Source organism: Pinus tabuliformis, chromosome Q (assembly GCF_031772625.1).
Source record: "Pinus tabuliformis cultivar Carrire ecotype Pingquan chromosome Q, CPIR1, whole genome shotgun sequence".
Classification (NCBI taxonomy): Eukaryota; Viridiplantae; Streptophyta; class Pinopsida; order Pinales; family Pinaceae; genus Pinus; species Pinus tabuliformis.
The window spans coordinates 983,448,642-983,520,730 of record NC_142296.1 but is presented as its reverse complement, the minus strand read 5'-3'; the positions used below and the strand labels follow the sequence as shown (position 1 = coordinate 983,520,730).

The 72,089-nt window shown below is 38.1% G+C and overlaps 1 protein-coding gene across 1 annotated transcript; it reads right to left on the bottom strand.

The window, feature by feature from the left end:
• Positions 1–20,288: 20,288 nt before the first annotated feature.
• LOC149222762 (uncharacterized) lies at positions 20,289–53,052 on the bottom strand. Its single transcript, XM_089385611.1, has 8 exons — positions 51,703–53,052; positions 23,185–23,317; positions 22,778–22,993; positions 22,478–22,633; positions 22,125–22,377; positions 21,562–21,983; positions 21,206–21,322; positions 20,289–21,014 (listed from the first exon to the last, which is right to left on the bottom strand). The coding sequence occupies exons 1-8, from the start codon at positions 52,878–52,880 to the stop codon at positions 20,646–20,648; spliced, it is 2,844 nt and encodes a 947-aa protein (XP_089241737.1). The 5' UTR covers positions 52,881–53,052; the 3' UTR covers positions 20,289–20,645.
• Positions 53,053–72,089: the final 19,037 nt, after the last annotated feature.

Genomic DNA, 72,089 nt, shown 5'->3' with positions numbered 1-72,089 from the left:
AATAATCAACTCATATGCCCCCAAAAGGCAGGGACAAATCAAAATGTTCAATCCATTTGATCCCTTGACCAAATTTGATCTGATTTGCTCTTTCTGCTACAATAATGGACACTATGAACAAGACTGCTCACTCAAAGGAAGAAAGACAAGTAGCAAGAACCCCAGCATGGACAAATGCAACCTGGCTCTATATGCTCAAAATAATGAAAACCAGTGGTTTGTAGATAGTGGGTGCTCCAGACACATGATAGGAGACAGAAGGAAGTTTGTCTCACTAAGAAAAAGGAAGGGAATGTGTCCTTTGGAAGCGGATCAGGCAGAATTGTAGGAAAAGGAACAGTTACTCTAATCAATGGAAAAGGAAAAGCTCAAGATGCTCTACTAGTTGACGGACTCAAACACAACCTCCTGAGTGTCAGCCAAATTTGTGATCAAGGACACAAGGTTGTTTTCAGCACCAAAGACTGTGAAATAAGGAACTCTGCCTCAGGGAAACTTGTGGAAAAAGGGGTGAGAACACCAGACAACATTTACATACTGAACAAGATTCAAGAAAATAAATGCTACGTGAGTCAGACAGATGAGAGTTGGCTATGGCACAAGCGACTTGGACATACAAGCTTCGAAAATATGATCAATATCAACAAGATCAAAGCTGTACGAGACATCCCAAAACTATTCAAACCAAATCAGGGAGTATGTGGTCCTTGTCAACATGGAAAGCAGACCAGAACCAGCCATAAGACAAAGGAACACTATACATCGAAGCCCTTGGAAATCATCCATGCTGATGTGTGTGGGCCAACTAGAAATCAAGCACTCCAAGGAGAAAGGTACTTTGTGTTATTTGTTGATGATTATACTAGAATGATGTGGATATATTTCATAAAGTATAAATCTGAAACTTTTGAGTGTTTTAAGAATCTAAAAGCCCTTGTAGAAAATGAAAAAGATTCAAAAATTAAGTGCCTCAGAACAGACAGAGGAGGAGAGTTCACATCAAACGAGTTTAGTGAGTTTTGTAACATTCATGGAATTAAAAGAGAATTCTCGGCTGCCAGAACACCTCAGCAAAATGGGGTAGTTGAAAGAAGAAACCGAACAGTCCAAGAAATGGCAAGAACTATGCTATTAGCAGCAGACTTACAGCCTAGATTCTGGAGAGAAGTAGTAGGAATAGGTGTCTATACACTGAATTGAACTCAATTAAGACCAAATTGTGAAAAAACTCCTTATGAGCTATGGAACGGAAGACCTGCTTCGGTGAAGTATTTCAAGATTTTTGGAAGCAAGTGCTTCATAAAAATAAATGATGGTTCACTAGGAAAGTTTGATTCTCGGGTTGATGAAGGGATATTTCTTGGATACTCTACACGGAGCAAGGCTTACAAGTGCTACAATTATCGACTGAAGAAAATAGTGGAAAGCATTGATGTAAAGGTTGATGAAGAACTTCCAATAAAGGAAATTGAAGAACATGAAGATGAATTTCTCCTTGAAGAAGAAGAACCTAAAGAAGAAGAGATAGATGATGAAGAAGAAGAAGAGAAAAGAGAACCACCTCATACCCCTTCAAAGATGAAGTATGTCGAAATATATCATCCAAAAGAACAGATCATTAGCGATAGAGATGAAGGTGTGCAGAACCGAAGAAGGATAACAACCTCAACCAAGAGAAAAGTCATTGCCCTCCTATCTATGATAGAACCAGAAACATTTGCAGAAGCAAGTAAGGATCCTCATTGGGTAAAAGCCATGGAAGAAGAAATGTCCCAAATTGGAAGAACAAGACATGGGAGCTGGTACCTCATCTAAAGGACAAAAACATAATAGGAACCAAATGGGTGTTCAAAAATAAAATGAATGAGGAAGGAGAGGTTATCAAAAACAAGGCAAGACTTGTCTGCAAAGGCTATTCACAAATTGAAGGAATTGACTTTGAAGAGACATTTGCACCAGTGGCCCCTATGGAAGCTATCAGGATGTTCTTAGCATTTTCTTGCTCAAAAGGATTCAAAATCTATCAAATGGACGTGAAATCAACATTTCTAAATGGGGAACTCAAAGAGGAAGTCTACATGGAGCAGCCAGAAGGTTTTCATTTGACAACAGGAAAGGACCTAGTCTGTAAGTTGAAAAAGGCTTTATATGGATTGACACAAGCTCCTAGAGCTTGGTATGCAAGATTGGATCACTACCTACAGCAACAAGGCTTCAAAAAGGGAGTGGCTAGAAGTAATCTATACATAAAGACAGATGAAGGTAAGTTACTAGATGCTCTTGTTTATGTCGATGAGCTGATTTTTGCTAGTAAGAATGATGAAATGAGCCATGAATTTTCTCAAAACATGTCAAAAGATTTTGAGATGTCAATGATAGGAGAGTTGTCCCACTTCCTTGAACTTCAAATATCTCAAACCAAAGCAAGATTGTGTATATCTCAAACCAAATATCTAAAAGACATTCTCAAAAAATATGGAATGGAGGACTGTGCACCCATGAGCACACCTATGACCACAAACTACAAACTGAGCAAAGATGATGACTCCCCTCTAGTGGATGCAACTCATTACAGGTCAATGATCGGAGCCCTTCTATACTTAACAGCTACACGACCAGACATAATGCAAGCAGTAGGAATGGTGGGAAGATTTCAATCTGCTCCCAAACAATCCCATTTATTAGCTGTAAAAAGAATTCTCAGATATCTGAAGGGAACTTCTGATTTCGGTCTTTGGTACCCAAAGAACTCAACACTGACTGTAACTGCATACATCGATGCTGATTGGGCTGGAAGTATAGATGATCGGAAAAGTACTAGTGGAAATGCATTCTTCCTAGGAGACTGTTTGGTATCCTGGCTCAGCAAAAAACAGTCATCCATATCATTATCCACAGCCGAAGCCGAGTATATTGCTGCAGCAGACTGTTGTACTCAGATACTATGGATGAAGGAAGCTCTAAAAGATCTCGACATATGTACAGATCAACCAATTACCGTCTATTGTGACAACACAAGTGCTATCAGTCTCAGAAAAAATCCAGTGATGCACTCAAGAACCAAACACATACCAATCAAGTATCATTTCCTCCATGAGCAAGTAGCTGAACAAAACATTGTCCTGGAATATATCAGTACTAAGGAGCAGATAGCTGATATTTTCACAAAACCTCTTCCTCGAGAAGCATTCGAACATCTACGTCAAAAGATGGGGGTTATTTCTTTATCATCACTCAAGTTCATTCATAAAGATGTAGCAGGACAAGGGGAGAAGGTTGACAGGGGGAGTCTGTATGCATTCCTTTGCCATTGATGTCAAAGGGGGAGAGAGAGAGCAGAAGAATATTACCATCAATAACAAAGGGGGAGGTTCTTGGACACAGATTTTCATTTATGTCAATATGGAAATATTCAAGGAAGGAGACAGAGCCAAAGAAGAGGAGCACACAGAGCCAAGAGGAGCCAAGAGGAGCAGAGGTAGTTAAGTGTTGTATGAAATTGCTGGTGAACGCTGGTGAAGGCTGCTGCAGCTATTGAACACTGTTGAAACACTTGGAGAAAAGTTGCTGAAACACCAATTTCTCCGTTGCTGAAACACCGACACTTGTGAAAAAATTGCCGATACACCAGTTTCGGCGTTGCTGAAACACCAGTTTCGGCATTGCTGAAACACCAATTTCGGCGTTGCTGAAACACCTCTGCGACGACATTATATTTTAGCGTTGTTGAAACACCTCCGCGCTGACATTATATTTTCGTGACACCATCAATCGTAGGTAATCATGAGGAAGATAAAGCGAATGGAGGAGGGAAGCCGGAAGGTCGAGCGAGTGTTGAGGAAGCCGAAGCTCAAGCGAGCAAGGAGGAAGCCAAAGAGCCATTGAGTAAGTGGAAACGAATGGAAAAAGGCATGAGAATGTATAAAATAGTAAAAACAGAGAATTGTTGTTGCTGTTGGTGTGGTGAAGAACCAGAGTGTGAGGTAGTAGAAGCAGCAGAGGCTGTAGAGGCAGTAGGAGCAGCAGAGGCAGAAGAGTAGGAGTGAGACAATCTCAGCTAAATAGTGTGCAGCAGCATACCTGTTTATACCAAGGTTGGGTTGGAGCCTCTGAACTGAACTGGACTGAAGTCATTGGGGGTAGGTGCTCCTAAGTGTAGAACCACTGCAAAACAGAGTTGGTGCTCTGGAGGTTGGAGCCTCACTGAAGTCCAAGTTGGAGCTTGGAAACTATTCACAATAAGATTTATACTTGTATTTATTTCATTGCACTATTTTGAGTTTTAATAAAAGCATTAATTTCAACTGTTGATTTCTGCGTTCTGTGTATACATACACATATCTATATATGTTGTTGGCAATCACTATAACAATTAAAAAATAAATAAATAATAAGAAATATTGATTCACCCCCCTCTCAGTATTTCCAACATAGAGTTCCATCCCTATGTATCCCATTTTATTTGTGTGTTGCATCACTTTTTCTCTACATCTTGCACTACCTTTGCACATGCATTACTTTTCTTTCATATATACCATGATCCCTATGCACACTGTTATCACCACATTAGCCTCCATTAGACCACATTGCCACATAACCTCATTTCTCCCATTGTCTTTATATGTCACATCATTCACACCTCTCCATCCCATGCGAGGTGCAAAGTGTGGAACCTTCATTCCATAATTTCTTCCCTTTGTTTGGTTCACCTCGTTGTTGCATTGTCTCCACATGTCACATAATCCACCCCTCTATATCCCATGTAAGGTGAAAAGTGTGGAACCTTCATTCCATAATTCCTTCCCTTTGTCCCACAACAATCGTAAAGACCCAAGACTTGACTAGCAAACTAACAAGTGGATAGTGAGATCCCAATTGACTTGATACATGGATAGATGGTGACCAGGTGGATAGATATGATACATGGTGAACTAACCAATGATTGAAGTGCCACATATGCTATCTATTTTAGGCAACATCTATGACTTGTAAGACATGTAGATCATGGTGACTAAGCACAATCATGATAGTTGGGCTTAAAGTTATCACATATAACTATTATGATAGACTAGAATGACATAGCTTGGGCTTATTGCCCAAATATAAAGAGAAGAAACTTTTCTATGTAAATTACAAACACGACATTCCTTTGGTGCATGTGGTATAGATAACCTAAGGGGAAATCCAATAATCAAGATTTGGTTTGAGTGTAAATTAGTGGTTATTGTAGTGTGAAATTCACCCAGACATATTTAGTTATAATTGACCATGTTGAGAAAATGAGGGCTTGTTGTAGTGTTGTGAAGATAAGGAATTTTATGATGAGGACCTCCATGTAATTTATATACAACTACAATGTGCCACACATAAATAAATGAAAGATTCTAATGAAAACCTAGTTTGATTTATATTGTTAATTGTTAGTTAATGCATTGTTAGGAGATTGTGTGGAAACGGTAGTTGCATTTATTACATGTTATGGAGCTACCTAGAATATTATGATGGACTCAAAATATGACCTATCATGCAAGGAAAAGGGAATGGTGCATTGATGGATGGAGTCAGGTGGGAACATCAAATTTGACTTCATCAAATAATGGTGTTTGTTACAATTAAAAAGGGAACTTGAAGGTATGGACGGAAATCAAGGAACTTGTTTTGAGAAAAAGAAGGATTGTTTATTCAACTAGTGAGCCTAAGAAAAGGATCAACATTGGCTATATTAAACAAGCTCTTAGTTCAATACATTTGTTGTGATCACGGAATAATAATAAAAAAGATTTTAACATAATCAATCTTCCTTGGTGTAGTCAAAGAGGTTCAATTCATTACTATATATTTAAACTGAGAAAGATGGTAAACAAGGGGTTGGATCGCTAGAGTTTGATCCAGCATGTACACTAAATTCTACAGGTTTGGATCATAATGAAATTAATTACTATGTCTTCACCACTTTTCAATATATCTACATGTTAGTTTTATATGTTGGTGTGGCAATTCTCTAATTTTTGTGAGTAAGTATAGTTTATTTATTTGTTGTGGATGCATCTTCCCAACATTAGATGAATATATGTGACTTGAAATTGTGATATAATCCCTAGAAGATCATTGTATCAAGAACATAACACACCTTTTTCCTTAAAATAATTGTGTCATATTGGCAACCCTAAGTTAGGAAAATTTACAAATATCTTTGTATTTAACTTGGAAAACATGGAAAAATTAAATACAAAGATATTTCATAGCTTTAGGATTCATCTACTTAGTGGTGACATGTAGGTTATCCTGCCCAATATTTTGGGACTTATCCAAATAAGATTCCTAAGTAGAATTTTCCATTATTGATAAAACCCATGTTTAGTTTCTTTCGACTTCATAGCACAAGTAATGGGCACCACTCATGTCAAGGTTCAGCGACCAAATATCTTATTATGTTCTTGTATTTTCAATGAACTTGTTGAATATTTGAGGGTTCAAGCCTCATTGATTCTAAGCTAGAATCAAAATCAGGCTAAAGTGAAAGGATAGTTGTTGTGGTGATAGTGGGCATCCTCTTCAGTTGCTTCAATCTTGTATTTGTGACGTTTGTGGACTTATATTTTTGGGTGTGGGTTTTAGGAACAACAATTAACTTTAGCTGTTTTATTTTTCTTATCTAGTTTGCATTTTTATGTGATTCTTTCATAATTATTGTTATTAGATCATGTGTAGCATTAGTTTAGGTTGTTTTTTACTTAGAGTATTCATTTAGTTTGTCTTAGGGTGTAGAAAGGATGTGCTTAGGTTTATTTTTTATTGTTTTTCTTTTTTATGCCAACATTAGTTTTTATCTTTTATGTTAACTATATTATCTACATTAATAGGTGTAACATGTGGTTTTCTTTCTCACAATTCTTTTCTCTTCAAAATGAACCCCGATGAGGTTTGAAAAATCTATATGGAATTTCAAATGCATCTAATCCCAAAACATCATTATCAAACTTTTGTTTCAACAACACACTCTAAATTCCAAAACCCAAATAAGATAGTTCTCCCCATGTAATTTCACAACTATAAGAGGAACGCTTGAAGATGAAGTCATCTCCCTCTCACTTAACAATCATGTGTGTCATTATAGTACTTTGGTAGCTTCCAATTTATGCATGTCCTAGTAACTCACATACAAATACAAACTTTACCTATTAACTTGACATAATCATCAATCACCACTTAACGTAGACAATCAGCAACTTTAGCTTTAAGATCAAAGAAACATCACTCTAAATTTCCCTCCACCAAAATCAAATGTGGCTACAATAAATATTAATTAGTATCTAAGATCAAAGCAACCTTGCCATGGTATCACATAAGAGTTGTAGCACTCTAGGAATAGGCCCAATGCATATTTAGGGACAAAGGACTACTAATATACTTAGTGTTCTAACAATCACACCAAAATTTTAATGGTGTTGATACCACTAGAACTTTATCAATGTGAAGGATCACTTTTGTGCATCAATGTACGTCTTTTTCTAAATAACATTGATAGAAAGACATTATGCTAATCTTCCTCAAATGGTGTCAATCTATAAACATTATATAATACTATTTTTTAGGCACAATAACAATTCTCATCATCAATAGTTGTATATTTTTAATGCTTTGGAAATTTCTCTAATAAGGATTCAAGCATAAACTTGTGAACAATAAGAAACAAGAGATCAAATACACAAGATAACAAGTATGGAAATGATTGCAAGAAAGCTAAATTGGTTGATAAAAAAATTATAAGATACACAAATCAAATTTTCCTTTAATTGTCTCATAATCGTTACCGTATGATTCTTTTATACCATAAAAAACTCATAACACTAATTTCTCACTTATGTTTACAAGCTCAAGATCACTTCCTTATTTGTAATAATACATAACACTTTATCTACTTGAACCATCATCCTCAAATCAACGAGGCAAACCCATTTATAAATGTGAAAGGGTGATAAAAATTGACCACATTAAGGACTAATGTAGGCAAAGTTTTCCATGAATTCCCATAATGATCAATGTTTATTGGGCCAATGATCAAATTACTCCATGGTGCATACCATCTCAACTCCCATCAATTGAACTCATCTCATGTGGAGTTAGGTCTAGGTCACAAAAGTTGATTTTAAGTGTCAATTTTTTCCAAGAAAAACCTCATTGAATCCCCCTTTTTGCCCTAGAATATTTGCCTTGTAGTATTTTTTATGTGCATCAATAAACTCCTCTTCAAATTAAAGAATTGCATTAGTCATCTTTGAATGATACCAATTTGCCAAGACTACACTACCATTTATTAGATAGAATGTCAATGCTAACACTAAAGTACTTGAAGGTTCTTAATACTTTGGAAAATTATTTAATAACTTTTAAGCATAAACTAATGAGCAATAAGAGATGAGATAAAAAACACAAGATAACAAGTGTGACAAAGTTTCCAAAAAGCTAGCTTGTTCAACTTAAGAACTACAACGTTGACAAAGGTTATATAAAGTACAATATGCTATCAATGTCTTCTCAATTTTTACTATACAGTTTAATGGCTTACACACACTTATATCCTCCATGGCACACTTGATGTCTAGCTTCTCAATAACACATAACACTCAATTTGTTTGAACAACCATTCTCACATTAATGAAGCAAATATATGTTTGTATACATGTAAGGCTAATCAAATCTAACCACATCAAGAATCAAATTTGAATCAACCATCTATGAATTCTCATAATACAAGTTAATTAGTCTATAATCAAATTAGAACATATCAAAAAAAATTGTCACATACTCTCAACTCCCACACTGAAATGCTCCCTAAAACTACAAGTCATGCACCAAATCTTATCCACATTCATTATTATACTCCATGCTTTACACCCACACTTTCCTCAATTTTATTTGTGCCAAATGGTATTTAGTGTGGACATAATTCCACTAACAATTCCTACATCATCATTCAACTTGATTTTAAAACATAATATTATTTTAAACGTCTAAATCACAATCCTATACATATTACTCACAATAATATATTCACATCACACACTTAAAATCTATTTAAACCATAAATTCAAATTTATATGACACCAAATTTAAAATAATGTCATGTGTTTTATAATTTCTTATCCAACTAGAAAAAACCATCTCATTAAAACAATCAACCCATGCATAAGCCATGTATTAATATAAGAATTACATTTAGTATGTTTAATATTAATCTTTTTTTGTCTATGAGATTTTGAATAGACATTGTTGGGTGCAATGTTAAGGCACTCTTAGATGCTAAGTTACCAATTTAATTCTTTTCCCTATTCAGGTGTTATTTTTAGACATGGCCATGATGTAACCTCATCATTGTCGAACTTACAAAAAAAAATATTAATCATCTCTTCTACAATTATTATATGAAGATATCTTAATGTTTGCATCTTTTAAATTTAAATAGTAGCAGTCTAAAGAGACTTCAAATTTTCAATGATTTAGTTATAATCTAATCCAGCGTCAATCCCAAAAAATCATGGAAATTTTTGTAAATCCAGGTTGTCAAACTTCAAGAATTTGGGTGCCCCAAGGGTTTTTGATGGTGCTAAATCTATTTCCACCATCAAAAACACTATTCAAATACTCCTACAGACAATTTTTTTGAAGAAAAAAAAAATTGTAAATCCAGCGGTCAAACTTCAAGAATTTGGGGCCCAGAAAATCATGGAATTCTGGGATATAATCCAGTAAATTTTTTTGTAAATCCAGGTTAGAGCTATAAAACTTCAAAAATTTGGGTGCCCCAGGGGCTTTTGATGGTGCTAAATCTATTTCCACCATCAAAAACACTATTCAAATACACCTAGAGATAAATTTTTTGAAAAAAAATTGTCAGATTTCGACTATTTTTAGTTGTCTAAACAAAATTGTCGCCTCTGTAAATGAGGACAATTAAATATATCATAAATTAATACATCAAATATATTTTTGTTCCCATTTTATAAATTTGAATATAACATAAATTGATTTGTAATATATATATATATATATATATATATATATATATATATATATATATATATATATATATATATATATATATATATATATATATCTTAGTGGAACTTGATGATACACTTTCAAGCTAGAATGTGATTTATTGGTGTTTAAAATACATTTTTGAATGTATAAATGAATTTAGTACCCTAAAAAACTTTTTGGGTAAACCCTTTTTTTGTGTAAATCAGCGTATTATATTAGCGTAAGATTACATATTTTACAAAAGGTTTGCACGAGCAGACAGCAGACTGCCATTTACATTGCATTCACCAAGAGATGACCAAAAAAGACCAGCCAAACGACCCCGGGCTCACCACGCAGGGCGGCAGAGAAAAAGGGGTTGACAAAAGCATAATAGACCAGACCTCTAAACAACTAGAGCCGCAGACCATGAACTGTGAGTTCCTGAGCAAAATTATAACAAAACCAAGAAAACCCACCAGGGTAGGTAGATACAACAACTGACCCAACCTCATGAAATCAGCCAGAACGAAAGCCAAGACCCATTACATTTCAAGAACAATATAGTTTTTGGAGGTATCCGGCGCAGACGCTGTCTTAGCTTTGCCTGCCTGAGCAGGCACTGGACGAGTGTTCTGAGTATCGCCAGTGCGCTCCTCCATCCTATCCTCAGCATACCTGGCATCAGGACCTATAGTGTGCCTCAAGAGACTAATTAGAACCGAGAGTTTCTTTGACATGCTGTCAAACTGTTGTTCCAGTGCGCTTATCTTGAACTCCAAGCTTTCCAGAATTGCAATGTGCTCCTCTGACGCAGCTGCAGTCACTTGTTGGGCTTGACGCACTTGGTCAGAATAGTTCCCCTGCATACTCAGAGCTTTGGCCAACATTATCTTCATTCTCCATACCTCTGCTTGCGTTCTCACAAACTGAGTTGCACGCGTTGTAACCGAACCAGGGTCCTGAATCCAGTCAATATCCTTCTCCAGCTCTTGAGCCTTCAAATTTTCCTCCTCCTCTGTGGCAATGGCCTCCAGCTCCTCGATTTTCCATTTTTCTTTTTGCGAGATGCGGGTCTCATATGCTTCGCGAGCTCTTTTTAAATCTCTGTTGGCCGAAGCGTTACGGCTTCCCTCTCCCGCCATGATTTCAACCACACTCGCCAGGCAGCACAACGTTCTTCGGCCGAAGGAAGAGAGTTTCAGCCTCCAAATCAAAGAAACAATGCCTTTGCCTCTGCAATGAGCTACTAATAAATAGATACGATTGGGGGAATTACTAGTTGTGTGTTGATCCCATCCCTGTTGCCCGCAGGTCTTGTCATCATTATTCCTGCGAGGTGGTGTATTATTTCGGTTATGGCTCGAATTCTTTTCCTTACGGTCACCTTCCTTGCCATCCTCCAAAGCATGCCAAGTGTACCGTCTACTATAAGGGCGTCGGCGGCGCACATTCTTTTTGATCATGTATCGGATGCGAATGTTATCCTCCTGCTCGAGCAATGAATGCTCCTGAACTACCTGTCCTTCGCTCCTCTGCCAACCTTTAAATCTACCTGTTGTACGCATGATCCTACTCATGTCGTAAACCTTGCCTAAAGCGCCGACCTTCGGCCTTACTTTTCATTCATCAAATCCTGCCTCGAGAGCAGGGTACACCTATCTCTTAATTCCGGGCATATGACGTCCTGCCAACAGCTGTCCAAAATGCTAGTGGGGTTCTCTATACCATAATTCGCTAGATGGTCCGCGACTACGTTGGCTTTACGTCTAACAGCCTGAAAGATCAAACCTTTCAGCCACCCTAAATGTTCAGCTATGTTTTCTGTAACTTTAGCCAGTCGCCAGTGCTGAGTGACCTTACTAGCTTTGGCACTCGCATACATCTTTCTAGATGATGTTATCACGAGCTGAGAGTCCCCCTTAACCACTGCTGCGCCTGCCTGTAAGTTTCTGAGAATTCTGAGACCCTGTTTCATAGCCGCGAACTCCATTTCATTGTTTGTTCCTTCTCCCAAGGCTCTGTTGTAGATATGCTAAATTTCTCCTACGCTATTCCTTATAATTCCCTCGATGTCGGTCATTCCTGGATTACCTCTCGAAGCTCCATCGAAATTTAACTTGAGGAAGCTTGTAGGTGGTCGTTTCCAGATACTCAACATGGTGCTCATCTCCTGTTGGCGATTCGATGTAGCCACATTCATTCCATTATCCAGGTTAAAGGCTTTTAAAATTTGTAAGTCCCGATTTGATACTTTGTTATCTTGGTCTGCTTTGCTTTTGACAAGAACCAATTGTCTTACATTTTGGGTAATAATTTCTAGAGCATGAAATATATCTCTGGTTTCATTTAAGAATACCCTCTTGTTCCGTTCTTTCCAAATCGTCCATGTGATGAACCCCGGCATTATTTTCCAAATGGTATTGATCCTCTGATTACTAGAAAAGTTGCCCCGCCACTTCTCAATGGTTTCTTGGATGGAATTTTTGGTTCTGTCCGTTTGCTGCAAAGTGTTTTCCGCCCAATTCCACAGGTGGTTAGCCCACTCGCAAGTGTTGAAGAGATGATTCATAGTTTCTTCTTCTTTATTGCACATGGGGCACCTGGAAGGGCCGCAAAACCTTTTCTTGCGGAGATTCTCCCATGTGAGAGTTTTCCTGCGCATTAGGAGCCAGAGGAAGATTTTAATTTTCAGCCAGAATAGAGAATCCCAAACCTAGTTGCTCCATTGAACTTCTTCGACTAGTTCTGAGTTTTCGATACACTCCCTAGCTTCTTTGAGCATGAAGTAGCCCCCTCCTTGCTTTCCCCATCTTAGTTGATCTCTGTCATCAGCCTTCCTTATTCTTCTTTTGTTTAATAGATTCTGCAGGTTCTGGACGTCGATGTTAGCCTCAGTTGAGTTTCCTGTATCATTGATCGTCCATTCTCTCCATTCCAGGTCCCTGCTATTAGGATTCCAATAGTGATTCACCGTGGTTCTCCCCAGTCCTTGATAATTTCTCTGCAGGTCTGCAAACTCTGGCCTCTCTAATTTCGGGAGTTGTTGCCAGGCATCCTCCCAAAACAAGGTCGTTTCCCCATTACGAATTTCCCAAAAGCTATTCTCCTGTATAATACCTCGATTATTCCTTGCAAGGTTCCAGATCGGAGATCCTTCCGGATTCTCTTGCATTCTGATTAAGTCCTGAGTGCTATGCAATGGAGCGTATTTTTCCTTCCAATGTCTAGCCCAAGGAAGATTGGGCTCCTTCAGCCATTTCCACCAGATCTTAGCCCCACAGGCTCTATTGATGGTACAGGGATCTAGCAGGTTTAGCCCTCCTAATTTTTTGGGTTTGCACAATTTATTCCATGCCACTAGTGCCCACTTTTTCTTCTCTGCATTTCCTGTCCATAAAAAGGATCTTTGAATCACCCTCATCTTCTGCAAGACTCCCTTGGGAGCAGGGATTATGGAGAGCAAGTATTGAGGAATGGCTTGCAGAACTGCTTTAGTTAACACTAGCCGCCCTGCAAAATTGAGAGCTCTATGGGTCCAGTGATGACATCTCTTCTCCAAATTGGCTAGGATCTTCTCCCAATGCACTTTTTGCCAAGGTTTGTCTGTTAGGGGAGCGCCTAGGTACCTCGAGGGCAGACTTCCTCTGCGAAAGCCTAGAATGCTAGACAGATTTTTTTGCACAGCTAAATGCGTATTGAAGAAAAAGATGGTAGATTTAGATAGATTAATTTCCATACCTGAGGCTTCACTGAAAAGATTGAGGATCCTCTTGTAGCCCAGGGCTTCTTTGACTGTAGGAGAACCGTGCAGCATTGTATCATCAACAAATTGTTGGTGAGTGGTTGCTGGAATATGGGGCAGGGGCTGTAACCCTCGGATCTTTCCTTCCTCTTTGGTGCTATGAATGAGTCTGCTCAAACCTTCCATCAGGATAACAAAAAGGAACGGAGATAAAGGGTCTCCTTATCTGATTCCTCGTGAAGGGGAGAATTGGTTGGTAGGGGAGCCATTAACCAGAATAGAAAATGTGGTAGATTTAATCAAAGCTAAAATCCATTTAACCCATTGATTGGCAAACCCGAAAGCTTCTAAGATTGCTTCAAGGTAGTTCCAGTTGACCTTATCATAAGCCTTAGATAAGCCCAGTTGCATCATCATGCCTGCGATTTTCCTAGATTGGAGAGTGTGAATCATTTCCTGAGCCAGTAAAATATTGTCCATAATTTGTCTTCCTTCAACATACCCTGATTGTTCTTCTGAGATTAGACTCGGAAGAATAGGTTTCAATCTATTGGCAATAACGTTGGAGATGATCTTATAAATGACATTGCATAAAGCAATGGGCCTAAACTTAGTTGGGGTGTTGGCTTCTTCTTCTTTGGGAATCAGGGCTAGGAAAGTTGAATTTAGAGATTTGAGAATTGAGGCCGAGCGCCGAGAGTCCTCCACCACTTCCCAGACCTCAGATTTGACAATTTCCCAGCAGGCTTTATAAAATTTGATGGTGAAGCCATCAGGCCCAGGCGCTTTGTCATTCGGCATACTCTTCACAGCTTCTTCCACCTCTTCCATAGAGATTTCCCTAGTTAAAGCAAGATTTTGCTCATTGGTGATTGATTTGGGAATGGATTTAATGAGTTCAGCGATTGCGTCTGTTCTATCCACCTCAGGCTCCTGAGCTATGCTGTTAAAATGCGAAGTAAGTAGGGATGAGATTCCTTGATGATTCTGAAGAACGTCTCCTTGATCGTTTCTAGCACTGAGGATTTTATTGGCGCCTCTGTAGTCTAGAGCTGATCTGTGAAAGAATTTGGTGTTTTGTTCCCCTTCCTTTAGCCACTGAATACGAGACTTTTGCTTCCATAGGGTTTCTTCTTGTTGGCAGCGAAGCTGCCATTGTTGCATCAAAATTTTTTCTTGGTCTGCAGAGTCTGAGTTGCTATCTCCCGTTATCCAACCTTTGTGAATCTGCTCTAGCTGCTCCTCTATTTTGGCTTTCTCTTTAAATATATTCCCAAAAATTGTTATATTCCAAGCTTTGATTTTATTTCTAATGTATCTCAATTTACCTTGTAATTTGTACATTTTGGTGCCTCTTATGTCCATCGGTTCATGCCACCACTTCTCAACAAGTTGAATAAAGTCCGGGTGACTGAGCCAAAACTTCTCAAATCGAAATGGCTTGTTTCTAGGAGTGCCCTGGATCGAAGCAATTAGAGAAATGGGCCAATGGTCTGACCCTCCACTAGGAAGAATTTCTGATTCTACTACCATGCCCTCCAACAGAATGCTTTCAAATATAAGAAATCTATCAAGACGAGAGGCAATTTGTCTTTCACCTCCCCTTCTGTTATTCCAAGTGAAGGCCCCACTCTTGGGTTGAATATCCACTAATTTAGCTGAAATGATGAAATCTAAGAAAGCTTCAGAATCTTTGTTGAGTCTCCTGATCCCTCCTTTCTTCTCTAAAAGGGAAGTGATCATATTGAAATCTCCTCCTATGATTGCCTTCACACTGGGATATCTAAGCTTTCAGATTCAAAAGAGTTCTAAGAAACATGTATTTCTCTTCTAATTTCTGAGGTCCATAAATGTTGGTGCACAGAAAAGTCTCTGAGTTGCCTATCACTTGAACTTCTAGAGCTATAAAGGATCTGCTAGCTTCAGCTGAGAGGATATTGATTACATGTGGATCCCACAGGGTGACTAAACCTCCTTCCCATCCATGACTAGCAGTCTCCATGTATTTCATTTGTCTACCTAGCTTTTTGCTTACATTATCAATAATGTTACTTGCGCATTTGGTTTCTTGCACAAATACAATATCAGGTTTTTCCTTTTGGACCTTCCTCTTTAGGAGCCTTTGTTTAGTTTGGCTATTGAGCCCTCTGGCATTCCAAGAGATGACTTTCATTTAAAACTAAAGAGAAAATTAGTGAATAAGAGAAAAAGCTTCTAGAGCTTTTATCTTACCCGAGTTTAGAAGCAGTATTCCCAGCTCCTGTAGAGTCTCATTGTTGGATTTGTGCCCTCTCTTCTTCCTTTGTTTAAAGCTGGTTGAAGTTTGAAGTAGGGTTTTTGAATGTAGTCCCATTCCTTTTGCTATGCCCAGATTCTTGTTATGTCTGTCCAACTCTGCTTTCTGTCTTGCAACTAGTAGCTCATTAATTCTTCTCACCTCCTCTTCCGGAATGTTTTCCATCCCTTGCTTCTTCTAGTTTTCCACCATGTTTTGTAGGTCAACTCCTTCCTGCTCTAAAACCTCATTGAGCTCCATATCCTCACTTCCTATGTCACTTATCAACATTTCTGCATCTTCATCTGTCCCTTCTGTTACTTCCTGAGTCTGTTCTATGATGTTTTGAATGTTTTCCTCCACTGCTTTGGTTGCATACTCAGTTGTATTCTTGTTTGCTTCAGAGGTATTTTGTTCCTTATTCTGGTCCTCTGACTCAGTTTCAGTCTCCAAAACCTCAAAAGCATTACTGATATTACCTTGTGTTGCACCTGTTCTGATTGGTCGTTTCCTGTTTGCTCTCTGTCTTGCTCTTGGTCTTATGAAGGTATCCCTGTTCTTTTCTGCCTGCTCTCCCTTAAGTTCTTCCACTGATCTGTTTAATGGACATTCTCTTATTAAATTTCCATGCTCATGACACTTCCTACAGCGAAATGGAATTTGCTCATAGTCAATAGCTTGGAAATAGTCCTCATCCCTGTATTCTAACCACAATCCTTCATGCAAAGCCCCTGACACATCCAACTCCACACAGATTCGTGCGCAGGACGTATATCTTCTTTGCAGAGTGGCTTCTGAGGCTTTGATGAAAGTTCCTAGCTTGTCACCTATCTGTTTTAGAGCTGAGTAGCCCCAATAGTCTATTGGAAGGGAGAATAGGCGAATCCAGACTGGCACCTACTTAAAGGTTTCTTTCTCTGGCACGAAGTTAGGCTTCCAAGGTCTCATATAGAGACCTGCTAAAGCAAAGAAGTAAGGTCCCCCATCAAATATTCTATCCTTATCCTCTAGATTCGAAAAAACAACAGTGAAAAAACCTTTGGCCCCTAAGTGCAGTCTAACATCACCTTTGGGTTTCCATTGTTGCTTGATCCATTGACACAGTGCTCTCTCCGTTGGCCAGAGTCCCATGAACTTGCAGATCACTGCATGTTCAGTCATGTGTTCTCTGTAGGCTTGAATTTCCGGGTCTGTGATCACCACCCTTAGGGCTTCTGCTGTTTTAGGCTTGCATGGTCCCCGGCTTTTTTTGTCATTGAGATTGTTTGGTTTGTCCCCTTTCTCCTCTTTCTCTCTTTCCAGGGCTTCTTCGTCTCCATCTTTTTGCTCCTCTTCTTGTTTGTTCTCCTGAGTAGTATGTGCCTGTGTTGTTTTCTCTCTACTCCTGCTGTTTGCTCTACCTTCGCTCTCCTTTCCTTTAAGTTTCTGAGTGTTGTCTCCCGTCCTATTCGCATCTTGTTTACTTCCCTTGCTGGATCCCTCCTCTTTCTGTGACCTTTCATACCCTGTGATCCGCACACCTTCCTGTGCTATTTGTTTTTGCATGATTATTTGTCTGAAGGTAGGGGTCCTTATGGACCCCTCGTTGACCATCTGTCGAGTCAGGCTCTGACCCCTCCTGAGAAGTTCTGCTACTCTGATCCTGTTCCTCTCCAGGTCAAACCCAAGGTCTGCAAATTGTCTGTAAACCCTAACTCTGTTCCCACTCCTCCGCTTGGGTAAACCCTTTATGTAATAGAATTTTACAGATTAAACAACTTCAACTCAATTTTTAAAAATATCTGCAAAATTATAATTAAAATTAACCAGAAAAAAATATTTTAAAATTAATCATTTCATCTATAAATTAAATTAACCTTATATATAATAAAATAATAATTATAAAATAATTATTACACTTAAATTATTTAATTTAATATAAATGATAAAATAATTACCTAAATTAAATTATTTAAATAATAAAATAATTGTTATATTCAAGCTTTTCTAATCATTTAAATTAAATTAAATAACACAAAATGAACTTAATTAAATTAAATTAAATAATTATTAAAATTAATAACCCCGCATGAACTTAATTAAATTAAATGGTTAGGATGGTGAAATAGTGAAATAGTTTGGAGGATTATGTGATTAGAATTGTACATACATATATCACGCCATGTATATAATTGAAGACGCTACAAAAGACTTATAAGAGTTTCCGCGTAAATCACATGTAGAAAACTTTTGTCGAGGCGTTTCGAACCAACTAGTGTTAGTGTGGTTCATCGTCAGGACTATTTTTTAAAGCTTAGAGTAATTTTTAATTTTTAATATACTAACAAATGTGTTAGTGTGGTTCATCGTGAGGACAAGTTGTCGACTATTTTTTAAAGCTTAGAGTAATTTTTAATTTTTAATATACTAAATTTATATATAGAGGTGTTATTTATAAATATTTGATTTAATAAATTTAAAAAAATATATCATAATTTAAAAATTATTTTTTAAAAACTAATAATATTTGGTTTTAATAAATTAATTTAAATATTATTTTTCAAAAACTAATCATTTAATATAGTCATTACTTATTCATATTTTTAATAAATTAATAAACTAATATCATTATTTAAATATTATTTTTCAAAAACTAACCATTTAATGTAATGTTACTTATTAATATTTTTAATAAATTAATATTATTATTTAAATAATATTTTTCAAAAACTAGCCGTTTCATAATATTTGTTTTTAATATAATATTTGTTTTTAATATATTAATAAACTAATATCATAATTTAAATATTATTACTTAAATATAACCGTTACTTGAAATTATGTCTCTACATTGCTTTCTATTTAAACTTTTGTATTTTTTTTTATGTAATTTCTACCAAAAAACTTTACTTAATAAATTTATATATTTAAAAATACATTTTAAATAATTAAATATTATAATATTATAAAAAAATTATATAATCAAATTAAGAAAAAATAAATACAAAAATTATAGATAGACTCGCTAGTTTTTTCATAACTGAGTCAAACTTGGTCTTGCCTTATGGATTATCATTAGGACATGACGAACTTAGGATTAATCCTTAGAAAAATCTCTGGATCTAGAAATTAACATTTGAGTAAAATTAGCTTGGAAAATTAAAAATAATAAAAATTTGGAAAATAGTAAAATTTTAAAAATTTGGAAAATAGTAAAATTTTATAGAATGTTATAAATTTGGTTTGGAAAATTAAAAAAATATAGAAAATATATATAAAAATTGGTAAATATTAGCCAAATTGAGATACTATCAAAATATCAATATAAATTGACAAATAATTGAAATCCCATCAAAATATCAATAAAAATTAGCAAATATCCGATGCCAAAAAAATCATGATAAAATCGGAATGTTATCTTATCGAGAAGTTCACAACAAATGGGTATTGAGCATAGATAAGCGAGAAAACACGACAACCGTCGCGACAGTGAAATTTAAACCTAGAGAGATGATGTTCGATGGTATATGCACTGTATGTTATCCACATTAAATTACATAGCAACTTCTTCCCACTCCATAACTTTAGTTAAAAGCATCAAGGTGCATGTCAGTATCTTGAATCTGTGTATCTATTAATTAGCAATTAGTATCTTACTGAAGGCTCGCTTGCATCATTTGGACAATCTCCTAATGCACAGACTCGCTCCTAGGATTTTGCTTACATGCTTTTGATACAGATCCATAGCAAAAATCTGCACTCCTTAATTGTGAAGTTATTCTTAAGAACTTCCAACACTAAATACTCACTCGCTAAGAGGTCGTCTAACAATCTTCTTTTCTGTCTCAAGTTTAATTGATAGGTATTGCACAAAAAACATCTCAAAATTTGAGGGAAAAAACAAAAATGCCAACCAACCAAAGTGATAATATGGGTTAGAAAGTTTAGAATGTCAAACAACATCAATGCCATGTAGACTAAATGGTCAAGGAATCATGGTATGGTATGTAGGATGTCCCCATATTTTGAATGCATATCATTTCCAAAGATAGTCAGCTATCAATTGTTGAATTAAATGGTTTATTCTCTAGATATAGGCAAGATCATCATTAAAAAATTGTTGATTATATAAGTACAAAATGGGAGGAGCTTGTTAGCCTTGAAAGACTGTTCAGGATTCAATTATTTACCTCCAACCCACATCTCTCATTTCCTTTCTCTTTATTGGCATGATTCATTAGTTTTGGCAGTTGAACTTGAAACACATAAGCTAACCTGTATACCAGTATCTTCTTCTGTTGAATCAATCAAGTGTCTTTCAGTTATAACAATGCATTCAAACTCAAAATAGCTATACTTTGCTTATATGACTGGAACTTCATAATGGCTTCTGCTTCCTCCTTCCAATTGCGGAAGTGGCCAACAGGCCCGTCTCTTTCTTTCTAAGACGAGGAACTGCATGTGCGCTCACTCTCAGTATGTATCCCTCAAGATCTAAACTCTTGACAGTCGACATGGTCAGACTCAAAACACAGTAGTATTCAGGCACGTATTGGTGTAGAATATACCTTGGGTCAAAAAAATTGTGTTTACAATGCTAATATTATTTGCATCAGAAGGGAGCTAGTTGTCTTCTGCAGGAGGAAGAAACCTCGTTCTGACACCCAAATCTAGCAGATTCTGCATAAAAGTTGTTCCAATAAGAGATCCGACCTTCACAAATACTGCAGGGTACCCCAACGGGGCATAAATCCAAGCTTCCATGCCAGATGACATTGGTGGGCTGAAGATCCTTCCTGTCCAGATATGTTGCCAATCCTCGCCTGCAGGGAAATAGGCTTTTACTTGATTCCTACCTTTGTCCACAACAGGGACCACCAAAACCTCAGACCCAACTAAAAACTGTTGGAATGTTAGCTTCTGCACATACTTGTCGTGTGGGTAATGAAGGAAAAGATGTCTAACAACTGGAAGTCCCTTTGAAGCAGCTTCCTGAAGATTGAGACATAAAAATTTCAAATGTATAGCGTAAATAATATCTTTTCAAAGCATAGATCAAAATGATATCAAGTTTAACAGACAACAGTATATCTCTTTAAAGCACAGATAACAATCAATGAGTTCTCCAAGTACTTGAAGATTGTATAAATGAAATGAGTCAAACTGAGATTAAAGATTTTTACTTTCACAAGCTGAGTACGATAGAACTCCCAAGCCTTATAAACCTTAGCAAAACGTGCAAAGTGTGATAAGGTCCGATCATTTGAATAGAACTGCTTATTTGCAGATGGTGAATTTCCCTGTAAAGAATTTCTCCAACAGAATTAGTTAGTAAGCCACTAAATAACTATTCCATCGTAAGAGAAAATTCAATGGCATGTCCCAAGTGAGTCCAGGGACTTAAGGTATAGATCAAGGATATTTGAATAATATGATCTTAAAGATATATTGGCAAATATGAAAAGTCATGGAGAATTAACCTAGAATGCACATCACCACAATACAGCTGCATTATACAAAACAAAGCTACGGGAATTACTTCATGTGTACGAAAGATTGTGGTGAATGAATTCATCTCCATCCAACGTAATAGCAATTCTTCACTTCTCCTATATGGCGAGAAAGGGAGATCGACAGCACAGTAACCTCCAATGTCACTGTGGTTTAATGCAAAGCCTGAAAGACCACTGCTAAGCAGACCTACAATGGCACTCTTGATTCCATCATTTCTCTGCCAGCTTGTCATCTGATCACCTTCCCAGAATAACGTTGCCCATTTTGGAGTTTCCCGAAAACCAGCCCGCATGAAAAACACCAATTGTTCTTCATCCGGCACCTCCTTTGCCGTTTGAACTTCCCTCGGTTTTCCCTGTTGTTTTGTTTTCCATTCTTCAACAAACTCTCTATTGACTTCAGCCCACAGTGAAGGGTATCTATTATGAGCGGAAATTGGGTCTTCCCCTGCAGTAAACACAGGTAATGTTAACAGGTTATATCATATTTATACAAAATCGCCGAGAATAATCTGAGTAGCCTCGAGGCATAAAAAATATACAGAAGCTCATGTATCAATCAATCATTAGGAATTTTGATATTTCGGACCTGAGAAAACGCAAGCATCCAAAGGAAGTCCCTCTCCAAAATCTGCCATCCAACCCTTTACTCCAGTATCTACCATCTCATGCAAGATGCCCTTGAACCACGTGCGAGCTGCAGGATTCGTAAGATCCAACATTCCAACATCGAATGTTGTATTCGGAATCATGTAAGTTGAACCGTATTTATTTTGTACAAAGAGACCTAGTTTGTTAGCTTCCTCAAAAAGGTTCCTTTTCCTGTTTGCCTTTTCATTCGTCTGCATTATGTTCAAAGCCACCACATTAACCAATAAGTCTCTCCCCATAATAAACCTTTTTCAGAATTATCCAAAGCATTCAAAAGATTGCAAGACATACAGGCACTAAACAGGGGTTACAGTAGGTCATTGTTAAAATGCCATTGGAATGAAGTTCTTCTACTAACTGCCTCCAACCAGGATAATGTATCGTATCTACTTCCCAGTTCCACCAGAGTTGCGAACCAATGCTTGTCCTTCTTTGTCCCACCCAATCCTGCACCAAAAACAGACAATGTTCGTAAAAGGAAATCAGCACCTCAAATGCAAACTTTATTGCTGCTAAAAACCATAAAGCTAAAAACCATAAAATAATGGCATCAAACAGCTAGCTTATAGTCATGGATATCCAGCAGCCCACCTGAAGCCAGAATGCAGAAATTGGGACATTATATTTTTCCAGCTGACCCCAAACATGTCTGACAGATTCAGTGCCACCTTGCATTCCAACTACTGCCCCGGACAAAATCCATTTTGGGAGTTCCGGCATTCTGCCTATTGTTCCTGTATATCGTTCAATCAGCTCTGTAGGGGAACAGCCATGCAGGATCCTCCCTTGTATTGAAGTGCCGTACATCTACAAGAATTTACAGAGGGACTTGAATCATATATGTTTCATCTCATTGATTTGGCTCTTGCTTATGAATCATGATAAGTTTCATCTGTGTCATAAATATTCCATATAATGGTCTCATATATGTTCTAAACGTTTTAAAGACTGCAAATATTGATACAATGGATAAGAAATGGTTATGACAGGAAGAATACCTGAATCTGTACACGGTCGTACATTGTCAGATCAAAAACAGAATGATCATGACCTTCAAGGTATAAACAGTTCATGCTGGATGTGATGTAGAAGGGTGATGGAGCATAGGTTGTACTCCAATCACCTCCAGATCTGCGACCAAAAATTGCAATTGCAGGGAAGTTGGATAATTTCTACAGCTGGATTGAATATCCATAATAAAACTAGAGAATAAAATGTTTTGGACAATACAATGGCCCAATTCCATCAATGGTTAAGTTCCCAATGGCTGGTAAATAAAGATGAACTATACAAACTTTAATTTCTTGCAGTTTCCTGTGAAAAAAACATTCATTTTTTTTAATTTTATGATTCAGTTTAAACTCAAATGCGTAGAGTTTTCAAATTTCCAACCATAAGGTTGCTAAGAAGACGAGTTCTTTTAAAAGACATTGAAAATTTGACAAGTTACCAGTGATCACCGTCCACTCTTAAAGATCATAAGAGAATGGTAACATATAAATTATAAATTATGAGCTGGCCATAGATTGGTAAATGATTTTTTTATAGAGCGTAGCAATTCCAGTTTATTTGAGTCAAATGACTGCCAGATGGACTTGCAAACTGCATCCACTCTTGGTGAAGAAACTATTGCCACAGATAACTTGTACAGCCAGAAAATAAAACAGATAAAAGGCTGTCTCTCCATACGCTCGAAATAGAATTCATTCAAACTAAAAGATGGGACAAATTTTGGTCTGTAAACTGCCTTGGATATTTCAATAGACAGTTCATCACAACAAATCTCAATATGCTACTCCAAAATATAGTGACATTATGCTCTACAGTGGATTGGTTACTTATGATTAAGGATTAATATTACAAGCATGCCGTTTGCAATCTTGAAACTAACTATGAAAATAAGAACACATCTACATTAATAAAATTACGCAACAAAACACCATGGGCACAAGACTTACCTGGAGAAACCCATTAGAGAAAAACTCTAAGCCAGAAATAAGGACCGCACCTTGCTCTTTCTCAAATTTATAACACATTACAAAGAAAACTAATAACTCACTATGGAGTAAATAGACTCTGTTGCCTTGTTGAAAATATTACTGCTGGGCATCCAACCATCTGAAAATTTCATTTTGTTTTAATTTGTAAATAAGTGATGGTTGGTATTTTGTGGAAAGCTGAACTGTTTCAGCTACCCCTTTGATGTATATACAAGTATGTATTGTGGTTAATAAAAGTGCACTGCTGCCAGTTATTGTGCATATATGTTCTCTATTTTTCTCTCTGTGTTTTCCGTCACTGAGTTTTTCCCAATCTTTAACATGGTATCAGACGGAGGGATAGAAGGCATTTGTATTAGGAACTGTGATAATCAGATATGTCAAGTTATGAGCTGAGATAGCCTGAAATGTCGTGATACTGCAGTTCTGTCAAATAAAAAGAAATGTTTGAAAAGGTGAATCTGTTTAGGAATAAAAGTTTGAAACACTGAAGCTGTTTAAGAAGAAAGTTTGAAATGTTTGAAGAGTTGAAGAACTTGTTGATATTATTTGAATTATGTCATGTTTGTTTGATTTAAATCAGATGAAGAGTGAAAAATGAAGGAGGAGAGAGGAATTGGCACTGCACATTTGGAAAGGTGAGTATGGCCTGCCTTCAAGTATTGAGTACAATTTTGGGTGGCTGAAGATTTTGCTTAGGAGGTTTTGCTTTGAGGCCAAACTTCAAATCTTGGCTTCCATGCATAGAGAAGGCCAGCCTGGACAGCCTATCGCTGGCACATGCATGGGTTCTGGCTAGAGGAGAAGGTGCATGCAATGTTGGCAGGTTGAGAGTTGTCGGCGGTGCTGACAATTTTCGCCAGTTGTTCAAACTTAGATTTATTGGCAGCATTTTTATTAGATGCACTGGTTTTTGTCATGAGGAAGTTATCTATAGTTGGATGATTAGCTGTAAAGTGTTGTAAATATTACAATTGGACATCCAACCAGCTGGAAATTGTATTTTTTTTTTTTATTTGTAAATAAGATGTTATAGTTGGTATTCCATCTGAAGGTGAACTGTTTCAGAAATCCCTTTGATGTATAAACAAGTGTGTAATGTGAATAAGAAAAGTGCAGCACTGCAAGTTTATTGTGCATATATTTTCTCTGTCTCTCTTGCTCTCTCTGTTTGTTGCAGCTGAAATTTTCCCAATCTTTAACAAGGCTGTGAAATGTTACTATAGGGTTGCCTTCTTCCTTTTTTATGTTCTAATATCCCACTCCTTGGCAGTGCTTAGCTCTGGAACAACAAATTACTACAATAGGAACGAAACCCCTCTCCTAGCAATTGAAGTTTTAACTACTAGATTTCTTGTACCCAGATCAGATTTAATGTTCAATGAAATTTCTCAGAACAGAAATAAAACTAATTTCTTCATATATGAAAATTTCTAACAAAAAATACTCTGGGTTCCTTGCTCAGTTATTCACAGCAGAAATACAACAGAAAACCAATCACATAAAAATTATTTGACACAGTTTTTACCCTGGAAACCCCAAAGTGGGGGAAGCCAGCAAACTTGGGCCCTTTATTCAGCTTTAGAAAGTTGATTATAGCAACCCTTCTCAGGAATTTTACAGGAGCAAACTACTCAGAAATTTCAGCCCTACAACCGAACAAAGAGATAGCTGTAAGGTCTAATGCAAACCAGCCTATATGGCCCAGCCCAATGTTGCACGAAGCAGGGACATTTTTTGGAAGCGGGGACACAAAAGCGTCTATATATATATATATATATTTGGCCACCACCAAGGCTCAAGTAAACACTAAACTAGGAAGAGTAAGACAGAAAAGATCAAATTCACAACAAGACTACAAGTCTAATCTATGACAAAAGTAGTAAACTATGAATATATCTACTAATCTCTCCTACTTCCACCATGAACAGTACGTGAGCCTCCATGTGCTGGCAATGAAGAAAATGGTGGCAGTGAAGAAGATGGTGGCTCTAGAAGTTGTGGCATTGGAACTGATGAAGATGAAGCCCCTGCTGTTGGTATTGAAGCATGGAATCTGGGAACAATGGGACCGGATGGGGGTGGCATCTCAACTCGATCATCATCATCCTAGATAAGAGCATCGTCCAATTTCTCTAATCGCAACACTCCATCCTCCAAATTGGGCTCCTTTGGATTTTTGTCCCAAACCTTAAGGTCTTTGTTAGTCTTTGCATCATTATAGTAATGGGACAACAATTGCAAGTTGTAGTGAACATAAACAAAGCTCTTTGCCTAGTCTAAATTTAACATGTTCCTTTTCACATTGTGGATGAAAGAATAAGAGCTCCAACATCTCTTTGCAGAAGAAGTATTTACCACCTGTGATAGCGCCTGCAAGGCCAAAGTTTGTAGAAGTGGAAGTAGCACCTCCATGCATGTTCCACCACTCAAGAGAAGATAAATTCTCTCGATCTCTAATTGCATGCATGCTCCCAAATGGACCAGTGCTAAGCGTATAGTTGCTCCACTGTTTCTGTAGCATGGCAGACTCCTTATCAGGGACTAATTTATCCAATGCTTTCATATAACCAAATAGAACTCTAGATCTAGGTATGGTTTCCTCCTGCTACTGCCCCAAGGCGTTGGTGTTGAAAGCCATGATGGATGATAGTATTTAGGTGTCAAAACATATGCTAAGGCATGCAATGGAATGTTTAGCATTTCCCATTGTTTTTTCACCTTTGCACGAATATAATTGTACAAGGTGACATCTCTAGGCTCAACAATGTCTTTAATCTACCCCAACATGTTATCCATTTGTTCACACACCTCCCCAATTATTGGTTGATCTGAATCTGCAAACTTGATCATGTAACAAATTGGTTTGGTGAATTGCAAAACATATTTAATCTGTGACCAAAAGTAATCATCAAGAATAGTGTCCTTGGCTACATTAGCACCATCTTTATCAGTGTTAATGTCATCCCATGATTCAGAAGTCACAATATTAGTTAAAGCTTATCTCACCTTCACTAGCCACCTAAAGGTGAGGTAATAACTTGCAAATCTTGTTTTTGCAAGTTTAAGCAACTGCAACTTGGAGTAAGTGCCATAAAAGTAGTTTACCCTTGTATGCCTTGTGATAAATTTAATGAGTTGCTTCCCTCTCTTATAAAGCTCATTAATCGATCCACATTCTTTATGCTTCACAATATCATGCATCAAAATGTTCAACGTGTGCACCAAACACCCAGACCAAAAGATGTGTGGATGAGTACGCTCAATAATTTTTCCTGTTGCCTTACAATTTTCTGCATTATCAATGATCACTTGAACCACATTATTAGGACCAACATCTTTGATTGATTGCAATAAGAGATCTGCAATGTTTTGGGAAGTTGCACTAATGGAGTCATGACATGCAATAAACACTACACCACTAGCAAAAACACCAAGAACATTTATCAAATGTTGGTTTCTAACATTTGTCCACCCATCTGATACAATGGATACCCCACAATCCACCCGCTCATTTGTAAAACGTGTCAAAGCTCTTTGAACCTTTGCTTTTTCTCTTTTTAATAACATCGTTCTAACTTTCTCGTAGTTGGGGTTCTTGTATCCTTTTGGGGCTTCATTGATTCCCTTAACCATATCTTTCCATCCACATCATCCCTCCCAGTAACATTCAGGAAATCCCCTATTATTCTTCTACTTTCAGAGGTTGCATAAGTACCATGAGGAGATGAGTTGCCAAAACTAGAGGTTGCACTTGATTTAGAATGATTTTTTTGCTTCTTGTTTTTCTGTTGCGCAATCTCCTCTATTCAGATGTATTTTCTTCTTTGTTCAGTTGAAAACTTAGGGCAAATTGCTATCCCCACGACACCCTTTTTCTCATCACTTTACAACACCCCACAAAGATACCTCCTCACACAGGTATATGAACCACTATGTGGTTTTCCTCCATGACAACCATGAGGCCAAAGAAACTTCTAGCTTCCACCACCTTTTCCCCCTTCAAGTTTGGTGACAACACAAGGGTGTCAATGTAGCTTTCCCCTCTTGCATTTCAGTTTCCTCTTCATCCTCCTTCTCTTCAAACCCTTCTTCCTCATCATACATTGAGTCACTCATATGGGGACCACTATTCTCTTGTTGTTCCTCTTCCCTTCTATTCCTACCCCCCTTTACCATCATGAAAACCAAAAGTAGAATGATACATATAAGCCAAAACAACACCATTTTGGAATATGATAATAGATGGACAACCTGCAAGGAAATGAGCAAGAAGAAAGAATGGGAAAGAGTAGGAGAGGGAGGAAAAAAAGTAAAAACAATGATAGAAAAATGAGGGAGTTTGGGGTTTGCACTTACCTCTTTAGCTTTTGTAGATGGCAGCCCTTCTTTACTCCTCCAAGCTCCTCCTAGCTCCTCCTCCTTCACTCCTCCAAGGTCTCTGCTCCTCTAAAAAAATTTGGTGACTTTAGAATTGCTAAAGAATTAAATCAAAAGGGAAATTTGTGCCCTCACATTTAAAAAAAAAAATTATGTGGCCTATGGCCCATAAAAATTTAAATTTAATTAAGTCCTTTTGATTTATATTTTTTGGTCACATTAAAAAATTTAATTGCCACATTAAATTTGCTTTATAAGCTTAGCACATTAAACTTACCTAAGGGATAATTAAAATTCTAATCTAAAGTTCCTTGGTGTCTTTTGTGCTAAGTGTAAAATTTTAAATTTTGTGGTAGTGATTTCTCTATTGTCAAGTGCGATTAATGTTTTAGAATCATATATAAAGATTGACTATATGAGAAAGATAAATTCTAGATCTGGGATCATTGCTTAGCAATTAAATTCTTCACGATATTTAATCGTTCATGATCGTCACTTTCACCACATTTATAAATTGATCTGGATAACTTGTTTTTATTTAGTCTGTGGTTAATTGAATATAAAGGCACTAGTCTAAAATCATTTCTATCTTGTGGTTGTGTGTTAGTTGTCTTAATTGCTAGATCTATCCATCTCGGTTAACCAGGACTTGTTTTATATTCGTCAAATTGTTCATCCATAACTTTCCTAGAGCCTATGTTCCACAGGTTTTCTTCATTCACTTACCCCTAGGGACTACCCCCCTTGACTTGTCTAGGAGGGAGTCTAAACGGAGTGAGTAAGGATTAGAGTGACAACCCTTACTCTGAGTGTTGTCGTGATGCTTAGACACTTTGTGCGACAACACTGCCCATACACAACATCTATAGGTGAAGGTGCAAATATCAAAAAAAAAGTTTCAAAAGGAACTTGTTGGTTGAAGTATGGCTTGCTTTTATATAAGAGTGTTGAACTTGAATGTAGATCAAATTCTCATCCTAGGGCCTTGGATGGTTTTAATTGTACCCCTCAAAAGACGAATGAATATCATGTTCACCACTTCTATCTTCCTATCAGTTTGGGGATGGAAAGTTGTAGATGTCCCTAGTTTTGTGTCCATCTTCTCCCTTAGTATAGTCCAAAAGGCACTAAGGAATATTGTATCTCTGTTAGAGATGATGCTCCTTGGTATCCCAAAGTGCACACAAACCTTCTAAAAAATAAGATCGTTGCATCTTGTCCCTTGTTGGTCTCTTTACAAGGCATTAGAATGCACAACTTGCCAAATTTCTCCGCTGCCATGAAGAGATGATCATGTTCTCACTTGATTCTTAACAACCCACCCACAAAGCTCACACAAATAATCTCCCATGGCATAGTCAATAGAAAGGGTTGTACATACTACAAACCTTACTTTCTATTGTTGGGTTTATTGGTACAATAAAGAATGCATCCTCTAAAGAACCAAAGTACCTCTTCTTTCATTCCAGGATAGAAAACATCCTTTTGCAAGTTGGCTATCGTTTTTCCAACATCAAAATGACCTACAACTTTGGAGGTATAAGCTCTCTTATAAGTAGTGTTCTTTCTCCTTTAAGCGAACACAGTGTTTCCAACTTGCACAACAACCCATCTTGGAGATAGTAGTCTTACTTCTAGTCACCTTCTTCATGAACATGACCTTGCAATTGCTGAAATATCTCCTTGTCCTCATCTTTTGTGTATTTATCTTTAAATCCGTCACAAGTGAAAGGTTCCATCTGCATAAGAGTGCCCAAACTTGTAATTGTAGGTGGTGGTGATCTTGATAGCATGTCTACCAACTTGTTAGTGTTTCCCTTCTTATATTTGATAATGCAAAAATCCCATCCATTTGTAATTTCTTGCTTGCTGAAGTTACTTTGGCACTGCAAGTATTGCAAAGGTTGGTGTTGGTGTGGATAATGGTCTCCTTACCCATTGGATAGGGCTTCCACTCCTTAACAACTAGCACCAAGGCATAGAGCTCCTTGTCATGGGTAGCATATTTCAAGAATGCCCAATGAAACAACTCAAAATTATAGCAAACCAATTTACTTCCTTGTATCAAGACCATTCCCACAGCATACCCACTTGCATCTGTCTCTACTTTGAAGGGATTCTCCAAATTGACCAATGCCAAGACTAGTGCTTGACTAATCTTTCATTTCAATTCTTTGGAAGCCTTACATTGAGTCTTTCCCCGTTGGAGACTCTTGCATTTGAACGTTATAGCATGAAATGGCGCAGTCATAACTGGAAACAAATTCACTGACTTTTGAAGGAATTGGGTTGGCCCCAAAAAGCTCCTTACTTTAATAACATTGGTATGAGTTGGCCATTTTATGATGGCCTCCATCTTCCAAGGATTAACCTTAAGTTATCCTCCACCACTCACATATCCCAAGTACACCATAGATTATTTGGAAAAACCCCATTTCTTAAGGTTGGACAAAAGTTTATGTTTTCTCCTTGTCTCTATCACTTGCATCAAGTGTGCGATATGCTCTTTCCAAGTATAGCTGAAATTTAATATATCATCCAAGCACAATATTACAAATGAATCTAGATGGGCACATAGCACATCATTTATAAACACGCAAGTGAGTTGGTGCATTACATAAACCAAAAGGCATTCCTAACCATTCATATAGACCTTGCATTATCTTGAAGTAGATCTTCCATGTGTCTTCTTCTTTGATTCACACCTAATAGTATCCTGATTTGAGATCCAGTTAGGCAAAATTTTGATCCCAAAAAATGTTGTTTACGTCCTCAAACAAGGATTTTACAGTTCTGACCTTGCCTAGTGGGATTCAGGAATGGACCCTAAAAGCCCACAACTTCAATTTTCCACCCCACAAAACACCAAAAAGGATGAAAAAAACATAAAGAGATCCCTTTCAAATCAATTTCAGATCAATTTTTTAATTTGTCTAATTATCTATCCTTGGACTGACTTCATCCATTCTGAACCTAAGAATTTATTGCTGAGCATTTCAGTTGACCCGTTTTTACTTAATTTCAGAGTGGAGAAAAAAACTAGGTAAAGACTAATTTAGTGTTTCCTTCTGTTCGGTTTATTAGTAAGGGTCAAGGCAGTGGAATAAAATTTGTTATGATATTTCAAGCCAAAGAGGCTTTTGACTTCAAAGCAATCATTTAGCAATGTTTATTTTACAAGTTTGATATCAAATTCACTAGACATGTGGTATACAATTTAAACTTCCCAGCAAGGAATACAAATAAGTACAAAACTGATTATTGCAAGGAGGTAAAAGAGGCAACTAGTTAAAAAACCCTATGATTATCTACAGCAAGCAATCAATAAAAAGAAAAGAGCAAAGGCGAGTTGAGTTTATCACCTATCTATTCTCTAAAACTTAAATGGAGTCAATAGGGTTATGGTTTAGCAGTGAAGATGGTCGCATGTCAGACCATCCAGAAAGGTTCAACTCCCCTAAGACATAAATAAGCAGTTTTGGATAAGTCTTATGTGAACTCAACCAGTACTCCCCCTGTCACATCAGCTTAGCCAAACATAGGTACTTATGTTAATGGTTCTTGCCCTCGAGGTATGTTTGGCTTGTGCAGGCAGACCACTTGTGGTGCCCAACCTCTTCAAGCCGGTTATAATGCTTCTACTGAGATTAAAGGAAGCACTTTGGCACCACACCATTACAAGTCAATTATAATGCTTCTTCTAAGTTTAAAGGAATCATTTTCCAACAAAAATTGGATGGCAAACTCTTATATGTAGGATGTCATCTGCAATTTGCAAGAAAACCACACTACCTTCTTGATCACCTTGCTTCTTGTTATCCCCCAAACTTGCTTCGCAAAATTCAAAGTATCAGATGTCAGTCAGATTAAACTCAGTTCAAATCTAAAAGGGTAATTCCCATTGTCACCTCAACATTCACTTCTCTCGCTTCACTGCTGGTGCATTTCCTGCTGGAGGGGGGAATTTCCCTAGATGTTGCTTCTGATCTACAAGTCAAGCCTGAGAACAGTATGACAGATCAGTGAACTCAGAAGGTTTGTGAAAGATAAATCAATGAAGGTTAAAATGGATCTAGCAAGACTAATGCTTGCTCTTTGGGCTATTGATTCAGCTGAAAAAACAAACAAGGGTCCAAGTGATGATGGAGAAATCCATTGGGGCATCTATTTTACATGAATCCCACACGATCAAGGCATCCTAATCTTCATGTCAATGTTGAGTAATGAATCTGACATTGTGGGAAGGAACCCACGCACAATCATGTGCAACCAATTAAAATAATGTCAAGGAATAGACCAAACTGAGAACTACAATCAAAGCTGCAAATCTAGATTAGTCTGACAGGCGGAAGAACTCAATTCAATATCTAATACTATGACCCTCCGAGGATTGGAATGACAATTTTGGTTCAGAATTGCTTCACAAAACTGGGGGAAGAAAATTCACGGTAGCAAATGAAACACAACTCCGATCAAGGAAAAGAATTGTGGCAGCAGCAAGATAGAATCACCATACTAGCAGAAAAGAGAAGTAAAGATCCACTGCTTATTTTTTATTAGAGAAATCCAAAAAGAAGTTACAAGTAAAAGGGGAATAGAAACCCCAAAAATCCAACCATTTTTCTGTCTCAGAGAACCGATTAAATAAACATCACCTTCCTTGGGATAAGCACCTTCCTTGGAGTGGGAAGAGTAACTCCCATGTGTTGCGCTCTCTTTCAGCTGTGTAGCTCATCATCAATGCACCTTGACTGCTGCTAAGAATGGCTTCAAACTCCTATCCTCAAGCACCCTCATTAATGTGTCGAGAATAGTAGTATAAATTCTCAATAAGGCCCCCCTCTGCTAGTATAAACTCTGAGACAGGTCTGCTGCTAAGTAAGAGCTCCAAAAATAGAACATAACTGCTGCCTTGATGCTGCCATAGCTGCACAGTCTCTGCTGGTTCATTAAACTTCAGAACTGCATCTTCATTGCTATTAGCTGCTGTCCCAACAATAGAATGTAACCACTGCTGGCAGTTCAGATATCAGACCAGCACCACACCTGAAATCTGCGCCCAGATGCTGCCTAGAAAGTATGTAACTGCTCCAAGAATAGCATATAGGATTGCACCCCTGTATGACTGATCCATTTGTCTTGGGACCAGCGCCTTGTCCTGCATTTGTAGATTGATTTTAGGCATAAGAGGACAGTGAAGAGGGCAGATTGGAGTGCTGGTCTGATCTTGAGATAAGCTGACTTAAGACAGCGCTGAGCTGATGATATTAGAGGTGTTAATCCATATGTAAAAGGTGTTAATGTAACACACCCACCCCCCTAAGTCACCTTAAAGAGGTGGGGTTGTAAATTTTACCCTACTTCTAAGGCCTCCATCCTCTTCTGCTCATTGAGAGCTTTGCGATGAGGTAAAATTTGTCCCATTCTGAGCCTAAGACACCAAGATACCAGTGCCACATCAGCATGTCCATACATCTGACACATGGTGGATGATGTGGCAACTAGAGTCCACATGTCAACTTAAGGGTGTGCCTCGTCAGCACTAGTGCCACCTAGCCCTGCCATATCATTTCCCCAGTCCCCATACAAGTTACTTTTACATTTATTAACATGGGGCTATAACTTAAATTATTTATGTTTATTACATAGATATTTATCGAGGATAAATTCTTACCTGTTTACCTAAAACATTATTGGGCATGTTACCCACCAAAAAGTGGATAAGCCATAGGAGAGAATTTTTCTCCTCTTTGGACAGCTAGCCAGCCAGCAGCCCTATATGATCAGCACATAACTTGATGCCAAGACCTCCACTTCTTGATCCAATCAGATTTATCTCCCATACAGCCTTCATTCTTGAAGGAAGGTGGGTCAACCATAGGCAAGCATTTCAACCATTTTTGCAATCATGTGCTGTCACTTAATGCTATGGGAATACTAATATGGATCAAGGGGAAAATTGGATAATTGACCGATCTTGACTATATTCATGTTTCCTTACTTCACCTGGGAGATTAGTCTTTGACCCTAGTCCAGTGGGACCTCCTCTAAGGCCTTAAGGTTTTCGGAATGGCATTAATGGGGAAGCACTGATTAAAATAGTGTGTCCAAGGTATTCCATACATACCACTTTCCATATTTTTCTTTGTTCATCTCCATTCTTTGGGATGGTGGTCATTGGTCATTGGGATTGGCACCCTTCATCCTCATCCTTGAGTTTGGGCCCAAAAACTTAGTCCTAGAGGTTGATGTAGGTAAAATAAGGTAAAAGCATAAGAAAGCGATGGTTGGGATATTTATTTAGCGCATGGGCAATAGTCTAGCATAAGCTCTACTTCACCCATTAGCCATCACCCAGTTCCTTAAGCATTTAATGCTTCATCTACAAAAAGGAACTCTTGCATATCCCATCCCTGATGAGTGATAAACTGCCTCATCTTAAAGGGGTAATGGAAAATTTCAAAAGCAAGCTTGGGCTCCTAAACTATGCACCCAAATAAAGATAAATCATAAAAAAGTAAAAGGAACACAAGAGGGGTGGAAAAAGCAAGTCAAGGAAATGGGTAACTCATGCCACCACAATTACTCCCTCCTTACATCTATACACTTGGGATGGTGGAACCCCATTAGCTAGTGACATGTTTATGGCACCTTGCCCCGAAGTCCTTCCCACTCCGCAACCATCATTATCACACACACTTATGGATCGATGGTCCAACCTGGGACATGTCACTCCCCTTAGAGGATGGAAGGACCTAATAGGGTTATTGTAAATTTTAGGTATGTTCTATGCTTAGAGAAATTTATTTCAATTTTCATAGTTAGCTCAATATCTTTTCCAGATTAGCAATCACATCAGCATTAAAGTAAACTGCATATAGAACATAAACATAAATCGCAGAAGACATGCCAAGACAAGAGGAAACAAGATGTGGCGCTAGCCAGGGACAAACCCCAATGTAGGGAAACCCTTGATCAATTCTTCTTATATGTTCTTCAATAGTTCAGTAGAGAGAGAGAGAGAGATAGTACATTTACAACAGAAGTCAACACTTCAACTTTCTAGATAAGAGAATCAATCATCTCTACATGAGATCAGTTGAAGACATGTTGCTTCAACTGATTCTCCAAGGTGACTAGTTGAAGACATGCTGCTTCAACTGATTCCCCAAGGTGACTCCTTCACCTATCATTGTGTTGCATCTCGTCCATGTGTTGCACCTCATCGTGCTACACCATGCTACAACATCATACCATGTTCCCGATTTGCACCATGTTGTTCCACTGCTAAGCTGTACCTCATCACACTGTACACAACTTGCTGCTCTTAATCATCATGCTGCACACATCATGTTGTTGCACTAGTTGTCACTACTTTATGAGATAGGTCATCAACATTCAGTGCTCTTCCTTCATACAGTCAACAATGCAGGTCTTCAAGGTGAGGCTCTACCACTTGAGCGATCCTTAGATCAAACTGTGTTGCTGGCTATGGCCTATGGCCTAGCCCAGCAGCAAGTTAAGCCTATGATTATTGAGTCCAACAAGATTGACTCAATCTGAATATACACAAGGATAGTTTTCTTCATTGTAATGACAACCTTATAAACTGTCCTCATGAACAGCCTCATCACTGCACTGTCACCACACTTCTATGACACAGTCTTTGATGCTGTCATGATGATTGGTTAGGGCACTTCTTGGTTGTAGCTTAGGGATCCAAATAGCCCTAAAACAGCAACCTCTAGTTCCTCCTTATTGCAGATTCTACTGCCCCTCAAGAATAATATTAACTTGCCCAAACAATCCTTAAATAGGCCACGCTATCACCTACAACAATGTGGCATTATGAAAACCAGCTTAGATGACTGTAACAGATCTCTTAGAGCTGTGTATAAGGTCTTCTGTCTGCGGAATAAGGGCTGCACATAAAAGTGGCTAGGGCATCATCCTAAATTGTGTCTAAGACCTTTCCTTGACAGCGTTTAGGAGGAGCTTCTTAAGGCAACATATAGGTCCTCCCTTGACTATGTATAAGTCTCCTTCAAGATTGCGGATTAGGGCTCCTCAACAGCGGATAGATTAGGTCTCTTTTGACAGCGTTTAGTCCTCCTTTGTGCAGTGTATAGAAGCCTCCTTCAACTGCGGATATAAGGTTGTATTTAAACCTTCTTTTGCTGCGTAATAGGACCTGTGGTAGGGCTCCTTCCAACTGCGGCTAGGGCTTATTAAGGCCTCCTTTATACAGCGTATAAGGATCCTCCTTGACTGCATCTATAGGGCCTAGATGTCCAGTGTATAGATATCTCCATGGCTGAAGCTTGATCTTCATTAGGGTAGCGTAGAGGTCTCCTTCATGATAACGTATAGGATAGGGCAATGTACCCTCTTTAGGTCTCTCCTCCCACCAAAACCCAAAGACAAGTGGAGAGGAAGAGATCACCAAGAAGATGAGTGTCTAAGACTTGAAGTCCTCCTTTATTTATACTAAAACGTTGAGCACAAGTGGGGTTTATTTGGTTGTTGTCCGACCTTGACAAATTGTCCCAAAACACAAATAAATTCATATCTCCATGAATACTTATCGGAATTCAATGATCTTTAGATCAATCCTACACCTCTCGATGAGAGGGATCCAAGAAAAATATTAGCTGCCATTAATAAGATGACCCATATGGAGTTTGGCCCTAGTTGCCAATTTTAACACTCCCTCTCAACTAAGGAGAACTCCATCCACTGATCCATATGTCCGACTGTACTATCTCTGCCATTAGTGCCCTGCATTGCTCTACTCTACTGAACCATGAAGAAGAAGAATTGATCGAGAATGTCTCATACCATTCTCTACTGACCTGAAGTCAGTTTCATCTTACTGACCCAAAGTCAGTTTTATTGATCCCAGATCAAAAGCACAAGAGAGTGTCTCAAATCACTCATACTGATCCAAAATCAATGGAGGTCATCCTAGCATAGGGAGTACGGTAGATACAACGATGCATCCATCAATAGTACTACTATGGTCCCTAACCCCATTTCCCTACTCATTGATTAGATGAGAGATACTTCCCATGAGTCCCAGACTGCATGAGTAAGATGCCTCGACAGGAGAACTAATCATCATGTCCACAAGAAAACGAATCATCTTGTCCCACAGTCGCCACGGGAGAACTAATCATCCTGGCCCACAGGAGAACTAATCATCATGTTCCACAGTTGCCACGGGAGAACTAATCATCCCGACCCACAGGAGAACTAATCATCCTATTCCATAGTCACCATGAGGTATCACAGGGAAAGGTTGAACCTATCACCCTATACATAACGCACCACCAGGGGAGGGTGAGTCGCCCTGTGGTCGTATGTCGCTCCAGTAAGTACCCCAAGCCCCCCAGAGCTCCTAGAGCTCAATGCATGCAACATGCAGGACCCTTTTACAAAGGTCTCTCAACTACTCCAAGTCGTTTGGTAAAATCATAGATTTAATCTTTCTCCGGGGCTTTGACAAAGTGTCTGCGACTTGTACATCAGTCTCAATGCGATGGAGCCTCCTCGCCCATCGACTTACCATATCCCAGATAAGGTAGTATTTGATATCTATCTGCTGGAGCAATCATCGAATACGGGATTCCTCAATAATCGAATCCCCGCTGGTTGTCACAAAGAATCACAGTGGTATTCATCATGTGTACAAACAGCTCACTGATGAGCTTCCACAACCAAGCAACTTCACACAAGATCATACTCGTAGCTATGAATTCAGTCTCGGCGGTGCTTATAGCAACCGACTTCTGCTTCCTGCGCATCCATGATATTGTAGCATAATCCAAAGAGAACCAACACTGAGAAGTGCTCTAGCGATCCTCCACATTGTCTACCGAGTCAGCATTCGAATAATCACGCAGCTTCATATTTCCGGCAGCGTATCTCAATCCATGAGAGATTGTGCCCTAAAGATATCTCAGAAGATTCTTGGCACCAATCTAGTGAGGCTCAACCAAATATGAGCTCACCATGCTAACTGCAAAGCATATATACAGACGGAAGTTCACCAAGAACATCAATGCAGATGAGTTTATGAAACTCAGAGACATTTCCCAAATCTGGTCCAGCATCACCACCATATAACTTCTGAAAGTTAAGATCCACGAAGTAGTCACAAGCTTGCAGTTTTATCTTTCCACATCTAGAATCCAACTCCCTCTTACTTTTGCAAATGAGAGGGTCTGCACCTGTTAGAAATAGGTCATCCTCAGAAGGTGCCAGTATGAGAGGTCTATCATCCACAACCTTCAAACAATGGTTTGGATCGGCTTCACTTTTAGTGAATCTCAGCTTCATCAGACAGTTATCAATCCTCTCATATTAGGTCCAGGGTGTTTTACTTCAAGCCATAGAGGGCTTTCTTCCACCTGCATACATGAGATTCCCGATCATGAATCTCAAACCCCTCGGGTTGTTCCAAACCTGTGGACCTGCTACATGAGGGGAATGGTCCCCTTTTAAAATTTTCCTTTGGTACATATGAGACGTGTACCTTCATGCTCTTCTTGAATTCAAACATCCCAATCACCATCTGACTCACATCGGGTAGGGCCCCATAATAAGTAGAGCTTCGGTGCTACAGATGAGATGTGTCAACTGACATGGTCCCCAATGGACCATCCTGCAACTTGATACAAATTTCCAACCCTAAACCCATGAGTAAAAGCATCTTTGAAAATTTCATTTTCAAACACGTACCTTTTCATCGATGAATGCCACCCTGTAACCTTTGACTTCCATTGCCGAAATGGACACCAGGTTCTTCTTGCGATCAGGTACACAAAAGAGATTTTGTAAATGAATCAAGTTACCCTCATTCAATTGAGGGGTAACATTTCCTACACCCTTTCGGGGATACGTGGCATCGACTCCAAGTACAATCCCATGATTGTTTCCATCTTTACCAAATTGATGAGAGCACCCTTCTATCCGTTGAAGTGCTTTGGGGCACTACAATTAATAAGCCACTTTCCCAAAGAATCTGAAGGAGAGGGCCAATACAAGATAACGCTTCTTCATCTTATCAGAAACAACATTTGATTCTTCATACCTAGGGTTCCTTGCTTTCTCTGAAGAGTCGGTTGTTTCCTTGATGACCTACATTACCTGTCATTCCTCTGAACATTGAAGATGTCCCTAGAATGATTGTTATCATCATCAAGTGATGTGTCCCTGCCATTCAGACACTCCTTCGCATAATGGCCGAACTAGTTATCTGCCTTTCCTTCCACCCTGAGATCCGGTCTTCTCAATGAAGTGATCTTTAGGTAGGCCATATTCCGCTACGCCATACTGATAATATTCTTTGCTTCGATTTCACCCTCGGTGAATTTGAAGAGGGATGAGGAACCCATTGATCCTTTTGTCCTTTCCTAACTGACTTTGGTGATTGCTATTTCACTCTTGCTTGGGCATTGTCTTCACCTCAGCTCAGATACAATGTAAATTTTAGGTATGTTCTATGTTTAGAGCAATTTTTTTCAATTTTCATAGTTAGCTCAATATCTTTTCCAGATTAGCAATCACATCAGCATTAAAGTAAACTACAAATAGAACATAAACATAAATCGCAAAAGACATGCCAAGACAAGAGGACACAAGATATGGCACTAGCCAGGGACAAACCCCAATGTGGGGAAACCCTTGATCAATTCTTCTTATATGTTCTTCAATAGTTCAGCAAAGAGAGAGAGAGAGATAGTACATTTACAACAGAAGTCAACACTTCGACTTTCTAGATAAGAGAATCAATCATCTCTACATGAGATCAGTTGAAGACGTGCTGCTTCAACTGATTCTCCAAGGTGACTCGTTGAAGACATGCTACTTCAACTAATTCTCCAAGGTGACTCCTTCACCTATCATTGTGTTGCATCTCGTCCATGTGATGCACCTCACCATGCTACACCATGCTACAACATCATACCATGTTACTAAGCTGCAACATGTTGCTCCACTGCTGAGCTGTACCTCATCACACTGTACACAACTTGCTGCTCTTAATCATCATGCTGCACACATCATGCTGCTGCACTAGCTGTCACTACTTTATGAGATAGGTCATCAACATTCAGTGCTCTTCCTTCGTACAGTCAACAATGCAAGTCTTCAAGGTGAGGCTCTACCACTTGAGCGATCCTTAGATCAAACTGTGTTATTGGCTATGGCCTACGACCTAGCCTAGCAGCAAGTTAAGCCTATGATTATTGAGTCCAACATGATTGACTCAATTTGAATATACACAAGGACAGTTTTCTTCATTATAATGACAACCTTATAAACTGTCCTCATGAACAACCTCATCACTGCACTATCACCACACTTCTATGACACAGTCTTTGATGCCGTCATGATGACTGGTTAGGGCACTTCTTGGTTGTAGCTTAGGGATCCAAATAGCCCTAAAACAACAACCTCTAGTTCCTCCTTATTGCGGATTCTACTGCCCCTCAAGAATAACATTAACTTGCCCAAACAGTCCTTAAATAGGCCACGCTATCACCTACAACAATGTGGCATTATGAAAACCAACTTAGATGACTGTAACAGATCTCTTAGAGCTGGGTATAAGTTCTTCTGTCTGCGGAATAAGGGCTGCACATAACAGTGGCTAGGGCATCATCCTAAATTGTGTCTAAGACCTTTCCTTGACAGTGTTTAGGAGGAGCTTCTTAAGGCAGCATATAGGTCCTCCCTTGACTGCGTATAAGTCTGCTTCAGGATTGCAGATTAGGGCTCCTCAACGGTGGATAGATTAGGTCTCTTTTGACAGCGTTTAGTCCTCCTTTGTGCAGCATATAGAAGCCTCCTTCAACTGTGGATATAGGGTTGTATTTAGACCTTCTTTTGCTGCGTAATAGGACCTGCGGTAGGGCTCCTTCCAACTGCGACTATGCCTCTTTTGTGACTGCAGCTAGGGCTTATTAAGGCCTCTTTTATACAGTGTATAAGGATCCTCCTTGACTGTGTCTATAGGGCCTAGATGTCCATTGTATAGATCTCTCCACGGCTGAAGCTTGATCTTCATTAGGGCAGCGTAGAGGTCTCCTTCATGACAACGTATAGGATAGGGCATTCTCTAGGGCAACGTATCCTCTTTAGGTCACTCCTCCCACCAAAACCCAAAGACAAGTGGAGAGGAAGAGATCACCAAGAAGATGAGTGTCTAAATGACTTGAAGTCCCTTTATTTATACTAAAACGTTGGGCACAAGTGAGGTTTATTTGGTCGCTGGTCGACCTTGACGAATTGTCCCACAACACAAATAAATTCATATCTCCATGAATACTTATCAGAATCGGATGATCTTTAGATCAATCATACACCTCTCAATGAGAGGGATCCAAGAAAAATATCAGCTACCATTAATAATATGACCTGCATGGAGTTTGGCCCTAGTTGCCAATTTTAACAGTTATCGACCTAACTATCCCTAATATAAGTGAGATAACTAGTTTACATGACCTAATCTAGTTGGACATTTGAAGGTGAGTTTTGTGTGAACTATTCTTGTGCCCCTAACATTAGGTATGGTGCACTATGATGCACTTATGGTTATTGTCCCTAACGATTGAAGATTTCACTTGATCTTGAGAGGGTTCTTTTAGGTGGTGTTATCATAGCAACAGAGGCCTCTTGAGAGATGATTCTCATCCCATTCAGTGGCATTTCAAGGGTCATTTTACCTAGTCCAGAGCAGATCTAACCTATATGATGTAGCGTTACTCCTCCAGAGGAGAGCATTAGGTTATGAGATGGTTCCACATGGTGTTTCACTCACCTAACCACCCCAGATACTAAAACATTGATCCGCTAAAGCTTGGTGTTGGATTTATTGATATATATGTGGTAATGGACATAGTGGTCATACATGTCCCTGATGCCTAGTGCATGCTCCTATGAAGGAAATGGTTAGCATCTATTGGTGGGCATATATAGATGGACTTATCCTATGCTGCAATACCCACCACTAATGAGAAGCCATTCATCCTATATTGAGAGCCACACACGACCAAGCATGTTGAAGACATTGACCCTTTCCCTTTCCCTAGTCATCGTAACAAGATGAAAAATGATCCCAATCTTTAAACCTGAAAATGAAATGGAAACAGTTTGAGCCTAAGATCCTTGAGAGACCTAGGATAGTTGAGTAAATAGGAGAAGATGTGTGTCAAGTAAGCTTAATACCTTCCTCCAAAAGCAAAAGATAAATATACAAAAACAATAAAAAGAAGGAACGGGTCGAGAAATAAAGATTTCCAAGTCAAAGATCTGGTCCTTGTACGTAATGAGCTCCATCCTTATAAGATCCATGGCAAAGTAGGGGTTAACTACTTTTACATAGCTAACCTTGATGGAGAGCCCCTATCATCACCAGTAGATGCAAGGTGCCACTCATCTTTCAGTGGAACCTAATGCTTGCATGAATAGATAGTTGCATTGTATTTACTCTTTATGTGCTTTGCATTCCTGTGTGTGCATGCTTATGTTGATATTGTTCATGTTATTGTGCCTACATAGTAGTTAGATATAAAGCATATTTTAGCCAACATTTCTTTTAGTATTATCTTATCTGATATTGCAAGGGTGACAATCAGCACCCTGCTCAATTGTTATCAATATGTTGTTGTGAGTGTACAGATAACAGGACTACGAGCTTCAAGGATTGTTGAAGTTCTCATACACTCCTCATTCGAGCACATGGATTATGTGCTCTACGATGAGCACATGTCCTCGAGTTGGAGCCAAATGTTACCCACCAAAGATTTTATCCTCTTTGGACAACCAATAGCCCTATATGATCAACACATAACATGAAGTACTTCTTAGTCTCGTCAGATTTCTCTCCCATCCAACATTCCTTTTAAAAGGAAGGTGGATCATTTATCAATGATTCAGTAGGTAATTTAACCATTTTTGCAATCATGTGCTTTCACTTAATGTTATGGGCATACTAATATGTATCAAGGGGAAAACTACATAATTGACCAATCTGGATTGTATTCTTGTTCCCTTACTTCACCTGGGAGATTAATCTTTAACTCTAGTCCAGTGGGACCTCCTCTAAGGCCTTAAGGTTTTAGAAAGGGCACTAATGGGCAAGCACTGATTGAAATAGTATGTCCAAGGTATTCCATACTTACCACTTTCCATATTTCCCAGGGTGGTGGTCATTGGTCATTGGGATTGGCACCCTTCATCCTCATCCTTGAGTTTGGGCCCAGAAACTTAGCCCTAGAGGTTGATGTAGGTAAAAGACGGTAAAAGCATAAGAAAGACACAATGAGAGAAAGATGTAAAATGCAAAAGATAGTTAGAATATTTATTTAGCGGTTGGGTAAAAGCCTAGAATGAGCTCTACCTCCCCCATTAGCCATCACCCAGTTCCTCAAGCATTTAATGCTTCATCTATAAAAATGAACTCTTGTATGTCCCAACCCTGATGACCGACAAACTGCCTCATGTTAAAGGGGTAATGGAAATTTTTAAAAGCAAGCTTGGGCTCCTAAACTATGCACCCAAATAAAGATAAATCATAAAAAAATTAAAAGGAACACCAGAGGAGTGGAAAAAGCAAGCAGAGGAAATATGTAACTCATGCCACCATGATTGCTCCCTCCTTACATCTATACACTCGAGATGGTTGACCCCCATTAGCTGGTCACATGGCTATGGCACTTTGCCCTAAAGTCCTTCCCACTCTGCAACCATCATTATTGCACACACTTATGGATTGATGGCCTAACCTAGGACATGTCACTCTGCTTGGAGGATGGAAACACCTAATAGGGTTATTGACCTAACTATCCCTAATATAAGTGAGGTACATTGTTTACATGTCCTGATCTAGTTATACATATGAAGGTTGGTTTTTTGTGAAGTATTATTGTGCCCCTAACATAGGTATGGTCTACTATGATGCACTTATGGTTATTGTCCCTAATGATTGATGATTTCAGTTGATCTTAAGAGGGTTTTGTCAGGTGGTGTTATCACAACAATAGAGGCATCTTGAGAGATGATTTGCATCCCATCCAACAACATTCCAAAGGTCGTTTTACCCAATGTAAAGAGCAATTCTAACCTAGATGATGTAGTGTTTCCCCTCCAAAGGAGAGTATTTGGGCTATGAGATGGTTCCACATGGTGCTTCACTCACCTGAGTACCCCCAAATACTAAAAAGTTGAGGCACTAAGGAAGGGTGTTGGATTTATTGATGATGTGCCCAAATGGACCCAAGACGCCCCCAAGTTGGCCTTGACACTGATTGATGGGCGTTGCTTGTTCTAGAGCCTAGATCATGATGATTATCCTTGAGATGACAAGGGAGGGCTTGCACATCACTACTAGACACCAACGCTTGAGCATGATGGTGCCACGTCACCCCTTTTGCCCCTAGAAGGGTGACGTAGGGCACATTGGTGATGACGTCATGGTTTTGGAGGCATACCCATGTACTTTGAGCTTTTCTTTGGAATATGGAGCACTCATGACCCATCTATCACTTGATTGTGGCATATTGAGCACTTATGGACAATAACGTCATAATGGAGAAGCTTATTCTCCCACACGTGTGGGCTAGTTTGGCATTTATTGTTATGTTTTTTAGCTACTATGAGGTCAGCTTGTGACCTCTCAGTTGTTAAACACTTAAGAAAACTTGTTTTAGGGATTTGCTTGTAAAATTAGTGAAAATAAGAGTTAAGGCTAGGATTTTATGTGAAAATTGGTAAAAAAGTAAACTTATGTGATGTTGTATGGTTCTTAAAGTAGGAATTGCATCAATAAATAATATAAAAGTAAAATCCAGCATTGTTGCATATTAAAACATCCTCTTTAGGGCTGACGCCATCCTTAGTTTGTTGTTTATACAAGTTTTCACTTTTCAGCCATAGAACTCCATTAAAAACCCATAATCCTTGGTGTCTATTTGAAGGCATTATCTCTATTGATTAGTCATTGAAAGATCCTTTTCCCTTGGCTGTTATATGACACCGCGTACCCTATCATTGAAAATCAGCAAACCCTATGTCATGTCCCTTCTCAAATACATTTGTAACAGGGTGTTGCTACACAATTTTGCACAATTTTGGCTAAGGAGGAGAACCCATCATTTTCGACTTAGGGACTTAGGAGGCAATTCGACTTTATTTGGTTGCTAGTGGAATGTGGGGGCCACCCACATAAGAGTTCGAATTGGCCAATTCTAATAGCTTGAAGGGAAAGTTGAATAGGTGGATGGAGGGGCCCACATGAGGCTAGGGAGGCCCAAGGAGTTATAAGGAGGGAGCAGCTCTCATTTTGGGTTTCATTCTTACATCTTGCAAACAAAACTACTTGACTGCTCGCTCTGTCGTTTAGCTGAGTCAACCGGTTGTTTAGCCACGAATCTCTCAAGTGGGAGATTCAACCTCTACTTCGGGGGACCATCCATGCCCGCCCTAGAGAGACAGTTCCACAAGTTTTTCAGGAGTTCCGGGGTTGTGAGACAACACCATCATTCAGCGCAAAGCAAGGAGTGTGTATTTCTGGGCAGCTGGAGAATACGCAGAGGGAGCTTGGAGCCATCAAAGGTCAAGTGTTTGCCGAGAGAGTTAGAGGAATGAGAGAGCAGCAATAGTTCGGCATTCTTGCTGAGTTTTACAGCCAGCATTCCAGCAATTCAAATCGCTGGGCTAGGGGACAGCACAAAGGCCATTCTAGCAGTTTTCGTGGAGCTTGGGAGAAGGTGCCATAGGCCGTAAGCCCATCTAGGAAGTCAAGGATTTGATAGCACGGTTCAGCCCAGCACTTGGGGACCATTTACGATAGGATTTACAGGCAATTTCTAGCAGGCCGAGTTTCACAGTTGCAACTAAAGTTGGGCTCCAAGGGGGTCAAATTTCAGAATTCTAAACCAACCAAAATCCTTAGTGGGTTTTTCTGGGTTTAGGCCAAGGAGTCCGAGGTTAAAAGCACATAATTTTCTGAACAGTGGAAGTGCAACTTCCAGCCATTCAAACTTCAGCAGAAAGGTAGTTTTTTGGGGCAGCACAACGCAGATGGGTGCAGCAGTTGGACAGCCTTCAGTTCAACCATTTTCTCACCTGGGTTTGGTCATGCTTGTCCATTGAGATAAGCCCAGGTGCACCATCTTGTTATCAATTGTATTTAGCCTTCAGAAAAGTAATCAAATGGCTCAGCAGTTCCATATTTGCAGTTTTTTTATGGATGTTTAATGTGTATTTCATTTTTATAATTTGTTGCACAAATTATTTGCTTTATATCACTTGTATTCCTATTTAAGAACATTACACCCTAACTTATAACAGCCGTCAAATTGGTCTAGGAATAAAGTACTTAAAACTTGGCATAGAACATCTAGGCCTTCTAGGTTGCGCCAGTACTATATCCTGCCCTATAGATGTAATATCTATCACCTTAATCCATAGTCATTGAATATCCTTAGGTGAAATTAGGGAATCCTCCCCTATGGTCAATACCATTAAAGAGCAAGAGAAAGGTTGTTGAGGTGACAGTGGCAACCCTTTCTTTTGTTGCCATAAGGTCTAGTTTTGCCTAGTGGGGCTTTGGACTAGGCCTGCTTGATTTTGCAACAAGAAGACCCATCCATCATAAACTTTATTGCTTACTAATTATGTCCAAATCAAAATATTTGGACCTCTTTCCCAAAATAATTATTCTTTTAATATCTCCTTTCCACCCTTCTTCCAATTATATAATATTTTAATATCCACCTTTTGCAAGTGCGGAGAGCTCTTCCACAATACTTTTCACCCGCATTACTTACCCCATATTGACTTAACCAATTTTCAACATGCAAAGCTCTTGCTTGCAAGGGTGGAAACTTTAAAGGGCTTCATGTATCCCGCGTCCGCATTCTTGAATCAACCAATTTGTACCCACATTTATGTGTTATTTAAATTGCACCACCCATACTTAGTTTATCTTCTAACAATGTGGGTTTGGAAAAATTTCACACAAAAACTTACGCCGTGTGGACTTAGCAAATTTTCAACATATGAAGCTCTTGCTTGTGGGAGTGGAAACTTCAAAGAGCTTCATGTATCCCGCATTTGCATTTCCGCATCAACCAATTTGCACCCGCATTTTCATGTTATTTAAATTGCACCACCCATACTTAGTCTATTTTGTAATGATGCAAGTTGCGGATGTGGAAAACTCTCCCACAAAATCATATCCTGCATGCTTTAGACTTGGTACCATTTCTAAAGTAGAGAAGATTTATCACACATGATTATATATGTATATATATATGAAGTAAGTAATTCTTATTACCAAGAAAGGAGAAAATATAGGGCATAAATTCCACACCAATTCTTACCAGGTAAAAACATGAAAATTACATTTGGGCATATTTCCTTCTTTCACGCAGTGAACAACTCTTGCCCACCAAAACTATAGAGGTAAAGGACAAGATTTCCACCAAATGAGGGAGAATGTCTTGACTCTTAACATGCCTTTACACTTAAATTTTACATAATTACCACTTGAAATCTCTCCACTCAGAAACCTCAAATAATAATCATTGTGGGAGTTAGGCTATGTAATCAACAAAAGCCATAATATATATTAACTTCTCCCAATATTCTCATCAGGCCTTAAGACATTTCAAACCATTAAAATTTAGGATTCTATCTAGGTGAAAGAGAATACAAGATAAACCATCCAAAATGTCCAAAGACATTTAAACATCATGTTACATCCTTGTGCCTGCACAAATCATAATTTCTAGATTCATGACAGACCAAAAAAGGCTCTTAAACTTTGTTACAGCCCAAGGCATCTAGACTCTCCAGTATGATCACGAGCTATTCTCCATGGCTATCCCAACCTGAGCATTCACCATATCCTTCTAACGTCACCACTCAAGAAATGCCTCCAAGTCTTCCTGACCCAATTCGTAAACAGATTCCAACGAATTCACTATTATTGTTGTCCCAACAAAAATACTCACAATAGATACTCACAATACATAGGCTCTAAAGACCCCAATTCAGTTTTACAACAGATTTACAAGCTTAATGAGTTCATTAAAATTTCTTTCATTAGTTAATTCAGCTGTCCTGTGAAGACTCTTCCAACTGAATCTTCACTATAAAACATTGACATTCCCAGCATTACTCATGTTAAAAAAAATTGCATTCAAAGATTTATATTCAATCCTCTTCCAAAGGCAACATTCAATCATTCACACATGAGATCAAAGTCCAGCTCAGCAAGCAATAAAAGAATTTTGATCAATGTTCTTCTCAACAAGCAGTAAAAACACTTTTGAATAGCATTCACATGACTTGACGCAGATAACAAATCACAGTTTTAAAAGATAAATACACTTATCGATGTTGATTTAAGGTTTGTCAGAGGTTGAAGGGTGAGCCACTCTCCACCCAATCATAAGCTTAGCTACATTACATATTTCTTGTAATTGGTCACTCTTGAGCTAGATCCAATGCCTTAAGAGGAAGTTTCACTCAGGGTTTAACAGATTCAATTCAAAGTAGAAGACATGAAGGTCACTCTCCTTTATATATAGAAAATCAACGTTCATCCTTTCAACTACTAAGCCTAGGCCTATAGCATTCACAATATGGCCACTATGGGTCTGCACAACACAAAGGGAGACCTTCACTGATATAGCTATCCATCAATCCTTCCCTTTTCTTAGTGCCTTACATGCTAAATTAAGACCAACTATCCAGGGAATTTTTTTGGCTTCTAGCTCAAATTGAAGGCTTGCACATTGTCTTCCCTTTCCAATTTAAGTTCAAAAACTCTACATAGGTCTACTATGACTTGGAGGGTTCTCTGTCACCCCTCGATCAGTCACACTTTCAACCCCGTGTGTAATTCAATTTTCTGCTCATAGGTTCCACTAGTTCACTGGCACGCACTTTTTTGTCTCTCTCACACATATGACCCCTCCACTACTCGTTGCTATCCTTCGCTCAATTACACGCACAATCCCAACATGAGAATTCGAGGTCCCTCCTTGGGGTACGTGGTCGATTAGAGGTCTTCAGAATGGTACGTAACCATACTTTTGGAGCAGTTCAATACCACTCCCATTCCTTCTTATAATTAGTGACAGTGGGGTGATTCAACTATCAAATCAGAAATTAGAACATCTAATTCACACAAGATAGGAAACCTTCTAAATTCCCTTACAGCTTCCCCTCAGGCATTGGGATCTTTATTGGTTGCTCTCTGCTTCAACTTTAGCAATTATATTAAATAAAAATAAATATTTACATCAAATAAAGTATATCAACACTGGCCATCCCAGAATTATCAGTGTTAATTGCAGATTACAAAACTTGGGGCATAAACAGAGGTGTTTCAGTTGCATGTGTTCAATTTTCATGCAAAGAACCAGCATTTAGATACTCAACCGTAGATCATCTGAAACATACTTATCCAGATACCAAGGACTATTATTGATCTTTTCAATGTTGCAATTGTCATGTTGGCGAAAATATTACCGAGGCACTAGACAGAAAAACATATTGGCAACATCGAGGAAACATTGACAAAATTAAAAAATAAAAATTACAAAAATATCCCCCAAAAAAATCGACTTCATGCACCTCTGTCCGTGAACAGGGCGATAATTTCATGCATCTTGCAATATTATTGTGAACATGAATATCAAATTATTTACCAATAATAATATCATTTTAGGGTAAAAGTCATGACATGATGATAATGTCGCGATGTCGCGATGTTTGCAACAACATGCCATGACATATGTAGCAGATTGAATTACCAAATTTCCTGGGTATGGATGAGGTAAAGAGCTAAAACAATTCTTAATCCTGAAGCGTCACAGAATCATTGTTCAATCTGAAGATTGATATCACCTCATTCTTTTCTCAAACTCAGACCCTAAATATAAATATTTCTTTTCTTTACCTAAGAAGTTGCCAATCCACTCTGGAGCTTTCATAAAGTTCTTTTGCATCTAATGTTCTGGATGATTTCTGAATTTTAACTATCTTATCTTGCTACCATCCTGGAAACTTAACTTCAGCTGTATGAGTCAACACATCTATCACATCATACGTATCGCAATGTAGAACAGTAACGGAAACAATGCGCCCAAGTTCTTCACTTGTCCCGTGAGCAACGACAGTTATGGGTCCTAGATCAGGCTTTAAACCATTATCAGGAAGCTTTGCCTTTGAAAATTTGCTGGACACTGACTGAAGAAGTTGAGGTTAACACTAGAACTAGCTTGGCAAACCTGGGTTAAGACTTCTCCAAATTGAATTTTAAGATGATAGTGTAGTTTTATGGGCATGACTAGCTATAGCTGTGGTTCAATTGTCAAAAATCAAGATAGGCAAAAATCTTAATTTTATTGCACTACCAGGAGAAACAAGGTGCACTTTACAGTCCAGTTTTGATGAAAATTTGCTGGACACTGATTGAAGAAGTTGAGGTTAACGCTAGAACTAGCTTGGCAAACCTGGGTTAAGACTTCTCCAAATTGAATTTTAAGATAATAGTGTAGTTTTATGGGCATGACTAGCTATAGCTGTGGTTCAATTGTCAAAAATCAAGATAGGCAAAAATTTTAATTTTATTGCACTACCAGGAGAAGCAAGGTGCACTTTATAGTCCAGTTTTGATGAAATGTGTCTGGTATCACATGTAATAAGGTGGATAAAAGGTCCCAAAATAATTAATAATTAAAGTAACAAAATGGACAAACATAAAAACAACATGAGTGATTAAAAGAAAATTGAAAAGAACATTTATATTAAAATATATATATATATATAAAGTTAAAAACAATATAAAAATTAAAAATAAATATAAAAACAATATAAAAATAAAAATAAATTATTAACTTTGGATTTACATGATAGAAAATTTTGCACACACCTTTTTCTTAAACTCTCATCACAGATAAATCCAAAATTAAAATGAATGTTTAATTAACTCTTGAATACCAAAACCAAGTAGTGAAAATTCTGTTGTACCAAAAAACAACCAGTGGAAATTCTTTTCAATCTAACACCCGGGAAAAGTTTCAGAACAAAATTAGTCAATATGCAGAATCCACATACCTGTAAGCAACCAGATTGGCTGCTGCAGTGATGGGTTGATCGCCTCTGCCAAGCCCCTGCTCCTGTACAAGTATGGGGACACGCTTTCCCTTCATATCCATATAAGAGAACTGCTCTCCAAATCCATAGAATTTCTCATCTCGTTCGCTGGAAATTGTGAGTGCTATTCTATTGAATGCTGGCAAATATTTCAATTTCTTCTTGCCCGAAACTTTTTGGGGATTCATAGCTTCAAACATCGGGATCTTCTTACGCTGCCGTCTGGCTTTCTTAATCAGAAAAGATGCCCGTTTCCTGAGTACATTATTAGTCCTAGAAGTTGTGCCTGTAGCTGAATGAAAATTAATGCCATGGAGCATTGATTGGATTTCATTTAATGATGTTTTGAGCCCATTCTTGGATGTCTGTGTCTGTAAATAATTAGGAATTTCAGTTGACAGCAATTTAGGGTCATCCAGATTCACAGTGAAACCCAAATCATGGTCACTTTTTTCTACAAATGAAAGGTAATAGCGAACACCAACCGGCCTGGATTTAAAGAAGCGAGGACAACCTTCTTCTGCAAACTTTGAGGTGTAAAATGGCCCTTCTGATTGATTCCTGTTATCAAGAAACACCTCAAATTGTTCCCTGGCAACTTTGCTAGTGCTATAGAGGCACCCTGTAATGACTACAATTGGGCCCGCCAGATTGCCTGAGTGGACATCCCTAAGAAAGCCATTTGTAGATGGAGTGCCCACCAGATGGGGACATATTTCATTCTCAGATTGCTCTCCAAATTCATTACTAGTTTTTGATGGGTAAATGACCCTTATATTCTCCACCGTTTGATGACTACAAACAGTTTTAACGTTGTCATGTATGGCAACAGAGCCTCTGCTCTCCTCTATTAAAGGGCTTGAGAGAGCTGCAGAGATGAAAGCCACACCAGGAACTGTGGACCAGAGGCTCCTTGCGGGCTCGGAACAGTGGAACACAGACACAAACCCAGTCCCTCCATTATTAATTTCCCATTTGAGTACAAAATTTTTTCCAATATCAAATGCCTGTTGAGATTGGATATGGGGTTCTGTAATAAATAGGTTGCCCTTAAGGAACCCAACTCCTCTTGGGCACCTAGGAAATGGATTATTTAGGCGCGTACCATCTCTTCTTCTCACTCTGATATTGTTTGGCATTTTCAAGTAATGCAAATCCTTTGATTATAATTTTGTGGTGTATGGAATTTACACAATTGCAATGTTATATGGTACACACAGTTTGTTATTATGGTTTGTATTCCTTAGTCCAGGATTAGGTAAGCATATCTCTGATCAATCTGACTGTAGACAGAGGTTGCTTATTGAATCCAGATATGGATGAATCTGACAATATACAGAGGTCGCGTGTTGAATCCAATGATGGATGAGAGGTCGCGTGTTGAATCCAATTATGGATGAGAGGTCGCGTATTGAATCCAAATATGGACTTTTAACAATTGATTTGACTCATTGGATATGATGGATCAATTTTGGTGTATGTAAGTCTGCTGAAACCGCGTGTTGAATTAACATGTTGAGTGCAACAAAAGAAGGTTCAAAACTGTCACCACCCGACAGTGTCGGCACCATTGGACCACTCTCCAAAATTTTAATTCTTTTTCGGTGGCTTTAAAGGTGCAAATCTTATGGGAGGAGAGGAGGCGTGTCACACGTGACATAAAAATGGTTCTACAAAACGTTCAGGTTCAATGAACCATTTTTCATCGTTTTATAAAACGTTCAGGTTCAATGAACCATTTTTCATCTATATTAATAAAGATCCATTTTAATTAAGGATTTAACAAGAGCCAAAAAAAAATTAAATCTTTTGAGGTGTGAGCTCGTTTTATAGTGTAAACTTAAAAAATTGCTGTGAATTGTGGGCCAGCAGTTTAACCATCTTGTAATAGAAATAAATTGAGAAAATTGTGCTTGATTACAAACAAGTTCAAAATTAAAAATGCAGTTCCTTATGATATTTTGTTAAGTGAAATGGAAGCAATGACTATGGTGCGAGTTATAAGATATTTAAGAAAAAAATGAGCAAATGGAAGACAGTAGATAGGCTAAGGTTGTTTTTAATGACATATTGTGCAAAAAGAATAAGCATGCGGCAAAATAACAAATGGTTTAGCAAATGGGGTATTTGCTTGAACATGTGTCTCACAAACAGTAAAGAGATAAAATATGTATTTTCTTGAACATGTGTCTCACATATAGTAAAGAGATAAAATCTTTTGTTATGGATAAGTTCCACAAGTGTACTTGGGATAAGGAGTTATAGAGAAAGTAAAAGTACTATATCTAAGAGTTTAATCTCGCTCATAATCATCAACAAAAAAAGGGCAATATTTTTTGGAAAACAAAAATTCGTATTGCTAGTTAAGGACTATTTCTCATCAACTCCATTGTGAAACAGGGCACCAGAAAAGACCAAAAGAAGTGTGGGAAGAAAGAAAATGTATTTTTTGCTTTTCTGGAAAAGTGGAAATAGAAAAGCATTTCATTTTAGAATGTGATGACTTCAAAGACAGCAGGGAAAGTTATGTAGATATTTTGGCAGCTAGTTCTTGGGATAATTTATTCAGTGAGTGGTTTGTCAAGAAGTTGGGAGCATTGATTGTGAGGTTTCACGGAAAAAAGGTTGAATACAGGAATCAAATGGCAAAGCAATCTGTCCCATAACCTATCTCTAGCCTCGTGGACGTTAATATATATATATATTGTAAGCTTGGTAGATCCTCCTTTTTCATTAATAATAAGCAAATTAACACCACATAAAACAGGTTAGTGGTCTCAACTTGCCTAGTGGAAAACCAAGTTTGTTGGCCACCTAACCGCATGATAAGTCATCTAGTAGCAAAAATTTATGAGTCTTTCTACCCAAGCTATATAAGTTTGATTCTCATGTCCACAACCATACTCTAGTTTCCTATACTCATATATAACTGCATACTGAAAATTAAAAGCTATCCGCATAAGTATTGAACAAAACTAACAGTAAGCAAACATTCTAATCTTCTTGCTCAGCAGAGGCAGATTCAACCGGAGTCGAATCTTTGGCATTGGAGCCTAGCAACTGTCTTCTCTCACAGACAAGGAAGGTGTTTCTCTATGCAGTCGAGGTTGTCTCCATGCTCACGGAAATTTGCTCCATGGCCTTGTCTAAGAGACTTTTCATCAGCCAATATAGGTAAAGGGTCTGCTTAAACTGAGTCACTCGCCCGCAAGTGTGTCCAAGGTCCAGCATGAGGATTCATCAGTCTTCCATCTTTATCTCAGTTGTGCTCGCCTGACGATTTAGGTCAACTTCCCATTCCTCTATCAGTCTCTTGATCTCCTCGTTGGTCTCCTCTCGATAAGTTGTTGTCGCTTCATTGATGAGGTTAGCAACATGATTTCTACTTTGTTTTCCTCCCGAGGAGTTGGGTTCATTTTCTTGCTCAGTTCACTACGACGTCTTTCCTCGACCTTAGTCTTTGCAGTTAGAGCCATAGCCACACAGGCCCGACACCTGGTATTCCAATATGCGCTGACCAATCCTTGTGTTGGTGACGGGGCGAGCCTCGAAACCCCTTGCGCCCGAGGACTAGACATGTTGATTGAAATTTTTGGCTAGGGTTTCAAACTGTAAACCCTGACGTCTCTACAGAAACCTTCGGCAGCAGAGACTCTAGCAACCGTACCTAGCTCGCTCAGCCCTTCTGACACAGATATGAGGACTGCAACAGGGGGGAGAGATTCCCTCCTACCATAATGTAGCGGCAGGAGAAACAAGCAATCAAGGAGCGACGATGACAGGCAACCACGACAGAAATAGCAAAGGACCTCCAATCTTGGGAGCCCTTTGGAAAGCACAGTTGAGAGGTCAATGTCTACCAAGAAACCACGATTTGTCATACCCAACAACAAATTGGAGACATACATGAAGTACATGACGGACCATGCCCTAATCTGTAAATTTATTGGGGTCTAGCCGACAGAAAAGGATTTGTTTAAATGGATCCAACACAGATGGCAGCCAAAAGGCCATATTGAGCTTAAACTGGGAGCAAAAGGATTTTTTAGAATGATCTTCACAAACATGGAAAACAAAGAACGAGTTTTTGAAGACGACCCATACGTTTCTAACAACATGGGCCTCTTTATGAGACACTGGGAGGAATATTATAACCCTGATCAGGAAAAATCTTAACAACACTAGTGTGGGTTCGTTTATTCGCCCTACCAGTCGACTTCTGGGATCCAGAGATCTTGGAGAGGACAGGCAACTCCATTGGAAACTTTGTTAAGGTTGCAGACTCCACAAGAAAGGGAAGGTATACCTCATATGCCAAGATCTGTGTCCATATGAATATCACAAAGCTATTACCTGATTCATAGAGCTAGAATATCATGATGAGGTCTGGCAACAACCTATGGACTATGAGCATATACCTTTCAGATGTCGTAGATGCCATGAGTACGGGCATTTGTTTCGTGCATGCCCTCTTAACCAGAATGAGTTGCAAGAAGCATCCAATGCAAATGGCGAAACTAAATCAAAAGAAGACGCAGAGAGCTTCCAGGAATTCCACATAAGGAAAAGAAACCAGAGAAACCCGCTAGACTCCAATCAAGCACAAAGCAAAAAAGGCCCACGAAATCACAACTACTAAAAAGTCCTCTAAGAGGAAGAGGAGGGTGTGGAAACTCCTAGCACAAAGACGAGTCTGGAAAATCACCTAATCCCTCAGAAGGGGGGGAACAATATTAAAAGAAAAGCGGAAGAGGAACTACAGGAAAAGGAAGTTTCCATGCAAATAGTGGACCAAGCTAACATGGAGATCGATAGTCAGAAGGAGGACCTTATCACAGAAGAACGAGTGATGAAATGACTATTGAATGAATGGTGACATCTAGATGAGAGATTCATCCCAAAATCAGAAACAACTATACAAAGAAACTTTTCAACAATACAAAGCCAAGCAAGGAATGACAGCCATGGACCAACCAGAGCATATGGGCTCCCAAGCAAGCCAAGTTCAGGGACAAGGACCTCAAGGGAAAGGAGGGAATAAGCAGGGAAGGAAAAACTTGAGCGAATCCAAGATGGTAGGAGAAAAGTTGGTAAACTTTGGAAGGGTGGTACCGTTATCTGCAGTCTTCCACCAACTTAATAAACCCTTGAAATGATCATTACACCTTGGAATGTACGAGGTCTCAACAACAAGGGAAAATAAAGGTATTTGAAGGATATACTTAGAAGAGATAAGTCGAGCATCATGATAATACAAGAAACCAAGGTTGTTGAAGTAAAGTTGAAGGAAAGCCTCAAAAGCTACAAACCTCAGTACGAAGTAATAGCTTAGAATGCTAGGGGTAGTGCTCGAGGCCTAGCTATCCTTTGGAACCCGACGGAAATAATCTTTGAGGACTGGGTTAGTCTACCAAGGATACTCTCCGGAAAATTTCGTCACGTTGGATCCAGAGATTGGGTCCTCTTGACAGGGTTTTATAGGCCTCACATTCCAGGAGAAAAAGGGGTTTTCCTCGAAAACCTAACAAAGTTGAGAAAAACAAATCCTAAAGATCTGTGGATAGTAGGTGGAGATTTCAACATAATATCATCATTAGCAAAAAATAAGGGAGGGACTCGTCGAACAGAGGCAGATATGGAAACATTTGGGGATCTTATACCCGATTTGCACTTAGTGGACATGCAGATGAATAATGGAGTCTATACTTGGAACAACAGAAGGGGAGGAGCCACCAAATTGCCTCTCGACTAGACAGGTATCTGATCTCTGAACAAATCATAAGAAGGGACATCTTCTTTGAGGTATCGATTCTCCCTTGTATGGGATTTCATCACTAGCCTATACACCTGGAGATGGATTTAAAAATTGGACCCAAGAATCGCCCATTCAGATTCGAAGCCTTTTGGTTAAGGGACCCCAAACTAATGAAATAAATTGAAGGATGGTGGAGAAACAATGAGGATAAAGGGAGAAATTGCATGCATACCTTCCAACTGAAACTTAAGGAGATCAAACACAAGATAAAGAAATGGAACAAGGAAGAGTTCGGCCATATCATGAAAGATCAACACCAATTGAATAACAAAGTCCGAGAGTTTCAACAACAGATCATTCAGCAAGGCAGATCTGACAATATGGCGAAAGAGGAAGGGAAGTGAATTAATCAACTGGAGGAACGAAGAAAACGAGAAGAGATATTATGGAAGCAGAAATCAAGGGTTAATTGGTTGCGAGAGGGAGAACGAAACACTTGCTTCTTCCACAAAGCTATGGTTCAGCATAGGCACCACAACCAGATCTATTCTTTGAAAGATGAAAGAGGGAATCAAATGGTCCAGCGTGAGGATATGGAGGATCTGTTGGGGATCACTTCAAATCCATCCTTATAGAACCACCTCAAGACTGCTTAGAAGTTATACAAAGGATTACGTGAAACATTCCTCAACTCATTTCAAGAGACCGGAACCTAGCACTTATGAGAGCAGTAACACTGGAAGAAATCGAGGAGATAGTCAAAGGAATGGCGAAAAATAAGGCCCCAAGACCATATGGCTTTACAACAAAATTTTTTTAGGCAACTTAGAGTTTTATGGGGCAAGATATATTGGAGGTGGTGGAAGAATCACATCAAAACCAAAAGGTATGTCCTAGCCTAAATTCTACTTTCATAGCTCTTATTCCTAAATATTCGAAATCTGAAGATCCTCAGGGTTTTAGACCCATTTCTCTCTACAATGTCATTTACAAGATCATAGCCATGGTGATAGTAAAATGCCTCAAACCCTTTCTCCCTAACCTTATATCGCCTGAACAGACCAACTTTATGGAAGGGCAACAAATCCTAGATGGATCTGTCACTTCTCAAGAAATAGTGCATTCTCAAAAGGATTGAAAACTCCCGGGCATGATGATCAAATTGGATCTTTCCAAAGCCTATGACCGACTAAGTTGGGACTACCTAAACATTGTTCTCAAGTCTTTTGGGTTTGATCAGAGATGGATTACCTGGATCTCTGCTATGGTCTCCTCCCCGGTGTTCTCCATTCTTTTTAATGGATCCCCTCCCCGTACCTTTAACTCTTCGTGTGGCCTTGGCTAAGGCAACCCTATATCCCCATTCATATTTATCCTTGTTGTGGAAGGCCCGGGTCGATATCTAAAGAATGAAGCCAGAAATTCTTAGCTCAAATGCTTGAGGCTATGGGGCAATGACCTCCCCATCACCCATCAATAGTTTGTAGACGATATTATGTTCTTCTACCATGTATCCCTGAGAGAAGCCCGCCGCATAAAAGAGGTTCCCCACACCTTTACGAAGGCTTCTGGGACAGTGATAAACAATGAAAAATCATGTATTTTCTTTTTCAACACCACGTGGACTGTTCAGTCTTACCTTGCTTGGGTTCTTGGGTTTGGCATTGGCTCTCTACCATCCAAATATCTAGGAATGACCCTATTGATGAACTCCATGAAGACCTCATGTTGGTAATCTATGCTCCAAAAAATAAGCGGAAAACTAAGCAGTTGGACCTTTAGATTTTTAAACTTGGCAAGCAACGCCAAAAACCTCTTGTTCAAAGATGGTGGACATTTTCAAGAAGAATTTATGAGGAGGAGCACAACAAGTTAAGAAATGGGCTCTGGTGCCATGGCCTAATCTAACCAAACATAAGATGGAAGGTGATATGGGTCTTTGGGATCCCTACACCCTTAACCAAGTAATGGGCGCTAAACTATGGTGGTGATGGATAGGAGGAGGACTTGACCTTTGGAAACAAATATGGACCTGAAAATACAACATGCCAACTCGACAAAAGATATTATCAGATATAATGATCCTCCCAAAGGATCGACTATTTGGAATATGACAACCCAAAACAGGGACCCCATACAATAACACGCCTTCTAGGAAATCCAAAATGAGAAAACGACCATGTTCTAGCAAGACTCCTGGTAACGACAGGACAAACTTCTTGGCAGACGGGACAAACTTCTTGGCAGACAGGACTTAAGAGAGATCTTTCTATACACTAATGACAAGAATTTTCATACGGTTGATCAATATTGAAAAAAAGAACATGCTAGTGAAGGATGGAGGAAATGGAAGGAGCGCACAGATTGGTCCCCGAGTCGGAACAATGGAGTCAGCTCAACAAGGAATTAAATTCCATAAAACTATCCATCCTAAACGGCCCTGATATCCTTATATGGGGATACACCATAAAAGGGACCTTTAATATTAAAGAGGCTCACGATCTAAGGATAAGACACGATCTAGGCTGCTAGAACCTTATTTGTAAGAAGATTTGGAATTTTTTAAACTGTATCTTTAAATGCATAAATTAATTCAACTCCTTGAATACATTAATTTCTTATATATATATATATATATATATATATATATATATATATATATATATTCATTTTTTAAATTGTATCTTTAAATGCATAAATTAATTCATCCCCTTGAATACATGGAATAAAATAACTTAAACATGCAATTCCAACAAATATTTGCTCCATTCAAAATTAACCCTTAATAAAAGGTTCAAAATGTAAAATAATGATGTTTGAAATGCTATAACAATAAAAATTTAAAAATATAGACTTGTTATTATTATAATTATTAATTTAAAATATATATAATATGTCAATTGTCGACATTGAAATAATTTAGTTAACATGAACATTGAGATTATTTATTTATAGATTACATATCCACATTAAAAAAAGAAAATCCTATTAATATATATTTTTAAATACATTTTAATATTATTTAATTTTATATATAGAAATATTTTATTTATGATGCACATTGAATTTTTTAATCATTTAAATGTGACATATTAATTTTATATTAAGAATTGAATGAATTACATATCTCCCTCTTATCACTGTCATAAGGAAAGAATTGAATTTTTTTACTTTCAATTACTTCTTCTCTTTATATATTGAAATATTTTATTGCAGTTTATTGAGCTGAAAGGCTCATTCTACAACATAGTATAAGGGCGATGTGTAATTTTGCCTTTGCTCTCTTAAAATAAAAATAAAATATTCTCTAATAGAAAAGCAATGCCGAGTATAATAAAAAATAAAAATGAATATCCTTTGTTTAGTTAGTTGTCCATATTTCAACACCGGATTCAAATAAACTATTTGGAGATCTATCTTAAAACTTAACTAATTAATGTCCATATAAACTTCACATATATCTATATCTAGGGAAAAAATATTAAAAAGAAAACATGTTAATGTTGTGTATAATAAAATATCCAAAGTGCAAAGGAAAACAATGACTGGAAGTTAAAAAATAAAATAATAATAAGAGAGAGATGTGTAATTAATTCAATTCTTAAGGTCAAATTAATGTGTCATTTAAAAATATTCATAATAACAAAAAAATGTAATGTGGATTATGAGTGTAATATTTTAACACAAAATAATATTGATGTATATTTAAACATATATTAATAACAAAAAAGACAATTTTAATGTGCGCAAATAAAATTTCTCGATGCAAATGTTAGGTAAACTATGTATATGTTATATATTGTTTAAAAATATTATGTATATATCATATAAAGCATCCAAAAATACAATTTAAACAATGAAAAATTAATGTGTGTATGTGTATTGAAATTTGGCAACCCACGAAGATATTCCCTCTTTTGGGAAGCCTTCCACACCTTGAGAAGACCTCTCCTGTCCTTGGAAGAATATAATTTGCACAAGGAAAAATATTATTTTAATATCAAACCCTCAACTTGTTATGAAACCAGCTCAAGAAATGATAGAAAAGATATATCAACGCCTTAGAATTCAGCCTCTTCGAGGGGGCAACCTCCTTTACATTACATAAATGAACAATTCTTGTATGATACAATTGAAAATACCTCCTTTCTATATATAGGAGTCTAAGGGGTCATAACATAATCAAAGCCGACATAACAATAATAATATAAGGGCACAATAATAACAATAGTGGGCTTCTATGGGGCACATTAGTAACAATATGGGCACTACATGGGTACATCAATATAATAAGTGGGTTGTACTAATAACAATAAGGGGTTACACTAGTAGTATAGGGGCCTAACATGCCCCTCTCCTTCAAAAAGCGTTGTCCTCAACGCTTGAGTAGTTCTTGATGCTTTTGTATAAAATTTTTGTCCTCCCATGTGGAATCTTCAGTGGGTAAGTTCTTCCACTTGATGAGATACTCTGAAATTGATCGATTTCGTAGCTGTCGGGTTCTTGTTTCTGTGACTGCTCCAGGTTCCAATATGATTTTTCCTTCCTTTTCAATATCTGGCAATATTGTTTGAATTGGGATCTTTTGCAACTTTTGAATAAGTGGCCATACTTCTTTGTCCTTCTTCCATTCATCCCTTGCTTCGTTTATCCAATCTGGTTGGATAATAGAAATAGCACAAAACAATGCTTCCACATCCTCATCCTTGAAGAGTCTTCCCATTCGGTAAGGTCGCCATTTTTTAAGTGCATGTAGTATTGCCAACATTTCCTTCTCATAAATAGCTTGCTTTAGATGTAGCAGTAAAAATACCCAGTCGCCTACATCAAAACATTTTTCACTATGATGTTGATCTACCTGTTGTTTCATTTGATTTTGCATCGAAGTGGCGTTATCCTTTAAAAGTTGGAGAACTTGTTGTTGATGATCGATGTGATCTTTCACTGCTTGAACCTTTTTATTCTTGATATGTCCTTCTATCTTTAGAGTTTGAGTAGTGGTAATTTCTTCCAATCCTTTACAAGATATGGTCGGATTCATTTCTTGACGCTCGATGTGATCTTTCACTTCTTGAACATTTTTCTTCTTGATATGTCCTTCTATCTTGATAGTTTGAGGAGTGGTAATTCCAACCAGTGAATTACAAGATATGGCTGGATTCATTTCTTCTTTCTTGATGTGATCTTTCACTTCTTGCACATTTTTCTTCTTGATATGTCCTTCTATCTTGAGAGTTTGAGGAGTGGTCATTCTTGCCAATAGTTTACAAGATATGTTCTGATTCATTTCTTCTTTCTCTGGGGTCGGGTCCTGGCATATATCTTCTTCTTTTGATGTTTCTTGATCCTTTTCTTCCTCCTCTTCATACTCTATGTAAAATAATTTCTTCTCAGCACACTTATGACCTTTAGTGCATTTGCTGTCACAATTGTAACAAAGCCCTTTTTCTCTTTTTTCTTCCAATTGTTGTGGTGTAACCCTTGTAGGTTGTGGAAGGCTAGGAGAAACAACACGTCCATCTTTAAAGTTGTGAGGGGTAGACTTCCTTGTTGCCATAATTTTACTTTCAAATATGTCACAAAGCCCTTTTACTCTTTCCAATTGTTGTGGTGTTGCTCTAAAGAAGGTGTTGCTCTTTGTATCCTCATAATGTGCTATCATTTCCTCCGTGAGAATTGACCACGTAACAAGTTTTTTACGAGAACAAAGCCCTTTATACCATAAAAATTGATCCGGTTCTAAATATGAAGATGCAATACATACCTTTTGTAATAGTGGTACACCATGTAGATCAAAATATTGCTCCATTTGAAGTATCCAATTTATCAGATCCTTGCCATCAAACTTCCTCATCTTGCTTTTTCTTGATTTTAGGACCTCAATCTTGAAACGACTGTAACTCTGTACTTGCGGATATTTAAGTTCTGAAATTGCTACCTGTAGTAGCCCTTTGTGTCCTCTTTCCAATGCCACCAGTCTGATCCAACTTGGATTCTCCAAGGAAGAGTTATGTGAAATCTCCCACAGTGACTTTCTTTCAGACTAGTTCAGTAGAGTGAACTTGTACGACGTGCCACGAGTCACTGTTTCAACCTTTGGATCTGAAACACACATACAAGAAACTACAGTCCGTCCTCTTTCTGTACCTTCTTACGAAATTTCAATCCAATACCCAGAGAGAAAGTTATGATGATTTTCCCCAGGTCACCTGTTTTGAATGTAATTCAGGAGTCTGCAAAAAGACCAACTTCCTCAGATCATATCTCCGCAAATATCGCGCAAAAAGCTCTGAAATTCAGACCCAAGGTTCAGCGCGATTTCTTCTCAAATGGGTTTTTTTTGTGACTTCTGAAACGTCACAGAAAAAAAATTATAGCGAAAATTCCACGATGACCTGTTTGGAGTAGCGAAACCCTAGAATCCAAAGCTCTGATACCAAATTTTATGAAACCAGCTCAAGAAATGATAGAAAAGATAGATCAACGCCTTAGAATTCAGCCTCTTCGAGGGGGCAACCTCCTTTACATTACATAAATGAACAATTCTTGGATGATACAATTGAAAATACCTCCTTTCTATATATAGGAGTCTAAGGGGTCATAACATAATCAGAGCCGACATAACAATAATAATATAAGGGCACAATAATAACAATAGTGGGCTTCTATGGGGCACATTAGTAACAATATGGGCACTACATGGGTACATCAATATAATAAGTGGGTTGTACTAATAACAATAAGGGGTTACACTAGTAGTATAGGGGCCTAACACAACTTCTCAAAAGTACAAGTCGGCTTGGGCAAGGAAATTCATTCTAATTGACCACGTATAAATAGACTTCATGGCACATCACTTGGAGACGTCATTCACACATGAAATCTTCTCTTGATTGGTTCGTATAGCTCTGAAATTGCAAGTCTAAGTTCACATGTGAAAAGGGAAGGAAGAATTTTTTGTTAGTTGTGTTGGATTTCTGTTTGGGACTATTTTGACCAATGTTGACCAAGGATGAATTGACTTCATTTGTCTTAGATTTTGACCTATTTTGGAGACCAAGTTGACTAGAATTTGGACCAAAGTTTTTTGGGCATGTTGACTGACTTTGACCACAGACCTTGATTGAGTTTTATCACAAATTTGTTGAGGTTTGACCACAGGTTTTATCTCTCCTTTGACTTAGTTTTTTGAAGGCTACTTTGATAGGGTTTGACTGATGGATTGAAGACCAATATTTTGACTAGTTGAACATACTCTTTGGAGGTTGATTTGACCGTTGACCAGGACTAGTTAGGGTTGTTGCTACTGTTGTTGACTTTGACCAAAATTTTCTTATTTTACCAGGACTAGATAAATCCCTTCGAAGGAATCTGATTTGAAAAAACCTATCTGACTTAGTCAAGATGTCTACCTCATACTTCAAGGTTGAAGAGAAGTTGAATGACTCATCTAACAATGTTGTTTGAAGAACCAGATTAGACGTGAACTTGGATGAGAATAATGTCTTGAAATATGTGGAAGGGAAGGTACCCGAGCCTCCAGAGAATGTTGTTGCTGCTATCAAATCCAAGTACAAGAAAGTGAGATCAAAGCTAAGACTATTATTATTGATTTATTAAGAGATCATTTGATTATAAATATTTCTATGCTGAAGAAGTCCAAGGAAATGTATGATAAATTGGTTGGGATGTAAGAAGTCAACAACTTGAATCATATTTTATCCTTAAAGAATCAACTCAAGGACATTAAGATGAACAAGGGGGGGAATATGCAGTCATATTATATATCAGGAGGATATCCCAACTTAAGGATGAACTATTGTCTATTAGAGAAGTTATAATAGAGAGTTCGTACGCATTACACTTGGAGGTATTCCTTCGATTTGGGAGACATTTATTACAACAATTAGAAATAATGACAAGTTCCCTACATTTGATGAGCTCTTTGGAAAGTTCACTTAAGAAGAAACCAGGATGATTTCGAGAAGGAGAATTCAAAAGCATGAAGAAGGAGAGCCTATTGCATTTGTTGCTCAAGACAAGAAGAGGAAAGGAAGAGGAGGACCATATAGTTCAAGAAGGCCTGTACCAGATTCCAGGGATTCTAATAGAAGAATTAAAAGGGATGTGTCTCAAATTGAATTCTACAATTACCACAAGCATGGTTACCTTACCTGAGATTGTCCGAAAAAGAGAAGAGCTTCCAAGTAAAACTACAACAACAATAGGTTCAATGGTATAAGAAGAAGAGATGATTTCAGTGATAGGAGAAGAAGAGATTCTCTTGTTGATCATGAAGAAGGCCACCTTCCTCAAAAGAGATCAAGGAACTCAAGGTATTAAAATAATGCAACTGCCACTCAATCTGAATATTTTTATAATTTCTGCACTTTCTAGTTCCTCTCCTATGAATTTGTTTGATAGTTAGGTGGTAGATAGCAAAGCCTTCAGACACTTTACTAGGTATCGTGAAGTCCTCTCAAACTTGGTTGAGAGGGAGACAAATTTGAAGATCATTCTTTGGGATAATTCTACATTATGTAGATCTTCCGGATACATCACATTAGGTTTCTTTCTGATCGACGTTTCGAACCAGCAACGGTGGTTCATCTTCAGGATGTGAAATATTATAAAAAGACTGTTCTCATTTTTATAAATAAATAGAGATGAGATGCTAAGCCGACAGATACTAGATTTTGAAAATTTTTAATTTTTAATTTCTTCTATTATGTTTTAATTATAATTTTAATAGTTTTATGATATTATGCTAATTTAATTACATTTTGTGACATATAGGGATTTTAAATTCATTATATAACTATTATTATCTTAATTAGGGTTACTGTCATATTAGTTTCATTAGGGTTATATCTATTATGTTTGTATGAATTTTTAATTAATTTTATAATTATTTCAATTATATTTATTTTAATTAATTATATTATTATTATTATTATTATTATTATTTTTTATTTATTTATTTTTATTTCAATTGTTATCAATTTTGATTGTTATAATTGTTATGTTGGTTTTAATAATTTATTGATTTTTAATTTACAATTTAAATTTATTTCAATATTCATTTTTATTTAATTAAATGTTGATTATTTGTTAAGGTTCATTATTAGTTATTAATTTTAATTTTGATTGTTATACTTGTTATATTGAAATATTAGTTTTTTAATTATCTCTATTTATTTAGAAAAATGAGAACAATCTTTCTATAATATTTCACATCCTGAAGATGAACCACCGTTGCTGGTTCGAAACGTCGATCAGAAAGAAACCTAATGTGATGTATCCGAAAGATCTACATAATGATGAAACTCGCAGAAACCTCAAAGACAAGATAATTCTACATATCCGATAAAGAGGTTTGGTTTTGTTTCATTTCATTTAGATCGTGGTCAAACTATACATCTTCATAATGTATTGTATGTGTCGGGATTGAAAAATAATATTGTATCTACATCTTCCCTGGAGGATAAAGGAATGAAGGTTTATTTTATAAATGGATAAGTCCGTACTTGGCCAAGAAGGGCTAGGCTAAGGGATTCCTTCACTTTGGGATCAAGAATTGAAGGCCTCTATAAAGTCAATGGGAGACCAATCTGAGTGTTGGTTAATGATTGTGGTCATCAATATGAGCCGTGGCACCTAAGATTCACTCACCTTCATTATGATGCCTTATCTAAGGTGAGGAGGAAGGTTTCCGGAATGCCTGAGATCCAAGCAAATCATGATGGGTCTGTCTAGGATGTGCAAGTTGAAAGAAGTCAAGGGGACCATTCCCTTCTAGCAGAAGTAGCAGCAGTGGTATTATTTAACCCATACATTTTGATCTATGTGGACCTGTACCAATAAAATCTCTTCGTGGATACCTATACTACATAACTTGTGTTGATGACTTATCTCTCAAAACTTGGATATTCTTTTTGAAGCACAAGAATGAGGCATTCGACATGTTCAAAGACTTCAAGGATCTAATAGAAAATCAAACAGGAAAGAGAATCAAGGTGTTCACGTTTGATAATGGAGGGGAGTTCATTTTAAATGGGTTCACTTACTTTTTCAACAAAAGCGAGAATCAAGAAGAAAACTATTGTACATTACAACCTCAAACAAAATAGAGTGGATGAAAGGAAGAACATGTCCACCATGGAAGTTGCCTGAGTTATGATACATGATCAAAAGTTGTCAAAGCTTCCATGGGGCGAAGCTGCTAACACAATGATATATGTTCAAAACATGACTCCTCGTCAAGCCTTAGGTGAAGGGGCTCCCGAAGAAGTTTTTATAGGTGTAAAGCCCGATTTTGGACATATTAGGATCTTTAGATGCCCTGTGTACTTTCATGTGCTGAAGGACAAGAGGAACAAGTTGGAAGCTTCAAGGAAGAAAGCTACATTCGTTGGATATTGTGAAAATTCCAAAGCTTATAGAATATATGTGCTTGGTCAAAGGAATATAGAGTTTAGAAGGGATGTGAAATTTGATGAAGATGTTGCCCTTGGAAAAGCAAGGGACACTCCTCACCCTGCCAATATTGAAAAGAAGGATGATGCCATGGATACACAAGAATATCCTTTTATGCTTGAGCTAAAGACTGATGTTATTGATGATCCTATGGAACCCATGGATCCCTTGGATCCCCCTCTAAGTAATCCTCCTAGTAGGAAGAGACCACTATGGCTTTGTGATACCTTACAAGATGTTGCGAGACATGCTGCTACAAGTGGAACCTTCATGGAAAGTAAGAAGTCTTGTCGATATCAGGGATATGTTGTGGCTATGACAAACATCTACAAGTTGAACCACACACCTTTGAAGAAGCAGTGAAAGAGAAGGTATGGAAATATGATATGACTGAAGAGTATGAATCAATAATGAAGAATGATGTATGGGTAGTGGTGTCAAGACCCGAAGGAAAGTACATTGTCACTTCAAAATGATTATACAAGATCAAGCATGCAACAAATGGAAGTATCGAGAAATATAAGGTGAGGTTCATGGCCAGAGGGTTCTCTTAGAAAGAGGGAGAAGACTACGATAACATTTTTGCATTATTTTCCCACTATACTACTATTCAATATATTGTTTCCCTTGTTGTTGGTGAAGGATGGACTCTTCACCAAATGGATGTGAAGACAACATTTCTATGTGGCGTTCTCAAGGAAGAAGTATATGTTGAACAACCACAAGGATTTGAAGTATAGGATAGGAATACTCGTGTGTGCAAGCTGAAGAAATCACTTTATAGATTGAAGCAAGCACCCAAGGATTTGTATGTCTAAATTGATAGCTACCTAATGAAGCTTGGACTCAAAAGAAGCAATGTTGACCTAAACCTATACTTCAAAGTTGTCCAAGGTGTACCCCTTATTTTGGTATTGTATGTTGATGACTTATTATTAACAAGTGGAGAGCCTTTAATTCTCAAGTGTAAGAGGGAGCTAGCCTTTGAATTTGAGATGAAATACCTTGGATTGATGCACTACTTCTTGGGCTTAGAAGTGTGGCAAAGGGCTGGAGAGATTTTCCTTTCTTAAGGGAAATATGTTGTAAAACTATTGGAGAGATTTGGTATGGTAGAATGTAAGTCCATGGCCACACCGATGGAGATGAACTTCAAGAAGTTATGTGGTGAAGATGCAGAATCCCTCTAAGTACTGATAATTTATTAGGGCATTGATGTTCCTCTTGAACACTCAACCAGACATATGTTTTGCAGTTAACACTCTGAGTCAATTTATGATGGAGCCTTTACATGCACACTCGGTCGTTGTTAAGAATGTGTTGAGATATTTACATGGGGCGATTAATCTTGGTATAATATATATTGTTGAAGATGTGGGGCTACATGGATACACTGAAGTCGATTGGGCCAGGAATGTTATTGACAAGAAGAGCACATCAGGGTGTTGTTTTATCCTAGGATCTGTCATGATATCTTGGATGAGCAGGAAGTAGAAGTAGGTTTACCTTAGCACAATTGAGGCTATTGCTACTAGCATAAATAGCAGTGAGGCATATGGTTGAGGAAGATCTTTGGATATTTGTTTGAGCAGGTTCCAGATACAATAGTGATATATTGTGACAACATGGGTAGGATCCGACTGGCAGAGAATCCCATGTTCCACGATAAGTCCAAGCATATTGATATTAGATATCATTATATTTGAGATAGGGTGCAGAGAGGAGTCATAAGAATCCATCGCATTTCGACTAATGAGCAAATAATTAAGATTCTAACCAAGGATTTGCCAAAAGGGAAATTGTTGGTCATTAGAGAGAAACTTGGACTAGTGGATGTGACCCTCTCGGGTAAGGTTCTCTGCTAATTGAGGACACTGAGTTATGCCCTTTCCCCCATATTTGAGCTCAAAAGGATAGGAATTTAGCCAAAGAGCTCCTGGGGTTGAGGGACCTCTGAAAATAGGTGTGTGTGATCCTTCCCCCCTGTAATAAGTTATATCCACATTATTGTCATTATAGGGTGTGTGTGATCCTTGTCATGCATGACAAGTTGTATCTCTCCCTATATGTTCTTGGACATGACAAAGTATACCCCAGTATGCATCCTACCCTAAAGATGGGAAAATTAAAATGCTGGAAACTGAAAAATATAGAGCACACACACAAAAATATGAGACTGTTATTTTTGGACAATTGTCCCCGGAAAAACCCAATGTGGGAAAACCAGTGCAATAGATGAGGGTTTTATTATTATATGAAATAACAAAAATTATGAGTACAAATCTAGATGCCAAACTAATTATCCTCCAACAAAATATACTTCCAAAATTATTTGGAGGAAATTCCTCCCTTCTGCAACCAAACTTGGTGCCTTTGGCCCTTCTTACACTTCCTCCTGATAACTCGCATTGGCCAAAAATGCACACGGCTTGGCCTAAATAATTCACATTGCCTTCTAGATGGATCTGAATGAGTTTTCCTACCTCCCTCTAGCCCTGGAAGTGACTCACTCTACCTTCTTGGTGATCTCCCACCCTCCTGCAACTAAAATGATCACTTTTCAGAACTTTAAACTGGGGTTTCTAGTTGCTCGGTCTTTCTGTAAAAATAATTTGGCCTCCTAGCTATTGTTGCTCTTTTGTTGAGAAACTCTGCTAGAAATTACTCTGTTGCTCCCTCAGTCACTGCGTTTCTTCCTTAGTCATTACCACTCAATCACTGGCTCGAATTCTTCTCTAGCTGAACAATGCTCTATGATAAATTCACTATGCCTTAATCACTGGTGTGTTTACGCCAACCCCATGAAAATTCTCTTATAATCTCTCGTTGGCTCACCAACGCCCATTTTTAAATCCTCATCAATGACAAAGATCATCTCTAAGTCAATCCACGTGAGTTTCTAGAGAAATCTCACATTTCTCAATTAATTCCTGCTAATTAATCATGTTTCCTAAGTTAGACTTAGGAAATATCTAATTATTGACTGATTAACTTAATTGAGGCATCTGTAGGTATTTTCTCCTCAAACTTTTTTGGGTTCTGGATTGCTAGTGTTTATAAGCCTCTCTGACCAAGTTGAGACTAAAACACCTATCCAATGCTACCCAACCATAAAAACTAACACTCCCTCTTAGTGAGGAAGGTGATCTAGACTATCTCATAACATCTTCCCATACACGTTGTTGATGTCTAACATCTATGACAACTACCACTGTCCATTAACTACTGCGCAACGTCCTCTCGGTAACTTGCACTGGCCAGAAATGCACACTGCTTGGCCTAAATAATTCACATTGCCTGCTAGATGGATTTGGATAAACTGTCCTACCTCCCTCTGGCCCTGGAAGTGACTCACTTTGCCTATTAGCTAGATCTGGATGAGCTGTCCTACCTCCCTTTGGCCCTAGAAGTGACTCACTTAGTATGAACCAATATTGCATTTGCGTTGTTGCTAACACTGCATTATACAACCTATACTACTGCCAACTCTACACTATCTTGCAACTGATCTCATGTTGTTGTTGGTGTTGCAACTGATCTCATATTGTTGCTGATGTTGCAACTATTGCAACTAAGAATGAAATATCTGAATCAACTATGTCATTGGAGTGGCTATGTAGCTATCTCCTAAGTCTCTAACTGCTACTAGCGTCTGCACTATTTATTGAGTAACTGTTTGTGCTACAACTGCTCTGCTCCCCTCAGAATTTGACTGCAACTAGCATATCCCTTAAGATCTGACTGTGCCATCCTCAACACTGATCCATCTACTACTGAATACTGTGGGCCCTTGTAAACAATGTAAACTTTGAAACGGGAACTGATACTGTTACCCGTTTCGTAGAGATAGCAAAAAAATGACCCGATTTTCAAAAGTGGTGATGCAGAATACACATGTTTTTTTTAAAACATGGTTTTTGGAACTTTAATTTTTTTTCATGTTCAAGGATGAAATCAAGTTTTAGAATGGTAATGATTTTCATGCTGATTTTAAAAAATGAGTATTCTGCATCACACCCTTTTTTTAAAAGACCTATTTTTTGACTTTAAATTTTCTAGTGTGTGAAATGTAAATAATTATTTCGTAACCCTTTTTTTAAAAGATCTATTTTTTGAC

Bases quoted from the DNA above. Each gene is read 5' to 3' on its own strand.
- LOC149222762 (XM_089385611.1), bottom strand. From the start codon at position 52,880: ATGCCAAACAATATCAGAGTGAGAAGAAGAGATGGTACGCGCCTAAAT. The intron at 22,634-22,777 runs GTGGGCTGCTGG...TTTTTGGTGCAG, and splicing joins TTTCTGCATTCTGGCTTCAG to GATTGGGTGGGACAAAGAAG. The intron at 22,378-22,477 runs GTATGTCTTGCA...AACATAATGCAG, and splicing joins GTAACCCCTGTTTAGTGCCT to ACGAATGAAAAGGCAAACAG.